The following is a 70,454-nucleotide window of genomic DNA, read 5'->3' as shown; positions in this document are numbered from 1 at the left end:
CTATTCTAGGGTGACCAGACGTCCCGATTTTGAGGCGTTTGTCCCGCATCCCGACCAGAGTACGGTTGGGACACCATTTGTCCTGAAATTTTGTTTCCTGGTCTTCGGCGGCAGTTCGGCGGAGAGTCCTCCAGTCGCGGACGGTCTTCGGCGGTATTTCGGTGGCGGGTGCTTCTGTCTTTGGCAGCAAGGTTTATTACCCCCCACTGAAATACCGCCGAAGACCATCCGCGACTGAAGAGCTCTCTGCTGAATTGCCACCGAACTCTCAGACTGGTGAGTATTAAATAAATAAAAACGCCCCGACATTTTCCCCTTAACATCTGGTCACCCTAGACCTATTCTATTCTGTTCAGGTTCTTAGAATGCCCTCATCAGCATAGTAGCCAAGCACTTTACCTGATCATCATGTTATTGCAGCATTAATGGGACCTTATTCCCGCTTCGATTGCTCACTTCTATCTCTCCTTTACTCCATGCTTCCCCCAGGACTTGACCTACCACTCACCCTGTGGTTGTTACATTTCTGTAACAGTGTCACGTGAGGGATCTTGCTAAAAACTCTCTGGCATCCTGAGTAATTTACATTCGCCCATTCCCCCGCCTTCTCTTTATTTGTTTACTTTATTTGTTTGAGAATTCCAGCAGGGTTAAAAGGCAGGATTCACCCGGCAGAACCATTGCTGGCTCATCCCCATCAGTTTATTTTTATCCAATTTATCTTCATTAAACTGATCTTTATGAAGCTCTCAACCAATTTCCCAGAGCTGAAAAGTAGTTTATTGGCCTATCGTTGCCTAGGTGCCCGCCCCCGCCACTCCCTGCCATTGCTGTTATCTTTCATTGGTACATAAATCCCAAACTAAATACAAAGCTAATAGGGAATTACTGTAAAACTCCCAAGTTTACACGATACACTTATGGAAAGTTTATTAAAGAGATCTTGCAACTTCATATGGCGATGGGGTGGGGGAAGGATTCTCAACTGCAGAGGTGGATCAGAAGCCAAACCCCATATCTGGCCACCGGGGTGGATTGTTAGGGTTAAACAGAAGTGCATTGGCAGACATGGAAGGGAAGTCTGCAGCCCATCTTGAACCTTATGGTCCCAAGAAAACCGGATATTTCAACCCTGGGGAACGGATGGCTTCTGTATCAGATACTAGTGGACAGGTTCTGCACCCACCATCACCCGCCACTGCTGCTAGCTGGTCCCCTTGATGGCAGAGGAGCCACTAAGCGAATAGGCCTCAGAGACACATCTCTACTCTCGTGCCAGTTCAGGGTTGAGGTACAGCGGAGGGGCAGCGTGGAGTAAAGAAAGACATCCTGCCGCTGCCTATCCCATACTTGTCCTGTGGGAACACAGAGGATTCAGTCTTCAGTCACCTTTTCCCAGCACTAAATGCACTTTAAACAATGAAAGGGGGAATAAGATCTATTGCGATTCACAGCTTCCCATGGGCATCGCTCACTTTCCAGACCACCTTCTGGCCTGTCTTTAGTTGCCTAATAGCAAGACAGCAGGATGCAGGGAATAGAACCCAGGAGTGGGGCATCAGCAGACCTTGGTTCTATTCCTGACTCTGACACTGACGAGTCATTGCCTGGATCTGTGCCTCAGTTTCCTCATTTGTAAAATGGGGGGTAATGATCGCTACCTTCCTTTGTTATTACTTATACTGTGGTAGTACCCAGGAGCTCCAGGCATGGACCGGGCCCTGACTGTGCCAGGCACTGCACTATCACACAACAAAAAGCTGGCCCCTGCTCCAAAGAGCTTGCACTCTAACTAAGGGTTTCAGAGTAGCAGCCGTGTTAGTCTGTATCCGCAAAAAGAACAGGAGGACTTGTGGCACCTTAGAGACTAACAGATTTATTTGACCATAAGCTTTCATGGGCTACAGCCCACTTCACCAGATGCATAGAATGGAACATATAGTAAGGAGATATATATACATACAGAGAACACGAAAAGCTGGGAGTTGCCCTCCCAACTCTAAGAGGCCAATTAATTAAGATGAGCTATTATTAGCAGGAGAAAAAAACCTTTTGTAGTGATAATGACAAGAAGCTGTGAGGATACTTAACATGGGGAAATAGATTCAATGTGTTTAATGGCTCAGCCATTCCCAGTCTCTGTTCAAGCCAAAGTTGATGGTATCTAGTTTGTATATTCATTCAAGTTCAGCGGTTTCTCGTTGGAGTCTGTTTCTGAAGCTTTTCTGTTGCAAGATTGCCACCTTTAAGTCCGTTACTGAGTGACCAGAGAGGTTGAAGTGTTCTACTCGTTTTTGAATGTTATGATTCCTGATGTCAGATTTGTGTCCATTTATTCTTTTGCATAGAGACTGTCCGGTTTGGCCAATGTACATGGCAGAGGGGCATTGCTGGCACATGATGGCATATATCACATTGGTAGATGTGCAGGTGAACGAGCCCCTTCTGGTGTGGCTGATGTGATTAGATCCTATGATGGTGTCACTTGAATAGATATGTGGACAGAGTTGGCATCAGGCTTTGTTGCAAGGACAGGTTCCTGGGTTAGTGTTTTTGTGGTGTGGTGTGTGGTTGCTCGTGAGTGTTTGCTTCAGGTTGGGGGGCTGTTTGTAAGCGAGGACAGGTCTGTCTCCCAAGCTACAGAGAGTGGGACTTATAAGGTAGCTAAGAATTATTATCGGCCAGCAGCAAGCCCAGCATGTTTCACTTTAAATTGGACGGTGGCACGTGTTTATCCACTCCACTGCTGGTGCTCAGATGTGCTTGCCACGCTCTGCCATTAGCTTGTTCCATAAAGGTGCTTTTCCCTTTGTTCTGGGGGCCAGCGTATGCCTGATTTGCATGAGGAATGAAGGCAGCTATTAGTGTACATTGTCTCAGCAGACTGGGAAATTAGCCCCATTAGGAGTTAGTCACAATTGCTGGGAAAATGCTCAGGAGGTGCCAGAAGCCGGCTAGTAGGAGGCATCAGCAGCTCATCGGCTAAGCAGGGCAGCAGCTTGCAAAGCAAGGCTGGGAGTTGTCTCAGGGATCCATGTCCTTCTCCAAGTGCCATCACGCTGAGGCTCATTCACTTTCAGACTCTGGGGATTGACTAGTGTCCAAAGGTCAAAGCTTGGAAGGGGGTTCTTAGAGAGTCGGGAGAGTGAAGGAGGTTGTGTATAATTAACAGGCCTGATTTTCCTTTCATACCTACTAGGGTGACCAGGTGTCCGGTTTTTGACCAGAAAGCCCAATTGAAAAGCCCACTGCTGACTGGGCCGTTAAAAGTCCGGTTGGTGGTGCAGGCAGGCTCCCTACCCGGCTCCGCACGACTGCCGGGAAGCTGCCAGCATCTCCCTCTGGCTCCTAGGTGGAGGGATGACCACAGGGGCTCTGCAAACTGCCCCTGCCCCAGCGACAGCTCAGCTGCTCCCATTGGCCAGGAGCCGCGGCCAATGGGAGCTGAGGGGAGTGCGCAGAGCCACGTGGTCGCGCCTCTGCTTAGGAGCCAGAGGGAGATGCCAGCAGCTTCCTGGGAGCCACCTGAGGTAATCGCTGCCTGGAGCCCACACCCCGTATCCCCTCCTGCACCCTATCCCCCTGTCCCAGCCTGGATTCCTCTTCTGCACCCCAAACCCCAGTCCCACCACAGAGCCTGTACCCCCAGCCAGAGCCTTCATCCCCCCCGTATGCCAAGCCCCTGCCCCAGCCCAAAGCCCTCTCCTGCACCCCAAACCCCTCATCCCCAGACACACCCCAGAGCCCGCACCCCCAGCCAGAGCCCTCACCCCTCCCACACCCCAACCCCCTTCCCCAGCCCGATCCCCCTCCCACACCCTGAACCCCTCATTTCTGGCCCCTCCCCAGAGCCCGCACTTCCCACCCCAAAGCCCGTACCCCAGCCAGAGCCCTCACCCCACCCCCCAACCCCCTGCCCCAGCCCAGAGCCCTCTCCTGCACCCCAAACCCCTCATCCCCAGATCCACCCTCAGCTGGAGCCCTCACCCCCTCCCACACCCCACACTCCTGCCCCAGCCCAGAGCCCTCTCCTGCACCCCAAACCCCTCCTCTGCGGCCCTACCCAAGAGCCCGTACCCCCAGGAGGAGCCCTCACCACCACCCCCCACCCTGCACCCCAACCCCCTGCCCCAGCCCAGTGAAAATGAGCAAGTGAGTGAGGGTGGGGGAGAGCCAGTGACGGAGGGAGGGGGATGGAGTGAGCGGGGGGGTGGCCTCAGAAAAGGAGCAGGGCAAGAGTGTTCGGTTTTCTGCAAATAGAAAGTTGGCAACCCTACCTACATCACAATACATTTCAATACTGTTACTCCTGATTTTACACAGCTGGTACTTCATAGACCTCACGTGCTTAAAATTAAGAACATGCTCCAGTACCTTCCTGAATCAAGCGGCCTGTGCAAGGACTCACAGCCAAGTCCGCTTTCAATCTTGCAAGGCATCATGACACAGGCATGCTGCATTCACATACATGGGTTCTCTGTCATGCCTGGGAAGAGAAATGAGCACTGGAGAACAGATGCTTTTGTTTGTAAGTGCTTAACCTCCCCATGCAACCAGCTGCAGTTTCTTTGCCTTCTCTACAGGAACCGCTAATTCTTCCTGAAAATTTATTTCCCTGCACGGGAATATTAATGAATCTAAAAGGAACCCAGGAGCCCCCTTCCCCATTAGAGCTCTTGTTCTCTTGACCTTGATAAACACTTCATTCCTGAGTGTTAATCAGAGTGTCTTCTCCACTTCAGGGAGATGGATGGAAATGCATTTACCAGAACCACATGGCTGCGAGATAATGCATCTAACCAGGCTCTGAGAAGGACCTGCCACATCTCTGAGGCTCCAACCTCCAGCTCTTTTACTGGGTGGAATGAGGATCTTGTGGGTTTTCTGGAAATCTAAAGCAGGAATAGTATCCTGATAATGCTGAGAAAGCTCTGGTGGGATCAGGAGAGAGTTTTAGGCTGCCAGTGCTCTGAATTAATCCACAGGGATTTCTCATCATGAATGTAACACAAGCAAAGAAATGTAGTTTTTACCAGCATCCAGGCATCTTCTTTATGTGTTTGTACCATTCACATGAAGACTAGTCTGAAGCTACCCTTCTCAAAATTGCTCTGTTTATATCTCAGGCAAATCAGTTCCCAGTGCAAAGAGAAAATGACAATAGAATTGTCACACCATGGCCAATACGCTAGGAATTGTCTTGAGCAGTGGTTCTCCAGCTACAATTCACGGCCCACCAGTAGAGCCCATCAGGGTAGACTACAGAATAAGAACCCAGCTTTGGAGGATTTTGGGGGGGTTGGAAAAATGAGGTGGGTCCACTGAAGCATTTTGTCCCTACAAAGTGGTCCAGAGAATGAAGATGCTGTAGAAACAAAGTTGTAAAAGCGTCTAGTGTTTGTGGAATAACATCACACAAAGGAGGGAAAAGCCAAACACGCCAGCGTGTGAACTTCATTAAAAATCACCCCACTGTGCTGGATCTTCACATGATATAAACTGGCATAATGCCATTGCAATCCATGGAACTTCACTGATTTATCCCAGTGATGGTCTGATCCTATAGGGTGGGTAGCATCCTAGTGGAATTGCCAAGGTCTGGGTCTTTCAGACCCAGGAGAATCCAGGCTCTGATGCCTCTGAATGGTGAGTAGAGCTGGTCAGAAAATTATTTTTTTCCACCCAGCAAAAAATGTCCATATATTGGATTTTTTTCTTTTGTCCTGACTTGGGATGAAAAACCAAAATTTTGATTTTTATTTCTATGCTACAACATTTTTTTTAAAGTTTTTTTTTTCATTTATGGTCAATCAAAACATTTTACCCTTTTCAATTTTAAAAAATTTAAAACTATAAAATAAAGTAAATTTTGAAATGAAAAGTCGCTTTGGAATGAAAAATTGAAACTTTTCATTCTGAAAATGTTGAAACTTTCTCCCCCGCCAAGTTTTTTTAAACAAAATGTTGTCCAAATTGATACAATTTGACCCCCCAAATTTTTTTTTTTGTCCAAACAGCACCTTCCGACAGAAACTGTTTCGGCAAAAGTTTTCCTACCAGCTCTTTGGTAGACTCAAGGAATTCAGTCTATTTAGTTTAACAAAGAGAAGGTTAAGGGGCAATTTGATTACAGTCTGTAAGAACCCACCTGAGGACCAAATATTTAATAATGGGCTCTTCAATCTATCAGAGAAAGGTATTACATGATCTAACATCTGGAAGATGAAGATAAGATATAGATTTTTAATTGTGTGGGTAATTAATCACCAGAACAATTTACTGAGGGTGGTGGTAGATTCTCCATCGCTGACAATTTTTAAATCAAGCTCGGGTGCTTTTCTAACAGGAAAGTTCTATGGCTTGAGTTATTCAGGAGGGCAGAGTAGATGATCACATTGGGCCTTTCTGGTCTTGGAATCTATGACTCTGTGTTCCCCAAAGGCAGGACAAGTCAGGGCCGGAGAAGACCATGCTTGGATGGCTCAGGAAGTGAGGGTCAGCTTTGCCCTTTTTTTCAGGTAGAACAAGGAGAATCCCAGTGCCTGGTGGTCCCTGCTACACACTCGCTAGTTGCAGTGACTTTTCGTTACATCTCCCACTAAAAGGAGGGCTTAGCACGCCTGAAATGCTGTTGCCACAAAAAGAGAATGTGGAGAACAAAGGAACAAATTGCCCTCCCAGTCACGCCAGGGTAAATCCAGAGTACTCCACTGAAATCAATAGTTACACCAGACTTAAACCATCGTACGTGAAAGCCAAACCCTGAAGTCTTTGTTAACACAAAACTCAGTGGGAAGAACACTGGGTCCAAAACCTCCCTCAGAAGTTCATTGGATCTTTAGACGAAAATGCTACTGAGTTCTGGGTGGAGAAATAACCCTTCAGGGTACTTCCCTCCCCAATGCCCCATCTCCGACCCAGGCCAGCATAACTTCTGTAAGGTTCTCTAGAGATAAAGAGATCGTGGGCTCTTCTCTTAGTCCCAGCGATTGCTGGTGTGAAATGGCATCTCCCCCACCCACCCTCCCAGGCTTCTCTCTTTACCCTCATGAGGCCTCCTCTTTGGCCTGAACCTGTTGGGTGGAAGACCCAGCCTTCTGCGCCACTGATGCATGGAAAAGGAGACAAAGGGAAGAGGATGCTGCAGAAAGCAATCGCCATGGAGACGGTACCTCTGAGTGGCAAGTAGGCCTTGTTTGCGATCTTGCTTTGCTTGCCTTCCTATGTATCCCTCTTCATATCTTTTTGGGAGCTGAATTCATTGGTGCTGCCAGATCTCCCGGGGCTCCGGTAACCAAATCTTCCCGGTCTGGCATCGCGGGGCTCTGCTGGCTGGTGTTCAATAGCTGTAGCAGGGCAAGGGCAGAGGGTCTCCATGTCTTGATAGGAAACCCGTTGCCTTGATTAAACTTAGAGCCAGCCACAGCGAGCCCGTCAGAGGGGAGTGGATTTGACAAATGGGGCGAGTGGGAAGGAGAGAACGGAGTGGGAGGAGGCAAGGAAGGGAAATGCAGGCAGACAGCTCTGCAAAGAACGGTACCCTCTGATGAAAGGAAGGGAAGGGGGCTGGAGCACCAGAGCAGGGAAAAGGAAATAAAGGCAGACAGCCTGCGAATGGGCTGATTAAAGGGGAGAGTTTGGAGCTGACCCTAGTGCCCCCGCAAGGATAGATACCTGGGGCAAGATAACCATCAGTGGGTTTGAGGGTTGGAAGACCCAATGTGAACACACTCGCTGTGTCCCGTACACAGAGGGGCTCCCGTGCCCAGCTGCACAATCACACACAATGCATGTTTGCACTAGCACTCACATGGCCCCATATACAGCCATAAGCAGTTGCAAGAAGGTGGATGAGCACACGCACACGCAAACACCCAGCCACATACACAGGCATCCTCAGGCCTACGAGGACAGTCACACACGGTGGCTGGGATTTTCAAAGAAACCTAAAAGAATTCAGGGGAAGTTGGGTGCCTAATTCCCTTGGGCTCGTTTGAAAATTCCAGCTAGAGCTGGTCGGAAAATTTTCGTTTAACCAGTTTTTCAATGAAAAAGGCTGTTCGGAAAAAAATGTGTTGCTTGAGAGTGGAATTTTGTTTTGGAAACACCTCCCTCTCCCCGCGCACAGGGGGTTTCAATAATGTTGGCATGGCCCATTTTCGGAATGGCATGTTTCGATTTTTCATGATGAAATGACGGTGTGACAGGAATGTCGTTGTTTATAGGTCTAGCGTGTGCATACATACAACCAGAGGCGGATTATGGATTTCTGGGCAAAGCAAGTGGGGGGCCCCTCCCCACCCCTTCCACCTGCACTCCTCCCATTCCCCCACGCTCCTGTTGAGGAAATGGGGTCAGGGTGCAGGGGCTTGCTCCGCCCAGCACTCTTGGCGGAGTCGGGGTGTGGGCGCTTCCCCCACTCCCTGGCAGGAGCGCCAGACAAGTGGAGTGGAGCAAGCCCCCACCACAGTCCCTGGCAGGAATGCCAGGCGGAGCAGGGAAAGGGGACAGTCCCCGCACCCCGACTGGAGCACTGGGTGGGTGGAGTGGGGTGGATGTCCCTGTGCCTAGGAGCCAGACATGTTGGCCGCTTTAAGGAGCTGCAGAGAGCCAGGGCAGGCAGGGAGCCTGCCTTAGCCCCACGATGCTGCTGACCAGACTTTTAGTCAGCGGTGCTCACCGGTGTCAAGTATCAGAGGGGTAGCCGTGTTAGTCTGGCTGCCAGGGTCCCTTTTTGACCGGGTTGTTCTGGTCGAAAACCCGAGGCACATAACAGTCTCGCCTCCTGTGAGCTGTCACACTTTGGTCTCATTTCGGTGGTTGGAGCTGGGTGGGGTTGATGGAGCAGAGGGTGGCGCAGGGCAGCCTGGAGAAGAGGAATGGCTGGGACGTGCAGGGAAATTGGGGAACACCAGGGAACATAGGGGAGCGTGGGGGATTGGTGGGGAGCACAAGGGAACAGGAGTGGCGGAAGCACCCTAAAAGTGGGGGTACCACAGGCACCCAAACTGTGGCCTCGCCCCCCCCACTGCCCCTTCCCCCCGAGATCCCGCCCCCTGAGTCCCTGCGCCCATATAGCCTCTTCCCCAAGACCCCGCTCTCTCTTGCTTCTCTCTGTCCCCTCCCGCATCACTCGCCCTTGTGGCCAATAAAAAGGGGGGGCTGTGGCCCCCTGGCCCCCCCCGTTCTGGTGCCCCTGCAAGGGAACACAGAAGCGTGCTGGAAGCTGGGTGTCACAGGGCGCCTGGTCCCTTAAAGAGGGAGCGGGGTCCAGTGCTCCCGTGACTCGTCAGCTACCTCCCAGTTGGACTTCAGAGATGGCACCTGGGCCCTATAAACGAGAACAACTGGGATAGTGGCAAGTCAGTTAGGACAGGGGTGGGTGAGAGGTGCCCGAGGAGCAAAAGGAGAGACCCCGGGAGAAACAGGAGCTGCGGGAGGGAGCTGGTACAGAGAGCGCCGGGGAAGGAGAATAGGTGACGACCATTGTTGGGGAGGACTGGCCCAACCTCCCGCCAAGTTACAGAAGCGCTTGTGCAGAGGCCCTTGGGGACAAGGGGAAGAACCAGCCTGGTTAAGGGAAACTGAGCCAGTGTTGGAGGGCGGCTCCCGGGAGCAGGGGTAGGACCCCCAGGCAGGGACACCTGGGTTGGTTGGACCCTGCAGGGAGTTCTCTCATGGGAGATTTAACTTAGGGCTGCTGGCGACTTGTCAGGGGAAAGAAATGAATCTGGGAGCTCCCAGGCAGGAGTTCTGGGACATGGGCAGAAAGCCTGCGAAGAGACTGGCTCTCAGGACGGGCAGCTGGCCAGGAAGTCGCAGGCCGGGGGTGCAGAGCATGGGGAAGGCAGGGTCGCACAGGCAGTGCCGGGGAGCCTGGGGAAAGCAGGGAGATAAGTAAGCAAAGGCTGGGAGGGAGAGGAGCCTGGGGGGATCACAGACAGGGCACAGGGAGATAGGGAAGCCATGTCATTTATTGAGCTGTTGTCTCGTCTCTCCAGGAGAATAAAGGAAGATCCCTTTTCCAACCCACACCTCTGTTCTCCGCGGGCTGGTAGTAGCTGAATGGGCTTTGCAAGGGGGAGACCTACAGAGGAACCACCCCCGTTAAAGTGGCCTTTTCACCCAGAAGCAGAGAGCAGGCCATGAGCACTGCTCCTGGGGACCCCTTTACCTGAGCTGGGTTGGCCACTGGATGCCCATAATCCAAGGGTTGTTAACCTGCCAGGGCGGAAGAGGTGCAACCATCTTCTCTCTCTTTGTAACAGGAAATGGTTGAGAACCGTCTGCGTCCCAATGTGGCCATATCCTGCCTCCATAGGAAGCTGCCAGATACATGCTGACGAGCTAGCCACGGAGCAGGGGCCTTTCTAAGCAGCTCCCCCATTGTCAAGGGAACCTCTCTCCGTGTTAGTCTCATTCCACGGTCGCCTGGGGCCGGGTAGCAATAAGCCGAGTCCAATGATACAGCAAGAGGAAGACAGAGAGCGCGTCTCCAAACGGCCGTCTCCTCTCTGATTGTTGTCTCCCAGGGCTGGAAATGATGGCTTTAAACTCCAAGGCACCATCTTTTTTTGGTTCAAACCTAGTGAGATAATTAAATATTTAGAGGATGAGCTAATTTGAAAATGGTTGCCTTCTGCTGAAAAGCACTCAGCCATCAGATGGGATATTAAATCCCTCGGCTCTGGCTCTGTTCTGTCATCAGAAATGTTTTAAGCTTCTAATAAGGCAGTAATATGATCAACTTTATTACAAAACTTAATTGCGAGGAGAAAATTGCAACGTCACATGTGCTCCGGTGCAGGACACTTTTCAAACTTCCTGACACAAGACATTAACAAGGCAGCAGCGGGGAGGGAGGGGAACAGACATACATAGAGGAAAGTGGGGAGGGAGCCAGCCAATGATTTCTCTAACGGCCAGGACATTGCTTTCCCATCTCATCGGAAAAATCTTTCTTGATTTTTTGAGTTGGGCCCAAATGAAAATCCTGGATCCAGACACCTCTGTTCTTCAAGGGGGGGTTGAAATCCAAAGCTGCATCCAAATTGGCCTCCCAGTTCCGCCGACACTAGTGGCAAAAGCCATGTGGATCTCAGTGGGACTGGAATTCAGATCTGAAGACCCCAAATTTAGATTCCTATGAAATCTGCATCTAAACGGCTTGATTCTTTGCTGCCTTGTTACTATTGTGAATTAGTTTTTTATAGTAGGACCTAGAAATGCTGGCTGAGATCAGGGCCTCGTTGTGGTAGGTGCGGTATGTACCCATAATGAGAGACAGTCCTTTCCCCAAAGAAAAACAGCCACGCTCACAGAGCAGAGCTGGGACCAGAACTCTGGTCTTCTGGAGCCCAGTGCACTCACCTTATAGGCCCCATGGCCTCCTCTAGTGCTACCTTGCCCATTGCATTGTCACTTACACCAGTGCAAAGGCTGAGTGGTAGCTATTTGCAAAGGCATGAGCACGGCCACAGGGTCTGAGGCGAGGGAGGATCAGACCCGAAGCACCTGTGCTGACTCCATCTCAACGTAATCTGTAAAGCAACTTTCCCACATGTTGTATGAAGGGACTGAGTGATACATAGACCAAACCGGGGGTGGAAAACCTACAGCAATAACATTGGTGATGTGTATATAGGTGGGGGTGCTGGGGCATGCAGGCCCCACCCTGGCCAGGAGGGGGTTAATGAAGGCCTGTGGCCCCACCTGGCCCAGCTCTGCTACACCTGCATCAGGTGTGGAGAGGGGAGGCAAAAGGAGAAGGCCCAGCTCAGTTTGGGATTGACCAAGCAGACCTCTGCTTCGCCTTTGGCGAGGGAAGCCAGGGTTCAGCTAAGAGTCAGAGACCACGTACTGCCTGGATGAGCCTCCAGGGCATGGGATGACCAGTCCCGGGGAAACTACCCACAGGATTGGCTGCTTGAAGACCAGCCCTGAGTAGGAAGGCAGGGTCTTGCCAAAGACTCCTCAGCTAACCCTGCTTTTGAGTTCAGAGCCTTCCTTTCCTTTTGAACCGTAATAGCCTGGCTAATTCAAGCCTTCCATAGCCAGGAGGCTAAAGCACCACTGCACTGGACCCTGGGAGAAGCAGCATCTGCCCATCGAAGACCCTGTGACAGGGTGAGTAAGCGTTAGGCGCTGTACATTTGTATTGCTTTTAGGTGTATTATGGTCGCTCCTCCACCCCACTCACGGACCAAGGCCCAATTGTGCCAGGTGCTGTGCAAACACAGAGCGCAACGACGCTTCCTGCCGTGAAGCGTTTATAATCTAAGCCCCACCTTAGCTCTGCTTGGGCCAAATTCTGTCAATCAAAAGCATGCAGCACTGGCCTAAGTTCTGCGCCGATCAATGTCAGCGGTACAACTCCCATTGACTCGGGGGGGCGGGAGGGCAGACGTCAGCTGGGGCTGAGCACTTGTGAGAATCCCCTCCCCCAAACCCAGAAAGTAGGTCTCTCTTGCAAGGGCGTTTTGCTAGCTGAGGGCCGTTGAAGTCAGTGGAGGTTTAGTCACTGGCTTCGGTTGGAGCCGAACCGGGGAGGGCATAAGAGTGAATGAAAGCAGCTCAGGATTGAGCCGGGGGGCTGAGCCACACAACGATGGCAGGTTAAAAACATGAGTCTGCAGCCCCCTTTTTTCCGTGCACTAGAGGAAGCCGCTGCTCTCTGAGATGGGCCTGAAAGAGCAATACCCCCCATGGGCGGTGGGTATCATAGGGCAGGGCAGGCTATGCCTCCCCTAATCCAGGCCGTGGCCCCGCCTATGCTCTGTGCCGAGGCCCCACCCTTGCTGCCCCTCTCCCCTGAAGCTGATGGGGGTTGTGCTCTAGCTGGGGGGCAGACGTGGCCAGTAGCAGCTCGGGCTGGCTAGCGATCCAGGGGTCAGGCTGGTGCTCGGGCCGGCTGGGGTTCCTCTGGCCGTGGGGGGGCTCAGGGCTCTGGCTGCCAGGGGAGGGCCTTGGGTGGAAAGGGCAGGGCTGGGGGCTAGCCTCCGCAAAGGGAAGGTTCACCTGCCACCCTTGACACCCCCCTCCCCACACACACAAGTTGGGATGCGGATCAGAACTCGGTGTCACTCAAATGCCTCTTTTCTCCCTCTCGCACATATGGTGCCCTGACCCGGCTGCTTCTCTGAAACGGACAATCCCGCTTTGCTTGCCCCGGATGTCCCGGTGCCCACGTCAGAAATGCTTTGAGGAGGCAATGAAAGGGGGAGCGGAGAGGGGAAATAAACCTGATTTAAAGAGCGGGAACCGTGAGGCCAGTGACCCAGCAGAGAGAATGAGTAATGGACGCGGAGTCAGTCATATTAATGAATCTTGCTGTCTGGAGGCTGCTGGGTTGCAGCATTTCTGGCTATGTCCAAGCAGCAGGAGGCAAGCGCTCTGCAATATACAGCTGTCCATGGGAAGACGGTGGCCTGTGATTTAATGAATCTTGTAGGAAACGATTTCAGAGCGGGAGGATGGGAATCTCATTCCAAACTGGAATCTAAGCCATTTCCTGACCGCCGCTGAAGAGAATGCAGGAGAGGGTCCGCCCGCTACTCGCGACTCCTACTCCCCCCCCATCCTCTTGGTAGCAGATGGAGAATCAGTCCTGACAGAGTGAAATGTCTGTCTAGAGAGCGGTAAGGATGTGGGATGGTGCAAGGAGGAACAGTTTTCAGAGCAGATGGAGGGAAATACCAGTCAAGTGAAACCAGCTGCCGGGGAAAGTCCAAGGAGGACCAAGCTGGACCCCCTGCTCCCTGCCAAAGGGCTGTTAAGATGTAACAAAGCTCAAGGATCGTTTGTAAGGTTATTTCCCCAGGTGTCAGTTGAGATCTGGTCTTTAACGAGGAAAAGACTCAGTGCAGGGAGTCTGCCGGGGCTGATTGGGGTCGTTAAAGCAAAACACGCCACCTGATAAAAGGGTGCAAAGCCCAGAAAAGGGATTAGAAGGTGAAGCCCAGGGCTTTAAAGGCAGCTTGTTTGCAGAGGGCTGCTGGCCGGAATGAGAGCTGCTGGATGGTACTTGGCAGGGTTTGGCCCAAGCAGAGCTAAGGTTGGGGTCGGGAGCGCGTGAGTTGGGAAGGGAAAGGTGTCGCCTGCCTGCTGAGAAACGCTAGGGTCAACAGATCCATGGGGGCTGGACACCGCCCAGCAGATGGAGTCAGAATCCAGCTTCCTGCTTCGTAGAGCCACCACTGGGCCTTTGGCTTAGCACAGAGGACCAGAGAGAGAGAGAATGCACAGAGCAGACCCAAGGCCAAGCCATGCGGGGGCAGCCCAGCGGGGAGGGGAAGAAGAGATGGCCAGGAAGCGTCTGTCTTCGGTGAAGCGTTCACCGGAGTTATCAGCACTTGGGTTGCTCCCCCTCGAGTTAGCCTAGCTCGAGCCAGAGCGGCCCCACCGCGAGAGAACGCTTGAGCTGCTGCGTCCACACTGCTGCTGCGCTCACTCGTGTGCGGTGCTGAGACTTCCGGGAGCGCATCCCATGGTCCCTTGTGCTGCAGCAAGCTGACCCGCTCTAGGACTTCTTTCCCAGTGAATTGTGGGAGAACGTGTCTGTCCTTTCTGGGTGCACAGGGGGGAATTGTGGGAAGGGATTGGAGGACTAGAAGCGCTCGAGTAAAGCTAACCAGCATCCATGCTGTCAGATGATCATGTTCACAGCTGACGGGTTGTGCTCATTTGAGTTTTAGCCTATGGAGTTAAAAGCACCCTCACTCTCAGGTGAAAAGTTTCTGTTTGTGGACAGGACTCCGGTTAGGAGAGGCAACACTCGACTCACCTTGGCAGTGAAAACAAGCCTGGTAAAGGGTACAGTCTGGAAATGGGAGGCTGAAAGCACGAGTGTGCACACTTCTTTCCACTTGGAGCAAAATCCCAGAGAGCTGGTGAGGAGGCTGTATTGTCTAGTGGTTAGAGCAAAGGACTGGGAAGCAGGAGGACTCTGAGTCATTCTTGGGTGCTTTGCTACCAAGGCGATCGGTGCCTTAGAAATATTACAGATGACCTGGAGGAAGCCTCTGTGGTTCTGGCCACTAGACAGAGTAAAAGACAATTTGAAGCTGAGGTCGTTTGAAACCGGTTAGGTCACAATGGTGCACACCCCTTTTGACACATGAGGAGGGTTACATTGATGTAGCTTTACTGGTGCACCTATCCCCTGTGAAGACAGGCCTTTCCCTTTCCCATTAAATGTAACCCAAGAACTAGGGGTCTCCAATGACATTAAGAGGCAGCAGGCTTAAAACAAACAAAAGGAAGTACTTCTCCACATAAGGCACAGTCAACCTGTGGAACTCCTTGCCAGGGGATGTTGTGAAGGCCAAAACTATAATGGGCTTTGAATAAAAATTAGATAAGTTCATGGAGGATAGGTCCATCAATGGCTGTTAGCCTAGATGGCCAGAGATGCAATCCATGCTCTGGGTGTCCCTAGTCTCTGATTGCCAGAAGATGGATGACAGGGGATGGATCACTTGATGATTGCCTCTGTTCACTGCCTCTGGGGCACCTGGCATTGCCCATTGTTGGAAGACAGGATACTGGGTTAGATGGACCATTGGTCTGACCCAGTATGGCCACTCTTGTGCTCTTATGTGCTTATTAGATGGTAGAGACCCGCACTGGTCCCTGTGCTGGGTGGAAACCCCCTCTCCATCCTACCCGAAGATACTTCAGAGACAAAAGAGAACAGCATAGTAGAGAACAGAGCAAGCCGCACCTTGATCCCCAAACTGAAGGGACAATCATGATTTCGAGCAAGTAACTCCAGAATAATGAATTCTACCCTGCCTTTCATCACAGACTCTCTAAGTGCTTTGCAAACCTGCATTCAGACTCCCAAGAGACCTGCAAGCAAGGCTAATATTATCCCCACTTTACAGACGGGGAAACCGTGACATGGAGAAGTTAGTAGGCAAAATGTCAAAAGTGGCCACTGATTTGTGGTCACAGCTTGAAACCCTTTCGGTCTGGCTTGCAGAGGCGCTGCCTCCCTCGACCTCCAGTTTGAGATGCGCTTGGCACACCTGAAAATCAGACCTCAAGGCACCTCCCATCAGGCGGGAAACTGAGGCCACCAAACTCAGAGGCCGCTATTGAAAAACATAGCTGTGACTTGCCCAAAGTCACGAGCAGAACCCAGGAGTCCTGACTCCATGTCCAGCACCTGCCTTTTTTTCCCTTCGTGTCTAGGCAACAAAGGACCTGAAGTTCATTTCCTTCCACCAGCAGGATTCCTGGTCTATCAACAACATAACTGAATCAATCAGTTCCCAAAAGCGGGGCCGGCGAGAAGACAGCCTGCCATGCCCTTGGCATGTGGAATCAATCAATACCTTAAATAGAAAAATATTGATAATGCAGTCTCCAAGCTGCTGCAGCAGACATATTTATGCCCCTAATTATACACACCATGAGGAACATCCCCTGAATTTAGTATGTTTTTGATTTTTTTTTTAAACTCTTGTTGCTCGGGGCGGGGGGAGGGAGGGACTCATGTTCTCTTTTTATGTCTCTCTATTTTACCATTGTTCTATCCCGTCCGTGGATCATCTTTCTTGGACACTGTGGTCCTAGCAGACCCCATCCTTGCTCCTTATAAGGAACTGAAGATTCATTTCATGCACTAAATGACTGCCCCCCCCCCCCGCCCCGGCTGTGCTTTAGCGATGGATCTTCGTGAAAGAATGATTTACATGAAACAAAGGGAAAGACAGGAAGCCCTGAACTGAAGAGATTAACAAGTGAAAAGGGGGAAACATTAGGAGAAATGATAAGGCTGTCTAATGAGAACCTAAACTGGACACTCTCACATTGATGAAAGTCAGAGTTAAGGGAATGTTAGACCTGTTTACCTCCCCAAAGTCATGGCCATGGGGTACAAATTGATCTCGCTCTTGTTTTTCATCGCATGATAGGTACCAGTGTGATATTTATCCCCAGAGAAGCAGCGAGACATCCCAAGATCCAGCACGTGGTCCCACCTCTGCATCTCAGTCTTGATCTGCAGAGACCACCTCTAGAGGTGGGAGAGGATTCGGGTCTGCCTCTGCCTTATTCGTGCAAATCCAGCAGTGTATAGGTGCTGGAATCCGGGCTGCTCCCTGATGCAGGGTGAGGTTTCCCCAGGCAGCGTAACCTCTCCACACAACCCTCCCCTTTGCACATGCAGCTGGAACCAGGGGCAGGAAAAGGCATGTCAGAGGTGGGAAGGGGTGTGTCTGGAGTGCTCTAAACTCTGGCTTTTCTGTGTTGCTGGACAGCTCCATTGGGAACCATTGGAGGCAGCGTAAATTAGACCAGCTCTTTATAACAGACAGACAGTCCCCAGCCAAGCCCAGAATCTGCTTAACTTTAAGCAATGCTTAAGTCCCACTGATTTCAACATGTGTAACTTATCAGGGCCTATATGTCATTATAAATTCCTTGAGCAATTCAGACTGTTCTGTACCTACAGTATGCAGTGTAGTTGTAGCTATGTCAGTCATATAAGTCAGTAAGATATTAGAGACAGTGCAGGTGAGGTAATATCTTTTATTGGACCGACTTCTGTCGGCGAGCGAGACAAGAACAAAATAGATTCATCTAAAACATCAGGCAAAAAACCCTCGCAGGTTGTGACTTCAGAATGCAAATACTTGTGCTGCATAAATTGGAACACTGCAGATTTTAGGATTTGTTTTATAAAAAGAGAAAACAAATAGGAGTTTTATTTTATTTTTATTTATTTTTTGCAAATTGTCACATCATAAAACACATTTCCTTGAATAGTTTTTGTTGGTAGTTTATAGAAAACCAATATTTCTAAAACCTGCAATTTTTTGGACATCTGCGTGGTCTTTATTAGAGCTAGATGAAACACTTCATGTGGAATGTTTTCCTTCTGGAAAATACGGATTTGTTAAAACCAAAGTTTTTGTGGGGGGAAAATGATTCTCCACCTCCCTCCCCCGACCCGCCAATATTGTATCCATGTTCCCAGGATAGGAGAGACATGGTGGGTGAGGTAATATCTTTGTATTGGACCAGCTTCTGTTGGTGAAAAAGACAAGTTTAAACTGGTCCAATAAAGGATATTACCTCACCCCCTTGTCTCTCTATATTTCCAACATGAAAATCAAAACTGAAAGTTTTCACTTGTAATTTACTTCACGTGTTGTTTCTTTTTGGTTTAAACAGACCAAAGCAAACCAACGGTTTTAAACTAAGTCAATTTGGATCAAAATTGTTTCTTGAGTCAGGTTGAAACTTCCTCTGGGAAACCAAATTTTGAACAACAACTTTTCATGGGGATAAAAACTGGATTTCCCAACTAGCTGTTGTCTCCATTACTGATACATTTAAAGAAATGACTGGCTGTAGACAGATACCAAAACAAAGTAGCAGGCCATCGTCATTGAGTATGCGTTTCTGAAAATGCATCCAAAAGCATCAAAAATTAAATTTATTTCAACTCCTGTACATCGCAATAAAACTGGGTTTCTGCCTTTTTTGTTCTTTTTTTAAAATTGGAACAGTTTAAAATTTGTTTTTTTCAAATATATATTGTTTAAATAAACAAATCAGAAATCCTGGTTTTTACAAAATAATTTGAAAATCAAGCATTTTAATGGAGTCAAGTATCCAAGGGGTAGCCGTGTTAGTCTGGATCTGTAAAAGCAGCAGAGTCCTGTGGCACCTTATAGACTAACAGACGTATTGGAGCATGAGCTTTTGTGGGTGAATAAACACTTCGTCGGATGGATGACGTGCATCCGACGAAGTGGGTATTCACCCATGAAAGCTGATGCTCCAATACGTCTGTTAGTCTATAAGGTGCCACAGGACATTTTAATGGAGTTATCTGATTCCCTTGTACTGTCTCTGGGAGCAGAATTTCATAGATTTGTACGTATTCTTTGCATTTAGTCAGTACCAGGGGACACCAGTCTTGCACCAGAACCTCAGTGTGCCAGACACTGTACAAATTCACACTCCCTCCTTGACAGGTTCATAATTTCAAAGTCAGAAAGAACTAGTGCCTAATTCAGGCCAGAGGCAAATGCTTTAATTTCTTTTCTCTCGTTAGCCCAACAAGGCAGAGGCTTGACCCCAGGACCTTTAACACCAAAGATCAGCTTGCTACCACATGGGCTAAACCAACGAGTCTAAAGATGATGACTAATTTGGGATACCTTAATGACTGGGGGCCCATTTGAGACACCTTGGGCCTGATTTCCCCCTGCCCCCCCAAAGTTTTCCATGACTTAGAAGCACAAATCCCATTGACCTGTCTTCTGAAGTTATATAGGCCCAGATCCTCAAAGGCTTTTAGGTACCTAACTCCCATTGGTTTCAACAGGGGAGGAGAGCTAGACACCTGTCTCTTTATAGGATCTGGGCCCTAGGTGCTTTTGGAGATCCAGAGCTGAATTCTTCTGTCCATAAAGGGTCTCACTCTCCATTTTACATGTACAATCTCAATGAAGATGGACGTGAACCTGATGCCAAGCAACCTGATTTCATTTCATTCCCAGCTGTGCATACTAGCGTTATCTTTTTCCATGTGTGTATGTATTATTTATTCATCATTATTTATAACTTACTGTAATGTGTTACCGTCTTTGTCGGGCCTGTAATTACCTATTGCTTTTGAGTAAAATCAATAAAAAGTTTGAAGGCAGGATTTCGCGCAGTGTTTAACGCTAGCTATTTCGGGGGTGGGGGGAGGGCTCTGCGTTCACGTGGCACTCGTGCATGGCGGGAGGAAAGCAGGCCAGTGTTTTACCCCTTGTTGGTGTCTGGAGATGGTTTGAATAAAAACTAAATTCAGAGAGAGAGAGACCGCTCTGATGAAAACTTGCTGCAAGCAGGCCGTGCACTTCGGCTCCATCCTTGAGAAATGCTGAATAGAGCACATCGTACATACAAAGCCCTGCCTAGGCACTGACTAATTCACCCTTAGAAAACTCCTCTGAGGTAGGTGTCTGTGGGCTTTTCTACACAGGGAGTATTCCTGAATAGCTATTCCAGAATAAGGGGCTGTCCATAAATGATGTAACGCTTTAGCGGGGTGGATGGGTCCTTAATTCTGGGTGTCTGTTTCAGTGTTGCGAGGGGGTGGATCGGTCTTGAAAATCACCAAAAAAAAGGTAATGTAATTTATGGACAGACCCTAACTCCCTATGAGGCTGCTTTTTTCCAGAAGAAGAGACCCTTATTCCAAGTTAGTTTACCCTAATATTCTATACAACGCCATCAAAGAGTTGTTGTTGGGGGTCCAAATTTTGCTCTGAATTACACTGAAAGCAATGGGATCACCCCAGATTTGAGCGGAACTGTCAGCAGGATAAAACCCAGCATCTGGCTGTCTTGCGTGCACACAAATGTAGCCACGATCTCCTGATGTGCATCTCTCTAACCATCCATTCTTCTGCCGTCTTTCTCCTCCCCTTTCTCACTGCTGTTTCATTCTCTCTCTGAACCCTGCCCTCTTATCCCCTCCCTGATGGATAAGTGCTGACTCAGTAGCTGATGAATTCAAAATGTGATGAGCCCCATACACACATCTTCCTGCTGCAGCACAGGGGGGCCTTGCAGCTGGATTGCCACCGCATGGCTGAGCTCAGCCCCTGACGCTCCTTCCTTGAAGCAGGCAGAATCTCTTTCTCTCTGCTGGCTTCTCCCCCAGGAAAGCTGGCTAGAAGTGACACATGGCTCATGTAAGATGAAGGAAGGGCTTCCCCTCCTGTTAGATCAACACATGCAGAGACACAGACAGCCTAGCTGGCTCGCTAGCCGCACAGCTGAGCTGCTCAGATTAGCGGAGTCGGTCACTAGCAAGCGTTTTATTCTTGCCTGGTAAAGGAATGTCCCAGCCCTGCTGTGAATTAGCCCAACTCAGCTCCCCTGAGCCAAACTCCCTCCTAAGGTTCAGGGTGTTACAAATCTGGGCCTGAATTTTGCCACTTGAACCCCTGTCTAATTTATATGGGACCAGCAACTTCCACCTCCCATAAAACTGTGGATCGGCGTTCAGCCCCTCCTGCCTGGGTTTTAGTTCTAGAGCTAATTATTTAGATGTAAATGCCCATATATAAAGTTCTGGTGGGTTAACAATCACTTAGACCTGCAGTCCCATAAGGATGACTACCCAGTAGTATGAGAAAATCACAGGCAGGGACTAATGAGCTCAGCCAATCAATAAATCGAAGCAACAGCAAAGCCCCTTTTGCCCTCAACTCCTTAGCAATGTCCTGCTAAAACCCTAGCAGATGGCTTTTTGCAGGATGCCCGGAAGGCCATCAGCTTGGCAGCTATTTCAGACCAAGGGCATGGAGCATGTTCGAGTCCCTCCCTCTCCAGCCCCCCTCTCTCCAGTGCTTCTGATGAGCTATCATGGGGCTGGAGGGATCCGGAACGAGGGGCCACCTCTGAACCCCTGAGAGATGGGGCTTGAGCAGATGGGGCTGGAGCATTTTAGCTGTGGCCTTTGAAGATGCACCACAGACCTGGGGAGAGCTGCATCTCTCTTGTCTATCAGCTTCCCTGCCCCCCCGGCAGTCTCCATATGGGTTCCTTCCTGACCCATTCTTGATGGCCCCAGCCCAAGGGAGAGTCAGGAGCAGGCAGTGAAGCTGGGGGTTCCGGGCACAGGAGGAGGGTAGTTGTGGGGGCAGGGAGGTGGGGGCAGGGCAGGGCTCACGCCAATGACTAGAAACTCTCCCTCTTTTTTAGAGGCCTCATCTCCTTGGAGACCAGATATGCTGGATCCTAAACTTTCCCCCTTGGACAGAGTCCCCTGGGCTCCTGCAGGACCCCAGGAAGTCAGCCAGGACCTGGGTGTTAACCCTTGGATGTCAGTCTCTTAAAGATCAAAGCCCTGAGGTTCCTTGGGGTCCAGACCCTCATCTCCCCCCTACCCCAGCCATTAACTTCTGACCCCCTCCGGCCATTAGCTTCCATTGAGTGGTGCCCCTTGGCCTGTACGGGGAGCTTTGTCGTGACACAGAGCCAGGAAGGGCTGCCACCCCCTGTGCGACAGCAAAGCACGTTATTCAGCAGCCCTAGCTAACACAGTCATCAAAGGCGCCGAAGAAGGTTACCGTGGGAGCAGAAGTTTTGACTTACTTTAGCTGTCTCCCAACCCAACTGCAGCTACAACTCATCTGACCGGGTGTCTCTGTCTGCCTGACTCTGCTTTATACCACTATTATATATTCTTCCCCGCCCCCACCAGGCCAATTGCTCCATCCGTGTCAGGCTGGTCGCCGAGGGCTGAGCTGTACATGGGCCTAGGAAGAGGCATCGGGCTTTCGAGTATTGATTACCCCTGGAGGGCAGAGCCTATGGGGGTTGGCGGGAGGGGAGATCACAAATCTAACGGAAACGGGCTCCTGCTTTCTGTCGAGTTCTGAGGCTCAAGCCCACAGCCTATGAGCCGGGGCAGCCAGTGCCTGAGCGGGTGGGTTATTCGAGCTCAGAAGCCCGGAGAGAAAGGTGTTAGCCCAAGGTTAATGGAGACAAGAGGCCCGGTCCTCCACGCGCTCACCCCAATGTAAGTCCCTTGACTCCTGATTTGCATGGGCGTGAGGTCCGAATCAGGCCCATGGGGTTTAGTTCCAGAACCCCTGACGTCGAGGGGTGATTTCCATTGTAATGCGGTCCGGATCCAGAGCTCCTTGCAGTGGCTTCTACGGCTGGGTCCCTCAGATTTGAAGGTCAGATTCAGAGGGGATGCGTCGATTACAGCTGGGGAAGTGGAAGTTCCATGTAACTTACACACTGTGGGGCTGGGAGGAGGTGGGAGTTAAGGGGAGGAAAGATAATTTAACTTACACCTTCCTGTCAGCTTCTTTCCCTAATGTGCTGCTCATCTCCAGCCCTGGAGCGTGGAAGTTACACCAGCTTAGGTGCCTCCAGCCCCACCTTGCACATCACCTCTGCATGGGGGCCTCTGAGGATGCGGGGTTGTTTCAGGATTCATGACACCTGGAGTCGATTTGTAAACTCCCAGGAGTTTGGAATGCATTCCCAGGGAGCGGCAAGGGCCTTATGTATTACTGGAGGCATGTGGATTTGCTTGGAGTGGGAAGCACAAGATTAGTCGTCTCCTTGTTCTGGATCTCCTGCATTGAATCCACACCCCTCTGCCCTACAACCAGACACACCTCCCCATTGCAATCTTCTCTGCATTAGCAAAAGAAAAATTTGGTTTACCACCCACTGCTTCCAGCTCCGATGGTTTGATCCTTGAGTGGGCACTGGGCTCATGTCTCAAAGACCAGCTCTGCCAAGCGGATACTCAACTGAGGACCCTGCTCCCAACCTTCACCCCGGGTAGATAATTGAGCCGAGCCGGCAAACCAAACTGCAGACCCTGCCCTGTGGTGGGATGCACTTGTGATGCTACGTCTGGCTGATGAAGAACAAACCGTATCCTTTGTTTAATTGTATTTGACTTGAGCGAAAGGCTGCGAAAGAGGGACTTTCCTGAAGATCCTTTGTAGCTGCTCATCAGAGCAGACTGAGCTGCCCAGAAGAATACAGCTGCCCCAGTCATGCTGTTTGACCCCATCTGCTTCGGCGGGTCGATAGCTCGCGTTTTGTGAGAGGAAACGCAGCCTGAGCCAATCAATATGACAAAGTCCTTACTCCAGCAGCAGCATGAAGGCTGGCAATGGCAGGGAGGCAGCCCAGAGCCGTCTGCAGGGACGGACCACCTCTTCATTACAGTTAAGGAGAGGTATTTAATGTCTGGGCGAATGCCCAGTCGCTCTTAGCAAGGTGAAGCCAGTCACGCTGCATATTGCAGCCAGTTATAAACCAGTGCTACGGTCATCATCTGAAAAACACACCCGCAGTCGTGCTACTGCCTTCAGTGGTGGGCCAGGAAGATAGATTCAACTGGAGGCAGTTCAAAGGAGAGCGTCAAAAAACAATCGGGGAGCTGCAGGGCTTGATTTGCGAGGAAAGATCAAAAGAATTTAAATATCTTGGTTCAGCAACTGCTCTGCAGGAACCTGGTATCCGCCTGCAAATATCGGAAGGGGGCGGAATGCATTAGGGGTGGGTTTAACAAGGAGCGATGGGATGTGCAATTGGTAGGAAACCAGCGAAGGACGATAACTCGCACGTGATGGGATGCCTTTTAGGAATGGGATATCTGCATGCTGATGCCATGGGGCAGTGAAACAGCCTCCTGGAGAGATTGAAAACTAAACCGGGCAATGGACTGGAGACTAGATGGAGGATGGGGAAACTTGTGCACCAGCTGGGGGTGGACCTGGGATGCCCAGCAGGTCTTTGCCGTCTTTAATTTCTATGGGCCGCCTCCTCTGGGTCTCACTCAGGCAAAAATCCCACAGAACTCACCTACGTGTGGGAGGATTTGGCCTTCTTGGATGCCGCCAGGCTGTGCGTCGTGGCTGGAGAGCAGGACGGTATCTTAATTAAGGTCATTCTCCTCCTTTGGCTTGGCTTTTCATTCAGCCATTTACAGCGAACTCCAGAGCGGGGCCAGATCCTTAACTCTGCTTTCCTAGGCCAAAATCCTATTGCCTCCCAGTAAGGACTGGCGAGGATCGGGCACATAGGTTGGGGGTGCAGAAAGGAAGTCACAACGTTCCCCTCCCCCCCTTCCCCGCAACACCCCCCCTTGAGTTTCATCCTGATTCTCCACTTTACATTAGGGATCAGTCTCACATTCTCCCTTGCCTTGCCCTGCCAGCTGGAGCCAGCTGAACTTAGAGAGCTCCTAGTCCCCGGGGGTGAGAGGACATTTCGGGAGGGGACAGGAACACCCAGTGTGTGCTGGCTAATTCTCAAACTGACATCCGTTACCAAAGCCACAGTGAAGGCCGGTAATGGTGTGATGAGCACCACAGAGAGCATCGGCCCAAGTCATGCTCCGCTGAGTTGTGCTAGATGTCAGCTCCCCGCTCTGAGGCGTAAGATTGCTGCTGAGATGGAGGAGAAGCAGCAATTTCAACTGCCTCCTCTCACAAGTGCACAATTCGCTAGTCAGCGGCCACAGGGTCAAGGCAGGGGAGGAAGCAAGACAGGGTTTTCTTTTGATAAACCCAAACTCTGAGGCAGAAGAGAAGAGCGCCCGGCCAGCAGGAGGCTGCAGAAACCAGGTCTGTGCAAAGATGGGGGAACTTGCCGCGAATCAAGGAATCCACTCACCTTTTTCTTTCTTATTATGTGTATTATAATAGCACCTCCTGACCCCAACTGAATTCAAGACACCTGTGTGCTAGGGGCTGTACAGACCCATAGGAGCAGACTGCCTCTGCTCCAAAGAGCTGGCAATCCAAATAGACAAAGGGAGTGTTATATTGCTCCTGCTTTACGAATGGGGAAACTGAGGCAGCAGACCCTTGGAAATGAGCCCAGATCTCCTGCGCCCCACAGCAGTGTGGTAGCCCCAAGACCATCCTTCCTCGCTTGCAGTGAGGGACAAGGGGGATTTTACCCTAATAATAATGGTACTGCAGTGTTCTCCAGTGTAGTTACAATGTTTAATTAATACAGTACACTACCATCATCTCTCCAGACACTATGGTAGCGCTCTGGCAAGACAGGATTCTTCGGATTCTCCCCTGCAGCATGGGCACTCTGACAAAGACTTTGGGCCCAGCGACCCTAATGCCAGCATCCCTAGCCAGTATAGGGGAATTGCTTGCCCCAGTAGAGGGCAATTCTCTGGAAGTTAGGAGCTGGGTAGTTCCTCCTCCGCTGCCGATGTATGGCCAGGGACTGGAGGGAAAAGGAATGTGACTGACTGGCAGTCCCTGGTTGATGTATCAGCCCCTGGGGCTGCTGCCAGCTGCAATCGTTTAGAGCAGCCTTCAAGCTGCTCTGAATTATGCCGCACACCCCAGCTGCACACAGCTGGCCTAGATTCAGGAGGGGGGAAAAGACACTTCCTTGCTCCCCTCCCCCCCCCACAAACTGTACTGGACCCGTCTCAGCTGTAACGGAGGGTCTGGGCCAAACATTTTGGACCATTCTTGTAGAATAGCTTTTAAAGGAGGGACCCTGACGCCTTTGGCAGCCTCCAGCATTCATTCCCGTCTGGGCAGCCCTCTCCCTACCAGCAATCTCTGACTTAAAAGAGGACCAGTGGGATGGGCAGGTGAAAGGGGGAATTTAGTCTGCGTGTCATCTTCCTCTTCGGGCTTTCTCAGGCTGCCTCATCCAGGGGCATCACCCCGATGGAGGCTTCTCGGTGCTACTGCACTACAAATAAAGAATAAAATAGACAGGAGCAGAGATGGACAGATAGATGGGCGGAGGGGATGGATGTTGGATTGTGGATGAGATGGATGGGTAGATAGATTTGGGGGGTGGGGGTATATACCGTAGGTGGATAATACAGAAGGACCCCAGTGAAACCAGTCCAGCCAGTTTATGGGCGCTGTGTGTACCACTTCTCCCAGAAACCCAGTCCAGTAAAGTGTGTCTCATTCAGCTTTTCCAGGGCGATGAATGGCAGCTGGCGAAAGGGAAGGGAGCTGGAAGTTGCATTCTGGTTCTATTGCAGTTTTGTGTAATTCCAGGCTAAGTGTCTCCCAGGCTCCTTTCCAAAGGAGCCTCTGGCTGAGCCGGCAGATGCCAGCTGTGTGTGTGTGTGTGTGTGTGTGTGTGTGTGTGTGTGTGTGTGTGTGTGTGTGTGTGTGTGTGTGTGTGTGATATACTATTCCTGGGGGTGGAGGGAAAGGGGGGGGGCACAGAGAGGAGGGGCAGCTGCAGTGACTTGGGTTTTTGAAAAGCCACTGGGAGGGCAGCATCGATCGTTTTAATAAAACAGGGCTGAGCTTCGGGCGCAGAGGCAGGTGCTGTCCCGCAGCCAGCCGGGCTGCGTCCTTCTTCCAACCTGAGCCCGCCGGGGAGCTGAGAGGCTGAGGGGCTGCGAGAAGCGCCTTCCCCCACCCCCGGCCGCTCGCTCTTGCCTTGTCGCACACACGGGAAAGACCATGGAGAAGAAGCCACCGATGCTGCTGCTGCTGCTGCTGCTGGTCCCGGGGGTGAGTGAACCTGCGGGCTCTGCCTGCGCCCCGATCCCGGGGAAGGGGGGACCGTGCGCGCGGAGAGCCCCAGAGCAGGAGGCACCCCGGGGTGGAGGACGGGGAGGCAGAGGGGGGAGGGCTGGGCAGGGGTGGTGGGGAAGCGGGGGCAGCCGGGCGCAGGGAGAGAGGCGGCCAGTGTAGCGGGACAGGGGACGGGTGTCCGGGCACAGGCGGGACGGCGGGAGGAGGCAGCCGGATCTAGGGATGGAGACAAGGGGTGTAGCGGGTCAGAGGGGGCGGCTGGGCAGGAGGGGTGCGGGGGTGCCCGGGCACAGGGGGGGCAGAGGAGCGGTTAGCGCGGGAGGGGTGCAGAGGTATCCGGGGGCAGGGCGGTTAGCCGAGAGGGGGGTGCAGGTACCCGGGTACAAGGGACGGGGAGTGGTTAGCCAGGGGAGGGTGCGGAGGTATCCGGGTACAGGGGGCAGGAGCCGTTAGCGGGGAGGGTGCCGGGGTGCCCGGGCACAGGGGGCAGAGGAGCGGTTAGCGCGGGAGGGGTACAGGGTGTACCCGGGAACAGTGCGGAAGGGGAGTGGTTAGCGGGGGAGGGGTGCCGGGGGTACCCAGGTATGGGGGGAAGGGGAGTGGTTAGCGGGGAGGGTGCAGAGGTATCCGGGGGCAGGGGAGTGGTTAGCCGAGAGGGGGCAGGTACCCGGGTACAAGGGACGGGGAGAGTGCTTAGCCGGGAAGGGGTTTGGGGAGGTACCGGGCCCGGGGGCGGTTAGCGGAGGGGAGGGGTGCAGGGATGGAGGATGGCCAGGCGGGAGGGGTGCAAAGCAGTGGGCAGCTGGGCAAAGGGGCGGGGAGGTGTCACCCATCCCCCACCCCTTCCCTTCTCTTCCCTCCAGCCTATCCACCCACCCACACACCCACCCACCTCCTGACCCTCCCCCCCACGTCCCTTTCCAGACACTCCCCTTCCTCCCCCCCCACCCCATTCCCAGGGATAGGGGTGGGGGCAAAATCTCTCCCCCACCCCAGGAGTCTGCCTGAGCGTCATGGCAGGATCCAGTGTCCCTGCTCGGGGTGCTCTGGAGGCCCCCCCCCACGCCGGAGAGAGGGGAAGCCGCAGCCCAGGGAAGGTCTCAGCCTGCAGGCACCTTCCCACCGCTGGCTCAGCTCAGCTAACCTCACCCTTAGCCTGGGTGGCAGCCCAAGCGCCCCGACCCCTGTGACCTTCACACATAGCGGAAGGGCCTAGCAGAGGGCCAGGGGTTTCTCCTCTAGTCTGGGGCCCCCTGGGGGCAGAAGGGGGCATCTACCCCCCTGAGATCAGGGCTCCCACCTGAGCAGGAGCTACAGGATCAGAGAGAAATTGTGCTTTTTTTTTGCTAAAGCACCCCCTCCTCCACCCTCCCTGGGTTCTTGGGGGACACCAGCCATTACAATACGATAGGGGGCAACCGTTAAAAGCGTTGCACAGGGGAGAGTGCGAAAGGCCAATGAAATATTCACAAGCCAAAGGCAGTGACCGAGCAGAAGAAAAGGCTCCTAGACAGAGGTAAATGATAGATCCCAGGGACAGAGGAATTGCTAGCCCTACTCAGATCCACAGCCTGGGCAGGAGGGGATGTTTGTGAGGATAGCAGGAATATCCAGAGTTATGAGAGTTACTGCTGGGCACATTTTGGAGGGGATTTTAACCCTCATGCTTCAGGGCTTGAGCCAACCTCATTTATTTAAAGCCATTTTGCGCCAGTGAGAAGTGCCTTCTCAGCTCACAACTTGATCTACAGAGCAGATACAGGCCAGGCACCCCCCAACACTCTCCCTGCTCAGCCGTGATCCGGAGGGATCGCCTCTAGGGCTCAGAGAGGAGTTCATTTGCACCCTTGATTCTCTGCTGAGACAGCCAGCCAAGCGGGGTGAGGGGCAGGCAGTAGTGGACTGCAATGAGAACATCAGCCCCTAGAAGTTAGAGAGACACCCATCAGCTCACTTCACACAGGCCACCGAACAGAGGGCAATAACTTCCAGTCATCCCCGAGCTGCGCTGGATCAGAACCTCTTACTTAGTGCCAAAAATCTCAGTGTCCCATTACCAACCCCAAGCAGCAGATCAACTCCTTGGGAGGACTAGGAAGGGCAGGGCAGCTCATCTGCTCTTTGGTTTGGTTCTCAAGTGGTGCTGTGACTTGCGAATGACCCAGGCTGTAGAATTTAGATGCAGATTTCAGATGTCCCCAAAATGGGGTGGGGGGTGGGGGTTGTTCTGAGCTGGCATTTTGGTTCTGCTGGTTGTGGACAGTGAGGCGAGTAGCCATGGAATGTGCCAAGGCTGCGGGGCAGTACGGCTCCAGGATTTGGGGCCCATCTCCAGATCAAAGTCTACTCCAGGTCTGTTCAGGATGAAATCTTTTTCATGCCAGAGATTTACTGGTAATGTGCCCTGCTACCATGTTCTATGTATATTCGGGAGTTAATGATCAATCATCCTCTTCCTTAAAAAAACAAAACACACACACACCCCACCCATACACCAGCACAACTTAAAAAGCAATTAAAAGCTCACGGAGGTGTCACTCTCCCCTTCTTGTTCCAGCTGTCAAAATGCTTTATGGGGTTAATACCTGTGGCTTTGTCAACAGGAGTTGTGTTAATAACATGCACATTTTGCTGGACTAATGTAGACCATGTGCCCTCCCATAAATGTGTTAATCTTTATGGGAGTTTTCAGGGCTCAGGACCCGGAGCGGAAAGGGAAACGCAGGCTGGCGGGGAGGGTGGATTCTGGAACCTGGGAATGGAAGTTATATTTTCCACACCATTTAGTAGCACTGAGGGGAGGGATTGCCAAGGAGCAGGGGGCATTGCTCATTTCTTCTTACCTTCCCTGGCAAGAATTACAACAGAGGATGCGGAGTGCGGGCTGCCAGTCAGTGGCCCTCCCCGGCAATCAGATTGCGAGGGCCTGGCCATATCTCACAGCTGCTCCTCTCCAAGCAGGGGGCACTGCAGGGAGTACTGGTGGCAGGAAAGCCTGTATGTATATTTCCCTTCCAGCTTCTAGGAAACCCTGGCAGAGGCTGGGGTGAGAGCCTGGCTCTTGGTAACCCACTTCCTCCAGTCCCAGCCGGCCTGAGCAGACTGGGGCCGAGAGCACAGCTGCTGTGGTCCCATTCGTTCCCGGAGCTATTCATAGTAAGAAATGCGAGCAGCTGGTTTGTCACCCCAGCTCCAGCCTCTGGCAAGAGGCGTCACTGCCGGAAAGGATGCAGGACAAGTAACTGAATGGTGACCCAAGTGCTGCAGTTCTTGCTCCTCTCAGCAGGGGTCACTGTGGGGTGATGCAGGAGGTGAATGGGGTGAGCAGATGTCTCCATTTTATAGGGACAGTCCCAATATTTGGGGCCTTTTCTTATATAAGGACCGATTACCCCTCCCCCATCCCAATTTTTCACACTTTCTATCTGGTCACCCTAGAGGTGAGCTGGGTATAATGGCACTTAAAGCAATTTTGTTTGGAGTCATTTGGGAATTTTTTGATGACACTCCCCCCACCCCTCACCCCCAACCCCTGTTGTAGGCCAAAAGCCTAATGGGGAGAAATGGGAAAATTGGTTAAAACTCTTTGGCGGAAATTTACCAGCTTTAATGAAACGTTCACCAGGCAGATTCCTTGGGTCAGGATGGAATTTCTGAGCAAAACAAAAGCAAGCCCCTTGCCATGTGATAGTTCAGTGGTTAGGCCACCCAGCTGGGCTGCAGGGGGTGACCCAGGTTCAAATCAGGTCAAGGGAGACTGCCTCTGAAGCTGGTGGAACCAGGCAGAAGAAAACCTTGAGTCAGGGTGTCTCACCTCCCTAGTCACAGGGCCCTGGGCTTTTCTCTCTCTCATGTTTTGTGGACAGTTTCGAAAGGTTTCGGTTTCATTCCGAGGCGGAATGTAAACACGTTTTGAAACCTCAACATTTTTCGCCAAATGGAGTTATTGTCTCCCGGCCCGCCCTCATTGAACTCTTATCTTCTTCCAGCAGGGGGCGCTGTCGGACGATGTGAGGGTGCTGGCAGTGGAGGGGGACCCCACCGCTTTTCCACTCCCAACCTCACCCAGCAGAGATGCCCTAGAGCAGGGTTTCTCAGCCCGTGGGGCGGCACCCGACACTGGGTCGCCAGACCGTTTCAAAGGGCAGCTCCTGTGCCTCCCCGCAGCCTCCGGAGTCCCAGTGTCGCTCAGGTTTGGCCGAGCTGTCATGCTGGCGGGAGTCTGGGCAGGCCCCCATGAGCCAGGGCACAACTCCACTCACACCAATTTGGTCCAGTTGGGGGTGGGGGGGGGGCAAACCTGAGCAGCGCTGCAGCCCTGCAGGTTGCAATGCCCGGAGCGGAGAGCTAAGCCCAGCCAGCCCCACAGCACAGGAGCCACTCGGGGGGGGGGGGGACAAGTGGGGCAATTTGCCCCAGGCCCCGCAGGGGGCCCGCGAGCCCTGGCCCAGTGGTGGTCCGGGTCTTCAGTGGCATTTTGGCGGTGGGGGGGGGCCTTCAGTTGCTCCGGGCCTTCGGCGGCATTGCGGCGGCGGAGGGCCCTTCAGTCGCTCCGGGCCTTCGGCGTCATTGCGGCGGCGGGGGGCCCTTCAGTCGCTCCGGGCCTTCGGCGGCATTTCGGCGGCAGGGGCCCTTCAGTGCTGCCGAAGACGCGGAGCGACTGAAGGGCCCCCCGCCACCAAAATGCCTCCAAAGACCCGGACGGCCGCCGGGTGAGTACAAGGGCCACAGATTCCTGGCTTTGCCTCAGGGCCTCCGAATCCTCTGGGCGGCCCTGCCTGAGCCCAAAACCATTGAGACCCACGGCCCTAAAATAATGATACAGGAGCCTGTGAGGAGCTTGCAGTTACTACTTTGCTTGCCAGGGACCCTTCTTAGCCTGGAGGTGCCGGCTGGAGCATGAAGCCCCATCTCTTGGGGTCACTGGTGCGATGCAACGTTTACAATGTGTGCCCTGCAAAGAAAAACCTGCCGCACCGAGCATCAGAGTCTGGCTCAACTGACTCGAGTTCGTGGGGCTTGGGCTGCGGGACTAGAAATAGCCGTGTGGGCGTTCAGGATCGGGCTGGTGAGCAGACTCTGAGCCGCCCCCTTCGCCGAGTTTCAAAGCCCAGGGTCCAGCCCACGCTGCTGCTGTGAGCCCCATGAGCCGGAGTCACTTGATCCAGCCTCCGAGGCTTGGTGCCGTCGGTCTTTTAGTGCAGTCGTGCCCAGAGAGAGTCACCCCAGGGCCCTCGCTAGTTAACTGTGCTGCCAGACGCAGCGCCAGTGCCCACATGCGCTCAAGCGCTGGGTAATTGGAGCCCTTTGTCATTCAGACGCCTGTCACTGGCGCTCCCTTGTCTAACGCCAGCATCTGTAATAGACAGAGCACAGAGTTTATCAAGTGGACGCTGAGGGAAGTGCCTACTGTGCAGGGAGCTGAGCTGGCTTGCCAAGGCACTGGGCTCCTTAGCCCCCCAGCTTGTGTGGCAAGGGGCGTGCGGGCAAGAGAAATTGTCTGGAAAGCGTCTTCCCTGCCTCGGTTTTTCTTTTCCTGGCAGGGTTTGTTTTGAGGGATGTTTTTTTCAATGCTGTATTTTCATTTCTGGTATGAATTGTATTGCTCATGAAAGGCGCAGTAGAGAGATGCTGCTTTACAGTCCTGATGGGCTCGATAACTGTCCCAGACACTTCCCCGGCACAAGAGTAAACCTACGTGTTAGAGGCTGATACTATGGAAGTCAAGAGGGAGTGTGATGGTGAAAATCCAGGAGCTCCTCTCCCGGTTGCTGGGAACGTGGGTGGGACTGGGATTCCTTCCGGTGATGCTCTCCCTAGACTCTGCTCCTCTTGTGTAGCTGCTTCTGGCTATTGGTGGCAGATAAATGTGAATTTCCTAGGTTTGCTGGCAGGAAGGAAGAACTTTTTCTCTCTTCCAACTCCACTTAGCTATTCCTCCCACACTCTACCTGCTGCTGCTGGAGAGGTCAGATTTTTGCTGCTCTCCCCCTCTCCAAGTGCCATACTTTGACTCTTGCTTCATGAATAACTACAGTGCTTTCTTGTGCTGCTGCCCAGAGCAGCAGACTAAAACTGACATGATTCTTGCTCCCAGAGGCCGTGAAACTGACCAGCTTGTAGGTTTCATTCTGCTGCTGTTTGAAGAAGTGGTGAGCAGCAGGCGAGCTATCTGTCTGCAGACTCAGGAAGAGTGCTGCATCCATTCCCATTTGGGAGGTTTTCTTCAGAAACCTAAAAGCTAGAAACAGAATTATTTTTTTTTAAAAAGAGAATCTTAAATTGCGTAGAGATTGATGATTTATTCCTCTCGTCATCATCACTCCCATAACCGCATTGGTTGTTGGGGCACCATCATTGATAAGCAATCAACCAATTGTCTTCTCCCCTGATGATTGTGTGTCAGTGCTTGAGTCTCCGCAAAGTCCATTCCTGTCCACTCTTTTATCTTGTCAATCCATCTCTTCTTCTGTCTACTTCTTCTCTTCCTCTGTACTGTCCCTTGGAGGATGATCTTGGATAGGCCAGATGATCTTGTTATATGGCCATACCACTTCAGCTTGTGCTTCTTCACGGTCGCCAGGAGGTCTTCATATGACCCAGCGTATTGGGTAATAATGTTACGGACCTCTTCATTAGTGACGTGGTGGAAGTAGGAGATGGTTATCAAGGGATTAATTCAGAGTATTATGAGTTGGAGCCATGCTCCACCTCGCCCTTACTTCCTATTTTAGTCAATGGAAGCTTCCCTGCTCCACTCTGTTGTGATGCAGTTGAATAATGTAGCAAGTTCCCAGCCTGCAGTGCTGTGAGCAGATGTATTTTTGTTGCACTGAGTGGCCGCTTTTTGAAAATACCCCACCCCCAGGAAATGTTTCCCATTCAGCACTAGCCAAGAGGATTGTTCAAGTATAGCTGTGTTTATGGACGGCCCTGCGGGACCACTGCTCAGGACAAGGTATTTCAGTCTCTCTCTCCCATGTATTCCTGGGCCTTTCTGTTGAGACCATAGACAAGGTCGGCAGTTAGCGCCAGTGGTGTTTGGTTTGTGACATGCAGAATGGAAAGTGGCGTGATGCTGCCAAGCTCATTTCATACAGAATGCCAAACAACCGCCAGATAGTAGCACCTTTTGGTCCCTGCCTGGGTTAGATTTGCACTGGGGCCCAGAGCCTCAAAAGTATTTAGGCGCCCAACTCCCATTGGTGGATGGTTCTGAATCTCGTTACCATGCCCTGAGCCATCCAATCCTCCTCCTCTTCTTTTTGTTACCACAGCTCATGCAAACCTGCGGGATCCTTCTACCAACGAGCATTGCAGCGGGGAAAAAACAATAGCCTCTGCACAACGTAACCTTTGCCGACACTCAGCCGCTAGCTGTCTCTTCTAGGGAAGCAGATGCCGCGTTGCTAGGGAAGGTGCTTTGCAGCAAGAAGCACTTTGTGAAGTTGAAGCACCCAGCCCTCCCACTTCTCAGGAAGATTGGCCTCGCTCATCTGCCATTTACCAAACCCCCATGATGCATGTGCAGCTCTGTCCTAACCGCACAACTTGTGGCGTGTTATTGCTTCCATACGCCGGGGCAGGGTTTATTTAGAAAGCAAATACAGTATTGTTGCATCCATTAGACGGTGATGCAGCTGAATCCCTCGGCACCATAATTACCAAGCACTTCAAAGCGTGCGCTTCCATTATCAGTCCTCGCAATTCAAGTCCTGGAGCTCAAGTAAACCACGGTGCACTAGGCGTAGGGTGACCAGATGTTCCGATTTTATAGGGCCAGTCCCGATAGTTGGGTTTTTGTCTTATACAGGTGCCTATTACCCCCCATCCCCTGTGTCAATTTTTCACACAGTTTGGTCACCCTAACTAGGGTTTGGGATAGTAGTGCTTTGAGATCCTTTGGTGAAAGGCTCTAGATGAGTGCGACTAAGGAGTGCAATAGGCACCCAGAAGAACCCAGCCCACCCCTCCTCGTCCCCTCCGATGTGCTGTGCTGGTGGAAGCCTGAATCCAGGCATTTGGTTGCTCTCCTAGCTGATGTCACTCTAATGCTTTTGGGGAATGGGAATCTGGGGGAGGTGGAGGGGAGGAACGACACTGTTTAATCCCTTTCTTCTCCCAAGTCTTTGATGTTAAATAATAGTTGGTAGGTGAGCTCATCTTAAGCCCAGATGTTTCCAATCACGTGCATTTTAGGCTGGGGCGTTTGATCACGCTGGACACCCCTCCTGCTGGTGGGACTGAATGTAGTTAGTTTCTTAGTTTCTCACCCACCCCACCGGCCCAGCAAAGAGACCAACCCGCTCACTCTGTTTCCCTCCCGTGGCAGGGGCCGGCATGGGCCGCGAAGGAGAAGTGTCTCACCAAGAAGTACACCATCAGCGGGGAGTGCTGCAAAGCCTGCAACCTGGGAGAAGGGGTAGCGCAGCCCTGTGGGGTGAATCAGACAGTCTGTGAGCCATGCCTGGACAGTAAGTAGCTTGTCCTCGATGTCACCCCCGCAGCGAGCTTTGGGGGTGGGTGGAAACCGCCTGCTGCCTACTGCACTGGGGATAAAGCTGGGGGGGAGGGAGATTCCAGTAGAGCGGTGAGATGGCTGGGTTGAAAAGCCCTTTGGATCACTGGGTGTGTATTGTCTTCTCATGACTACAATACAGGGTGCACCTACAAAAAAATGGGTCTCCCCTTTGCTCTGTCCTCCCTTTTAGTACAGTCCTCACTCGGGTATCGGCTTGCGCCCGATCTAGCCAATTGCTCTCACCTGCAATTTCTAATGAGCCCGTTACTACGGTATCTGGTCTCCCTTTATATCAATTAAACCCATTAGATCCCGCAGCAGGTGGGATATAACAAACAGAACACACACTCCACAAACACGCCAGCTACTGTCACTGAAGCCTGTCAACTGAAGTTGGCCAGTGTGGCCTCGGCGTCTGATCAGCCAGCTCCCAGTCTGCATGTACCAACTAACTTGCACATCCAAACGCAGTGGGGTTGATGGGATTTCTCCCCCCAAGCCCTCCTCTGAGATCCTGGCCCTGTGCGTTTCCTTCTACTGTCATTCCCTGCTTCCTTGGGGTCTCTATTCCTCTCCACACCCACTCGGCCCCGACCCCTGGGCTTGCACCGGCTGATGGCAGTTCCTTGGTCCTCTCAGACGTTTGGGAAATTCTCTCTCTCTTGCTTAGCTGTACGGGCTGCCCAGTGGGATGTTTTCCAATGAGCCCCCCTGTGTCTTTTACAGTATAATAAAAAAGTGGTATTAGACTGACCGTTTAGCAGGGGATGAGCACAAGGTAGCCCCAGTAGGACAAGGAAACTGGCTGTTATATCACGGATGGATGAAGGCATTTTGTCACCGTCGGATGCTTCGTAGGCCCCCGGTAGAGAACATGTGCTAGTGATCTGGGTGCACACAAAATGATTGAGCGATTAGTTCTGTAGTGCCATGGCTGTGCTGTGCATGGTGAAAATAAAAGCACCATCCCCCTCCCCAATCCTCCACCACCAGGGCAGCTTGCCTTCCAAATATTTACCATGGCAGGAAAGTGACGAAATGCTGCTGGTTCCAACTGTTTGCAGTGAAATCCGCCCAAGCCAAAACACGGTGGTGAAGGGCTGCGTGATGCTTTGTTTCACAATTATTATTATTTTGACCCAGAGCAAACCTGAAAATGCTGTGGTGGGGGAGAAGACATCTCTGAGGGCAAGGCTGGGGCGGGATAGCTCAGTGGTTTGAGTATTGGCCTGCTAAATGCAGGGTTGTGAGCTCAATCTTTGAGGGGGCCATCTGGGGCAAAAACCAGTACTTGGTCCTGCTAGTGAAGGCAGGGGGCTGGACTCAATGACCTTTCAAGGTCCCTTCCAGTTCTAGGAGCTAGGTATATCTCCAATTATTATAAGGCTTCTCCTGTGGAGGCGAGATCCTTGGGGAGTGTGTCTCCTGAAACCAGTTTTTGGAAGAGAGAGGACTGGTGGAGGAAAGGGTGCTGACCGGGAGGGGGCTCTGGGCAGGTGATCTGGCTCCATGGCCAGTCACAGCTCTGCAGCACACCAGCTAAAAATATCAACCTTCCTTCAAAATCAATGAATGCCACTTAACCTCGGAGTGAACGGCAGTAAGGACTCTGGATATTGAATACCAGCCCCGCTGTCTGACCTTGGAGGAGACGCGTGTTAACGCTGTGCAAAGCAGCTTCTACCAGGGCGCAAACCCTGCCCTGAGAATAGGCTGGTAACTCTCTGCAGCATTCTCTTTAGGTCTCTCACCGGGTAACTCCCTGAGCAGGGATTCCATACTGATGCGCCTTTACAATCACACAGAGCACATGCTGGGTGAATCAGGTCCCAGGGAGACATGCCAGCTCTTCATTCCAGAAGGAAATGTGGCTTGGGAAGAAGATAAAATAATTCCCACCCGGGTAATGGAGGGAGTGCGTATGCTGTAAATGTTGAGTGGACGTGAATGGGCGTGCATGTGTCCTTGGATCACACTTGTTTGTGCAGGCAGATGGATGTATCATGACTGTGGCTCTGTGCTTGCACAAGAGTGTGTTGTGCCCCCACCTTTTGTGGCTGGTTCCCTGAGGATAACAGCCTACTACTGCTTCTGGTTAGTGATGTTGCTCCGTTAGCTCAAGTCTGTGCTATGGAGCTACAGGTTAACCACTCCTCGGGGTGGCTCCGTGTGCAAGTGTTGGTATGCTGTCTCTGTGGACCGTAGCTGTGTTTGTGGCGTGCATGCTGTTAGCTTTTCCATGCAGCGGCAGCTTTGTGCGTGCGGCGTGCTGAATGCCAGGCTCCCAGACTCTTTCACAGATGTCGGTATTAATCCTCATGGACACATGTTCGCTCTCCACTCTCGGCTTTCGAGTCGTTTCCAGCCTCACAATCCCAGAGTGGAGGCATGACATTTTTCTGCAACCGCCCCATCCTTCCGGCTGGGACGCATTCTCCCTGTGGGATGGAGCCATTCCAGTTCCAGGGAATGTGTGCGGCGGGGGGTGGAGGGGTGGGGGAATTAAGAGAGCAGGATCAGAACTCGGATGCAGCACTAGAGCGACTGGGAGGTGGCTGCATCTGTCCATTAATCTGCACGTGGGTGGCTGTGTTTATAAATACATGTGTTTCTGTTTTATGTGCCCAGCTGACCTTGACGTGTCTTTGTATTGCATTAGTCCCAGGCTGGAGTGTGTATTTCCATCCGGCTGCTAGGACTCAGGATTAAAGGTTGGGTTTGGTCTCTGCTTTGTCGCCCTGGGGAGCTGAGCTACGCAACCAATCATGCATCAACAGGGTCTTGAGATGTCTCCTTCCCCCTATCCCTGTGCCACAAAGTAATCCAGAGGCAGGAGTGGCTCAGGGTAGAGGGACTGTATGGTCTAGATCAGAGGGTCTCAACCTTTTTCTTTCTGAAGCTCCCCCAATATGCTATAAAAATTCCATGGCCCACCAGTGCTGCCACAACTGGTTTTCTGCACATAAAAGTCAGGGCCGGCGTTAGGGGGTAGCAAGCAGGGCAATTGCCTGGGGCCGCGTGCCACAGGGGCCACCATGAAGTTAAGTTGCTCAGGCTTCAGCTTCAGACCCAGGTGGTGGGGCTCGGGGCAGCGGGGCTTCGGCTTTCTGCCCTGGGCTCCAGTGAGTCTAACACTGGCCCTGCGTGGCGGACCCCCTGAAACCTGCTCGCAGCCCCCAGGCGGCCCCGGACCTCTGGTTGAGAACAGCTGATCTAAATAGGGCAGCAGGCTGGAAAATAGGAGCTCTGGGTTCTCGTCTGACTCTGCCACTGACCTGCTGGGTGCCCTTAGGCAAGTCATGTCGCCTCTCCGTGCCTCAGTTTCCCCACCCTTTGTTTGACTTGTCTGTTTAGACTGTAAAATCTTCAGGGCACGGATTGTCTCTTACTATGTGTTTGTCCAGCCCCTAACACAATGGGGCTACTTCAATGGAAATAATATGGAAAAAACTAAGATGAGAAAAGCTGTATAGAATAATCGTGCTGTTGCTGGTCATTACATGATGGAGCCCTCTGATAATCCAGCCCCGCCATTTGGCCCGGGTGACCGCCCACGCTCGCGGATTCCTCCTGTGCCGCCTGAAAAGCCTTTCCTTTGATTTGCTCTTGACTCGCCGGCCTCGTTTAATTGCACCCGATTCGACACCAGCAAGGCGCAAAAGCCCATCCGTGCAAAACTCAGTCTGTGCAGGAGGAGAAGAAAGCATCCCTGGCTGCTGGGGGGGAAAACCAGGTCTCCTTTCATGTTGAAGTTCAACCTGAGTCCTGCATTAGCCCAACCGGCTTCATTCCCCCTCCCACCGACAGCTTCTCCCAACCGCTGTCTCATGATTTATTTATTCATCTCCTCAACATCCATCGTTACATGGGGGCCTGTTGGATTCTCAGCTGTAATTGTTCAGCTCGCATACCCTGCTGCCACTGAAAATGTGCCCACTCAGCCGATATGCTTTTCCGGTCCAGCTCCCCGTTCTAATGGCAGCCATCAATAATTCAGAATAATGTAAGGAATTAACCCAGGTTAATGGGAGCTGTGCACTTCAGCGTCTGACTGGGAACTGCTCAGAAAGGCACAGGAGGTGGGCGGGGGGCGGGGGGGAGGAGCAGGATGGGTGAGAGGGAGAGAGAGAGCACAGATCTTTGTGCCCAGCTGGTGATGGGGTGGGGGTGGGGGGTCATGGGGGTCAAGGCCTGAATAAAATAGATTGGGGAGGTCTGATCTCCGTTCTGTGTTCAGTTACGACCGTGAAATTGGCGGCCGCGGGAGGAGCCAAGAAAGCAGAGGTGGGCAGAGAAGAGAGAGCTGCTGCTGGGATGGAAAGCTGAAATCAACAGATTTAGGAGGAGGAGAAGAATGCTCCCCCTATCCCCCGCCCCAGCACACCCACATCCACTCCTTGAGGGGCTAAAGGGTCGGAGGAGCGCCTCCTGGGCAGGCTGGGACTGAACTGAGTCAGAGAGGATGGGAGTGTGGCGAATGGGAACCCCATGGGGTGCCAGGGTGTGTGTTTGGGGGGTGCTCTCGGCCACAAAGCAGAGGATGGAAGCATCTTTCAAGGGCCAGCAGGGGGCGGTAGTCGTCCCCCCCCCCCAGGCAGCACACGGTACAGCAGGAGAGGACGGTGCGGAGAATGGCAATACTTGGCCGCTGCCAGCAGGGTGGTGCATGGACAGCCTGGCAGACGAGGCTGTGCCAAGGAGGTGGAAAGATTGGCAACATCCCCCTGGCGCGCTCACCTTTCTGGATGCTCTTACCGCCGCCAGAAGCACCCTCGTCACCGGCACCAATGTTTCCCCTTAATAGCGATCCACTGCTTTGGGCCACATGGGGACCCCTCTGCCTTTCATCACTAGCAGCCGCATCCTCCCGGTGATCCTTCAACCCCGAGAACTGATGCTGCTGAATTATTGCGGACGCTGCCTAAAATAGCGAACCACGGCTGCTTTCCGCCCCTCTGAACCGGCGCACTGTCCTGCCGAAAGAAAAGCCCTCCGGCTGCACGGAGATGGAGCCGCGGGGCTTGACCGGCTGCCATCCATTCCCAGACCTCTTGGTGGATGGCCGGGACAGCGCCAAGCTAGTCACTATGGCCGAGGACCCTCAAAGGTGCCTAACGCCCATTGGACCTGGGCCCAAACACCAAAGCCTGGTAGACACCACGGAAGGTCACCGTGTTCTGTTTATTGACATGATGCAGACCCTGGGGAAGAGGAGGGGGCTACACGGCCTGTTAAATTCAGTCCAGTGGCACGTCTGTGCAAGGAAAGATCAGCTTGTGATAAAGTCACCTGTCTGGGACTCATGTCACCTACGAATCACAAACCTACACGGGTCAACGTGGAGTCTGTGGCTACCATTGTCTTCTCCTGCAAGGCAATACACAGCCTACCACGGAAGACATGTCTACCACTCCCTGCCAATACAGCATCATGCCACAAGCCCGTGATCTAGCCACCTCTCCTTCAGGGCCGCACAGTCCTGCCAGGCAGCCTCGGCTAGCCAGAACTCATTGCTTGGCACTGACTATCTTGCCAGCTCTTGCCCTGTATCGAGTCTTCCACATTTGGTTGAGCTTATGGGACAAGGTTGGGGTGAGCCCACGCTCCGATCTCCTGGCCAGTCTGGTTACTGAGTGAGACAACTCTGGTGGATGATCTCCTAGCGATGGATGAACAGGCAGGACTGAGGCCATTAGATTTGTCAGCCGCCTTTAACCCCATTGACCATGAGGTGTCACTAAGCGAGGTTGGTTCACAAGATGCTCTCTATGAAGGCTCCGGACCTTTGGAGTTCACTTCCCGCCAGCCTTCAGGGGCCTGCCTTTTCTCCTGGCTGGTGAGGAGATGTAGGGATGGTAGCCATGGGTAGGACGCTGGGGAACATGTGTGATATGGTGCTTATGTTGTTGTGGAGTGGTTTGATTTGCTCGGTGGGAACTGACGGGTCTGTTTCTTTATTTTTTTAAAAGATTGTCAAGGGCACTGGATGGGCAGCTGCCTTCTCGAGAGGAAGGGTGGCCGAGTGGTTAGGACACAGGACTAGGGAGACTGGGATTCAAGTCCAGAACTTTGGGCCTGTCACTTGGCCTCAGTTCTCCTCTGTACCATGCACAGCCTCACCAGTGGCGTGAGGCTCGGTACATTAGAGATGGTGAGGTTATAAGGTAACACGGCAATGGGGCCACCTTAGCTAGATGATAGTGCGTACAAATCCCAACAGATGCAGCCCCACTCCTGGGCCTTTATTCATAGAGGTTCGGCCAGAAAAGGCCAGTCTGGCCTCCTGCCCAACACAAGCCAGCGAACCTCATGCAGGAATTCCTGCATCCAGCGAATAATTTCTGTTCTAGTTTCATAGGGGAGAGGGCAGGATGTGTCATCCCACAGCGATCTGGCTTGTTCCTCTTCTCCCTTAGTTCTCAGCCCATGATCTAGCCGCCTCCTGTCTCCTCTTGTGACCCCACCATGAACCCCAAGTCTCCTTACTTCAATGCCCCATGCTCTGCACTGGTAAGAAAGGCTCAAAGACCACAGCCCTCCTCAACTGCTCATTTCGAATGAAGCTGGAGTCAGATCCTGGCTCTGCCACAGACTCCCTGTCTGGCCTTGGGCAAGTCACTTAGGCTCAGATCCTCAAAGGTATTTAGATGCCCAACTCCCATGGCACTGGGTGTTAGGTGCCTTAGTCTCTCTGTGCCTCAGTTCCCCATCTGTACAGTGGAGATAACGCCACTGCCCTGCCTCCCAGTTCGTAGGAGCTCAGGCTACAGCGCCGGGGACCCTAAGTACCAGCGCTAGACAGGCAGCTAGCAAAGGGCAGGTTTAACCAAGACTCCGGGAGCAGGGCGGCCGTGATGGCAGCGCTCAATCTGAGCGGAGCACTTTGCGCCCTGTCATTCAGCAGGATAATTGCCATCTCCCGCGAACGTCCTCGGGAGATCGCCCAGGTAATTAAAGATTCATACAGGGATGGATCGCTTTCAAAATGCGGGGGAGGCTGAGCCGAGGATTAGGGTTAATTTCTCTGACACCTTTCTCCCCCGATGAGGGGGGAGATTCCAAGGCCCAGAGGGAGGAAGGAGGTCGGAGGCCCTGGCAGGTCAGAGCAGAGGAAATGAATTCAAAGGACGTAGATGAAGAGACAGTGATGGCAGCCCTACAGGAACTCCTCTTCCCCGGGTTAAAAATAACTTCAGACGCTGGGGTTCCTCCCAGTAGCCGGGGGGGCCCTCAAAGGCTCTTCTCCCCCCAACCCACAGGGCCCCCCTCTGTCTCCTGTGAGGCCAGGTTAGGCAGGGCCAGCGCTTCCATTAGGTGACCCTAGGTGGTTGCCTAGGGTGGCAGGATTTGCCGGGCATTTTGCCGCCCTCGGTGGAAATTCAGCGGCGGGGGGTCCTTCCACTCCGGGTCTTCAGCAGGGGGGAGATTGATTTACACGGAGGAATCAGTTCTGCAGGGTGCTGCTGAAACCGGAGACCGAGGAACCAAGGCTGGGGCGAGAGTCAGCAATTAGCATCGTATGCTCGTGTTTATATTGAACTCTTGCATCTTGATTCTGTCCTGGTCTCCATCAGTCATGGATGGGAAACAGATGCAGCTAAACGAAATGGGGCGTGTGGCCTCTGTTTGGGGAAAATGGCTGTTTGGTGGGAGAATGGAGGGGAGGCAGCACCCCTCAGGAACAGCCCTGCCAGGGCAAGGAGGAGAAAGCTTCCAGGGTGTTAGGAGAGGAAGGTTGGCTTTGTTGATGAGGCGCTGGACTCGGATTCAGGAGATCTTACTTGGATTAGAGATTTAAATTGTAAACGCTTTGGTGCAGGGACTGTCTTTCTGTCCCACGTTTGCACAGCACCAACCGCAGTGGGCTCTGGCACTACAATAATACAACTATAGAAAATAATAATAATTCCGGGTTCAATTCCCATCACTGCTAGATGTAGACGCCTCGTATAACCTTGGCCAAATCACTCAGGCTGAGATCCTCATAGTTATTGAGGGGCCTAACTCCAATTGATTGATAATGGGAGTTTGGCACCTAAATAGCTTTGAGGGGCTGGGCCTGTTTTTCTCACTCAGTGTCAGTTTGGGGCCTAGCGCAACGGAGCCCCAATCTCAGTTTGGGCCCTCAGGCACCTACAGTAATATAAATAATGAGGAGAATGCCTATAGCAGGGGTCCCCAACACGGTGCCCGCGGGCGCCATGGCGCCTGCGGGGGCATCTAAATGCGCCCGTGTCCTGGCCGGCGGTGGAGCATCTGCCGAAATGCCGCCGAATTTCTGCGTCATTTCAGCGGCGCCGCCTCTCGATGATGCCGCTTGCTGCTGATAAGCAGCGTCATCAAGAGGCGTCACCCCCGAATTTCTGTGGCATTTTGGCGGCGACGCGTCTCGATGACGCTGCTTGCTGCCGACAAGTGATGTCATCGAGAGGCGTTGCCGCCGAAATGCCGCTGAAATTCGGTGGCATTTCGGCGGCTGCTCCACTGCCGCCACAGTCCTTCGTCTGTAATTTAGGTCTGTAATTGAGTGTCCAGGGAGGTTGAAGTGCTCTCCGATAGGTTTTTGAATGTTATAATTCTTGACGTCTGATTTGTGTCCATTTATGCTTTTGCGTAGAGACTGTCCAGTTTGGCCAATGTACATGGCAGAGAGGCACTGCTGGCACATGATGGCATATATCACATTGGTAGATGTGCAGGTGAATGAGCCCCTGATGGCATGGCTGATGTGATTAGGTCCTATGATGGTGTCCCCTGAATAGATATGTGGACAGAGCTGGCCTCGGGCTTTGTTGCAGTGATAGGTTCCTGGGTTAGTGTTTTTGTTGTGTGGTTTCTGGTGAGTATTTGCTTCCGGTTGGGGGGGCTGTCTGTAAGCGAGGACAGGTCTGTCTCCCAAGGTCTGTGAGAGTGAGGGATTGTCCTTTAGGATAAGTTGTAGATCCTTGATGATGCGCTGGAGAGGTTTTAGTTGGGGGCTGAAGGTGACAGTGAGTGGCCTTCTGTTACTTTCTTTGTTGGGCCTGTCCTGGAGTAGGTGACTTCTGGGTACTCTTCTGGCTCTGTCAATCTGTTTCTTCACTTCAGCAGGAGGGGATTGCTGTTTTAAGAACACTTGATAGAGATCTTGTAGGTGTTTGCCTCTGTCTGAGGGATTGGAGCAAATGCGGCTGTATCTTAGAGCTTGGCTGTAGACAATGGATCATGTGATGTGGGCTGGATGAAAGCTGGAGGCATATAGGGAAGTATAGTGGTCAGCAGGTTTCCGGTATAGGGTGGTGTTTATGTGACCATCGCTTATTAGCACTGTAGTGTCGAGGAAGTGGATCTCTTGTGTGGACTGGTCCAGGCTGAGTTGATGGTGGGATGGAAATTGTTGAAATCATGGTGGAATTCCTCAAGGGCTTCTTTTCCATGAGTCCAGATGATGAAGACGTTATCAATGTAGCACAAGTAGAGGAGGGGCGTTAGGGGAGGAAAGCTGAGGAAGCGTTGTTCTAAGTCAGCCATAAAAATGTTGGCGTACTGGGGCCATGCGGGTTAGGGTTTCTTTAGTCTGGAGAAGAGAAGACTGAGAGGGGACATGATAACAGTTTTCAGATACGCAAAAGGTTGTTATAAGGAGGAGGGAGAAAAATTGTTCTTAACCCCTGAGGATAGGACAAGAAGCAATGGCCTTAAATTGCAGCAAGGGAGGTTTAGGTTGGACATTAGGAAAAACTTCCTGTCAGGGTGGTTTAGCACTGGAATAAATTGCCTGGGGAGGTTGTGGAATCTCCATCATTGGCGGTTTTTAAGAGCAGGTTGGACAAACCCCTGTCAGAGATGGTCTAGATAATACTTAGTCCTGCCATGGAGTGCAGGGGATGGGACTAGCTGACCTCTCGAGGTCCCTGCCAGTCCTATGACTGTATGAGTCTATGTCGTGGGGCAGTAGCAGGAGTGAGTGGGCAGCTGGGGGGTGCTGGCAGCGGGGTCGTTGGGGAGGGCTAGGCAGCTGCGAAGGGGGTGAGTGGACCCTCTTGAGGTAGCAAGCCATGGACTGGCCGCAGGAACACAGGCAGTGCCAGACTGAATCAGAGCAGGGATCCCTCTAGCCCAGGGCCCTGTCTCTGACCGTGGCCAGAGGGAGGTGCAAGAAACCCCTGCAGCAGGGTGTTGTGAGACAACCTGCCCCTAGGAAAAATCCCACCCCCCCCCCGGCCCCCCAACAGCCTCCCCGGCTCACACCCAGGCATGACACCGCTTCCTTTCTCCGCATGACCCTCAGGAGGCAGCACTGAATGAGTGTGTGCAGAAAACACCCCCCCATTAATGACACATGCTAATTACTGGGCAGTTATGCCAGAGATGAGCTTGTGGCTAACAGTCCTGGGGGCTCCCAACAGGGCAGGAGTTCAGGGGGCCTGGAGTAGCGAAAAGCTCCCACTGCAGCTTGGGGCTGCCCCCCTGTTTGTGCGGCAAATTGTTCTGCTCTGATTACGGGGTTAACGGCAGCTCCCTCCTTCCCCCCCATTGTTAAGGTAGTTGGTGCCTTTCCCTCTCCTGAGCTTCCCCTTCCTTATGGGGCTGGGTGGGTTAGGGGTTTGCTATCGGAATCCCGAGCTTTCCCCCACTAGGCTGCTGATTCAAATCCAGCCAGAGGGACGGGCTTGTGAAACGAGCCACTGGCCTCAGTCCAGCGCCCGCTGGCCAAGGAGCTCTATCATCCCCTTAGCACCGATGAGCAGGCTGGGGAGTGGATGGGCCGTGGTGAGGTAGGAGCCTCAATACCTTTGAGGATCTGGGCCTGAGCTCTTGGGGAGAGGCAGGACAGTGTGGGGCCGTGATCTGGGGAGAGGGGAACGTGCGTCTCCGGGGTTGTCAATCTGGCACCTTTCACCAGCACTAAACATGCTTCCTAATAATAAAACCCTTAATTTCCTGGGTTTTTATAAGCTCGTGCTGCAGCTGCAGAGAGCTCTTGAATCTCCTCTTGTTCCAGTTGGGGTAACAGCCACGTACAGCTAAAGAAGTTGCCTGTGCTAGGGCATGACAGAGCCCAGAGTGTTTGTCCTGCCCCAGCTCCTGCCTTGGGCCAGTTTGCATTGCCATCAGTGGCTCCATTTAGGGGGGGACTCAATAGAGTTCTATAGGTCTGTGTAGGAGCAACGGTATTGTCTGGCTCTCCTGCAGGGCGGCACAGCTGTGGCAGCCACTCTCTTGCCCAATGCAAGAACCAGGAGCTTCCAGAGCTGCTACAGCTTGAGCTAAAAAGCCAAGGCTGCCTAATCAGGGCAGTAACAGACTCATATCTTCTGCGGATCAGCATAGGCCTGTACCACTCGCTCATCGGGGGGGTCACCCACACACTGATCTCTTGCTCGCGCTCTCTCTCTCTGCTCCATTGCAGGCGTGACCTACTCGGACACCGTCAGCGCCACGGAGGCGTGCAAGCCGTGCACAGAGTGCGTGGGCCTGCAGAGCATGTCGGCTCCCTGCGTGGAGTCGGACGACGCCGTCTGCAAATGCGTCTACGGCTACTACCAGGACGAGAGGAGCGGCCAGTGCAAGGAATGCGACATCTGCGAGGTGGGCTTTGGGCTGATGTTCCCGTGCAGGGACACTCAGAACACGGTCTGCGAGGAGTGCCCCGACGGGACCTTCTCCGACGAAGCCAACCACATGGACCCCTGCTTGCCCTGCACCATCTGCGAGGAGAACGAGGTCATGATCAAGGAGTGCACCCCGCTATCCGATGCCGAGTGCAGAGGTAATGGGCCCCTGTGTCCCTGTGCTGTGCAGCATGGATCAGGGTGGTTCAGATGAACACTTCAGGGCCAAATCCAGCCCCATTATAGGCAATGGGCTTTTGGCCCTTAGCTTCCTTGGGCTCACGATTTGTCCCGTAGTGACTTTCAGGTCAAAAGGAATAAGTCACCCAGCACGTCTTCCATTCCTGCCTCTCAAAGCCTTTGACCAAGGGTAGTTCTGGAGCATTAGCCTCACCTTACTGAAGGGGGAACTGAAGCACAAGGAGGGTGAAGAGATATGTCGATGGTCACACTATGAGCCAGTGTCAAAATTAGAAAGAGGACCCAGGAGTCCTGGTGTTCAGTCCCCTGCTTTGATTATGACACTGATCAAACAGCTTAGCAAAGAACCCAGGGGTCCTGGCGTTCAGTCCCCTGCTTTGATCCCAATACCACTCAAACTGCTTAGAAAAGAACCCAGGAGTCCTGACTCCCTGTCCCAGCCCCCTAGACAATGTGGCCTCCCAGCAAACTGGGAATTTTAGGAAAACCCTCCTCCCCCCCTCTGCTCCCCACCTTTCCGGGACGTAATGGTAAAGCAGGACGTGCAGGGTTTGATTGTTCCATATGGTTCCACCTGTCCCTTCAGACAGATCTGGCTTCCCCAGCAATGTCGCCGTGCCAATATAGAAACAGGTCCCAGATGAGCAATGGAACCAGCCACCATGTTCTCTGACTCTGCCCCCACGGCATGGCCTTGGCAGCTATCCCCCCAAGTCAGAGAGATCTCCGCCTGGCTAGCCCCCCCACCCATGCTCCCGCACCAAGCCCACCCCACCTGCTTCTGCATCAGAGACAGGGGAATGGGTGTACAGAAGTTTTTTCATATGGAAATTCTTTGACTGCCAATCTGTGTTCACCTGGGAGGCCTAGGGATTAGATCAGGGGAGTGTGAGCTTGGCCAACCCCCTTAGCGGCTTTGTGCCTCAGTTTCCCCATGTGGATAAAGGGGATAATGGTGCTGCACCCAGCGGATGACGGTGTTTTGGGATCCTCCATTGAAAGACACTATAAATGCAAAGCACTATCTGTCTCCGCTGTATCCCCAGGGCTGATACTAATCATCCATCAGCTTAATTCAGTGATGAACATTACGATTAAAACTGCTACACATAGTAGAGAAAGCAGCGTGGATCGTAAGCTGGGGCCACTGGAACGCCTAGGGTCAGAGTGCTGGTCCCGGCAGTGGCTCTGCACACCTCGGGGTAATAAAGCAGCAGCCCCAAGGCTAGCAGGGAAATCGAGGCTGAAATACTGTCTCAGATGCAGCCCTGGGGATTTCAGGGGTTTGACGCTCAGTGAGCAGATTCCAGAAAAGCCAGCACATGTTCTGACCACGTGGTTTTGTGTCTGCTGCTTCCAGCTCTTACATGGCTTGCAAACATCTGCCCTGCATTGGCGGCTGGGCTGGTGTGTTTCCAAGGGGTCTATGACTTCCCGGCAATGGCAGCATCTTGGCTCCAAGGTGAAGCCCAGCTCATGTGGGGAGGGATGTGCCCAGAGGCCTCTGCTGGCTGCATTTAAAAATAATCGGCCTGCCTGGTAGTTACAGGAACCTGGAGCAAAGAGGAGACGTTTAATAGCTTCAGACGCTTTGTTTGTGGCAGTTGGAGCCTGGCAGTCCTGGCCTTCTGCAAAATGGCATTTGGCAGCTGGCGGGCCCCTAATGGGAATTAATGGAGGCGTTTAGTCGCTGCCAGGCCTAGGGGCTGCACTGCCCCAGGAGGAGCTAGTGCGCTTCATTTGGGCGAGTGGGGATGTGGAGCGGACACAGCTTCAAGGCCCAGGGACAACATCTCCCTAAAATCCTACAGCAACCCCATGTAGTTCAGGACCTGCTGGCTCCAATGAGGCTCAGTGCCTGGCAGAACCGGGCAGGGCTGCCCAGAGGATTCAGGGGGCCGGGGCAAAGCAGGGGATCTGCGGCGCTTGTACTCACCCTGTGGCTGTCTGGGTCTCTGGCGGCATTTCGGCAGCAGGGGGTGCTTCAGTCGCTCCGTGTCTTCGGCAGCACTGAAGGGCCCCCCGCCGCCGAAATGTTGCCAAAGACCCGCACCGCCGCCGGGCCAGGGCTCGAGGGGCCCCTGCGGGGCCTGGGGCAAATTGCCCCACTTGCCCCCGCCCGGGCAGCCCTGGAACCGGGCCAGTTGGCATGTGGGATCAGTGACAGCTTTCTGAGGCTCCGCTGTGCCACCCCGCAGGAGGGATGCAGGGCCGGGCTGCATTTTGCTGGGGAATTGTGTTAAGAAGAGGGAAGTAAGGAAATCGGGAGCATGGGACAATGCTTCAATTCTCCCCTTGGATTATTGCGGAATCAAATCTCAGGTCGGGGAAACAGGCCAGGGGTTGGGGGTGGGGAGGGGTGAGACAGAGCAAATCCACACAGCCCTGCAGGGAATGGCAAGCTCTGGCCTGTTGGCTTCGGTCCCTCAGCTCCTTCACTGCTTCTTCTAATGCCCATGTTGAGTTCAGGTCCTGGCGTGTCATGTCAGTGGGATCCGGGATCGGGATAGGGCCTGAGCTCTGGGGTAAGGAATGAGCGCTCGGGGCCAGCTGGGGATTGGCTGTAATGTCAGCCTGGGACTTTGCCTCAGCCCCGCAAAGATATTTAAGCTCCTCACTTCCACCTAGGCACTCTGGGCAGAGAAGAGGTAGGCCTGGGCCTGGGAAGTTTATGTTCCAATGTAACCCACTGGTGGGTGTGAACTACCAGTCCCGGGTCCCAGAAGAGGTGAGTCTGTTACGGCCCTAGCTAAGGCGCTTGGACTTACACTATAGCAGCTTATGGGTTTTTTTTGGTTTGTTTTTTTTAGCTCTGAAGGTTCCCGGTTCAATCCCCCAGGGTGCCGGCCAACCAAAATTACATGCAGATTAGCACTGTAATGGTTTACACACAATGTCACCCGTGTAGGGAAGGGATGCCATTTATCGGAGGAGCAACAACGCACATGATCTGATTCTCTTTGTTAGAGGATCAGATTCTGTCATCTGGCAATAACCTCCTGTTCCCCCAGGCCGAGTCCTCTGCTGCCCCAGCCATGCTGATGACACTTCACGGAGAGGCCCCCGTTCCCCAGGGGATTTCCCAAAAGGGGCAGCCCTTTATTTAGAAAGCTCATTAGCAGGATGAATGGCCCAATGGGCTGGTGGCAGGGGTGGGGGAGGGCACCGGTTTCCTCCTTTGGTTGGAGACGTAATTATGCTCCCTGGCCGGAGCACAGAAGTAGAGAAGAGACCATTGTGCCATGGGCGTCTCTGATTCAAGGCAGGGGGAGTTCTGGGCAGCCCTTTCTGGCTGATCCCTTTACAGGGTTGAATAAATGGAGCCAGAAGTCAAGGCACAAAGGGCAGGCTTTGTTAGCAGGATTTTATGCTCGGGGGCACGAGGGGTGGGATCAGATCCCAGCAGGAAATAGCCAGGAAGGCCTCCCAAGGGCTTGCTCTGAAAAGGCAGCAGTGGGATGCCACAGGAGGAGTCTGTCCCAGCCCAGCCGAGGGCGGTGTGCAGAGCAGGGAGGGCTGCCAGTTGCTACAAGCACTTCTTCTGAGCCAAGAGCAATTGCCAGCCTGAGAAACTACCTCTGGAGCTGGGTTTGCTCTTTTGCCGGGCCCCGTGTGGGACTCTAGTTGGACAGTTCCTATGGCAAGGGTCGGTGCCTTGGCAGGCTCCATGGCCCTGCTTGCATCGCGGTTCACCCTTAGCTGGAGGGGATGGCAGAGGGGCCTGTGTGCGCATTCAGATGGGCAGGGGTTTTTGTAAAGGTTCTGGACAGGCATCGCTCCTGGAGCAAGGGCTCATCTGCAGTGTGTTTCTGACACGGCTCTCAGAGGGCAGTCTGGCGCGGGCGCGCTCTGAGCTGGGCATGGCAGAGCAGGAACTCGGGCAGCGACCAGAAGGGGACTGCTGAGGGCTGTCCTGATTTACAGCGCACGAGCAGCCTAGAGCAAAAGATACCAAAGGTCTAGAACCCCAGGCTGCAGAATGGACCATTCCAACTGCTGGCGCTAGAACCCCAGGCAGCAGCGTGGACCATTCCAACAGCTGGTGCTAGAACCTGAGGTTGCAGCATGGACCATTCCAACTGCTGGTGCTAGAACCCCAGGCTGCAGCATGGATCATTCCAACAGCTGGTGCTAGAACCCAAGGTTGCAGAATGGACCATTCCAACTGCTGGCGCTAGAACCCCAGGGTGCAGTGTGGACCAGTCCAATTGCTGGCACTAGAACCCAAGGCTACAGTGGAATATTCCAACTTTTGGCCCTGGAACCCATAGCCTGCAGCATGGACTATTCCAAATGTCGGCGCTAGAGCTAGAAGGTGGATCGCTCCATACTCGCGTAGCAGACAGCAAGGGCAGCGTGAAAAGCCCAGGCCATCAGGCAGTGGAGAAAGCAGCAGATTTGGGAGGATTGGTGGCACCAGGGAGAGTTAAAACAGAAGCCAAAGTGTCAGCTCAGCTGTCACGCTCCCCTGGCAGTGGGACGCTGTAAGCAGCGGCGGCTCCAGGCAGCAACGCTCCAAGCATGTGCCTGGGGTGCCAAGCCGCGGGGGGCGCCCTGCCGGTCCCTGCGAGGGCGGCAGTCAGGCAGCCTTTGGCGGCTTGCCTGCAGGAGGTCCCCGGTCCCGCGGCTTCGGCTGCAATTCGGCGGCGCGTACGCCAAAGCCGCGGGACCGGGGACCTCCCGCAGGCAAGTTGCCGAATCCGCGGGACCGGGGACCTCCCGCAGGCAAGTCGCCGAATCCGCGGGACCGGGGACCTCCCGCAGGCAAGTCGCCGAATCCGCGGGACCGGGGACCTCCCGCAGGCATGTCACCGAATCCGCGGGACCGGGGACCTCCCGCAGGCATGCTGCCGAAGGCTGCCTGACTACCGTGCTTGGGGCAGCAAAAAAGCTAGAGCCACCCCTGGCTGTAAGCCTCAGAGACTGTTTCTTGCAAGAGATTATAAAATCACAAGCCCGCAGGCCTTGCCTTTGCCCGCCCTGCTCGCCTCCCTGCCACCTTTCATAACCTCCCCAGGACTGTTTTCTGCCTTTTCCCTGGCAACAAAGGGTTAGGGCCCTCCCTGCTTCACAGGTACAAGATGAGACACATTTTCTTCACCAGGCATGCCTAGGTGCGGTTCTTGGCTGAACATGGGGAACCAGCCAATAGGAAAATGTTTTCCTCCCCTCCAGAGCCGAAAGGACAGGGTGTGCCCCAGCAGGCTGACAGAGCAACGGGGCATGCATGGAGGATAGGAGCGTCTGGGCACCGATGGGAAGAGAACAAACTGGGAACCCTGCTGCTCACTGACTCTGAGTGAGCGTGCAGGCAGGGCCGGCTCCAGGCCCCAGCACGCCAAGTGCGTGCTTGGGGCGGCATGCCACGGGGGGCGCTCCGTCGGTCTGCGGGATTGCGGCAGGCGGCTCCGGTGGACCTCCCGCAGGCGTGCCTGCAGATGCTCCACCGGAGCCGCGGAACCAGCGGACCCTCCGCAGGCACATCTGCGGGAGGTCCACCGGAGCCGCGGGACCGGCGACCGCCAGAGCGCCCCCCGTGGAGCACCACCATGCTTGGGGCGGCGAAATTGCTAGAGCCGCCCCTGCGTGCAGGCTACTCGCAGTGTGACTCATGCCAATGAGCTCGAGGGAGGGGATCCAGGTGAAACAGGAACACCTCGATGTTAGCAAGGGATGACCCTAGCTCCGTTCCTGACGCCATGCATGTTGTGGAGACAGGCGGCGTTCCTGTACACAGGTCTCACGGCAGATGTGTGTTTGCTGCGCGATAGCTGTGTCTGCAGGCTGGATAGCACAATATTTCCGTGTATTAAAATCAGTGTGATGGTGAGCCCTAATTGAGGTTGGGCCTCATTATGCTAGGCCCTGTACAGACCCAGAGGAAGAGAGTCCTTGCCCTGATGAGCTAAGGGTCTGATCCACAAAGGTATTTAGGCACCTAACTCCCATGGATTTCAGTGGGAGTTAAGCACATAACAGCTTTGGGCCTACAGCCTAAATAGCCAGGGAAGACAGTAGAAATGGTATTATCCCCATTGTACAGATGGGGAACCGAGGCACAGAGAGAGTGGCTCAAGTTCACACAGGACAGTCTGAGACGGGTAGGAGCTGAACCCCTCTCTTGAGTCTTGGACCCCTGCCCACAAGCCCATCCTTCCTGTGCAGGAGAAGATGTATATGCACAGTGCAGCACCCCAGCAACATTGCCTGGGTGGAGCTGATCCACCGAACAGCCCCTGAGGGTCGGTTACTGATGCTGCGACGCAACCGGGCTCCGGGCGGAAAGTAGGGCTGAGAAGAGGAACAGCAGAAAGAACATCTCTCACCTCAGGCTCCAATCTAGTCAGATTTCATCAGCAAAGCGGGGTTGGGCCAGGCCAGCACTATGGTGAGAGATCTTGCAGGAAAAAAACCTGGCCGTTTGTGATAATCACACGTGCTGTGGGCACATCTCCCAGGAGTAGGAGATGGGATGTCAACCGGTGTTCCGGCAAAACTCAAGCAGCGCAGCAATTTAATCTCCTGCCATGCAGAACTGATCCTGACAATGTCTTCTAGTGAGTCATCCTGCCTAGATGTCAATATCTCCAGGGGTGGAGCTTCCATTGGAAGACTATCACACAGTCACGTAGATTCCCACTGTTGAGGCTGTTTCTCTTGATATTTATCCTGCATCATATTACCTTTTTTTTAAAAACTATCCTGTTACGTCTAGTTACAACTTCTTGGACCAGTCTCTTTGATACTGAAATAATTGTGGCTTTAGGTGGCCTGTCCCACCTTGGTTATTACTGATTCAAGAGAACTGTGACACCCTAAATTCCTTCTCCGTGTTCCCCTGGCAATGGGTATTCTTGGCGCCTCTCCTCCATAAATTGTAGGCCAGTGCTGCTGTACAGAGCCAGCTCTGAGGAAGGGACTGAAGGGCGGGAACAAAATCCATTTGCGCCGTAGACGATTTGTAAAAAGAATCCATTCTGCGAGGTAATGTGAGGAAAATCAGTGGGTCTGATTTTTATTCCCCGCTCTCCCACTTACCTGCTGGGTGACTTTTGGCACATCACTTCCTCTTTGTCCTTTGGCACGTCTCTTTAGATTGTAAGCTCCTGGGGCAGGGACTGTCTCTTACTAAGTGTCTGTGCACGGCCCTGCAATGGGGGGGCTCTCACCTCAGGGTAACAAATACAAATAAGAAGAAGAACATAAGAGCATAAGAACGGCCATACTGGGTCAGACCAAAGGCCCATCTAACCCAGTATCCTGTCTTCTGACAGTGGCCAATGCCAGGTGCCCCAGAGGGAATGAACAGAACAGGGAATCATCAAGTGATCCATCCCCTGTCACCCATTCTCAGCTCCTGACAAACAGAGGCTGGGGACACCATCCTGGCCCCTCCTGGCTAATAGCCACTGATGGACCTATCCTCTATGAAATTATCTAGTTCTTTTTTGAACCCTGTTATAGTCTTGGCCTTCACAACATCCTCTGACAAGGAGTTCCACAGGTTGACGGTGCGTTGTGTGAAGAAATACTTCCTTTTGTTTGTTTTAAGCCTTCTGCCTATTCATTTCATTGGATGACCCCCCCTAGTTCTAAGCCTGAACCAAGGTTAATTTTAGGTGTGTCTGAGGTTGGAGCTGAACACTTTGCAGACCACTAAAAAGCTGCCTCATCTCCACCCCAGAGGAGGCTGCATTTCAGTGATGCGTGAACAGCTTCCTGGGTACATGCTATCCTGCAATGGCCATTGGACGAACAGTGCTACGTAGACTGTCCCACATTCTTGCTAAGCATCTGCATTGCTCTGTGTTCCGTTAGACATTCTAACGGCTTGCGTCTTCTTTGCATTCAGCCTTCCCCAGTGGTGATCCTTACGTATGAGGGAGGCCATCAGGTTACTGCAAACTGCGCTCAAATGATCATCGCAGTTGCCTGCCCTGCCTTTCATCTCTTCCCTGACCTGCTTCCCCCCTTGCATAACCTCATCTACACATCTGCAGTCCCAGAAGCTCTGCTTGGTGCTGTCTTTTCATAGTGGGATGCATTTGCTCTGGTGCTGAGTGTACCAGGCACCGGGTAACCTCATAGCCATACCTCCGATTTCCATGCGATGTTCCTAGACAACGGTGCTACAAAGGCTTGTGTGGCTTATTAATCTTCCCAGTCCAGAATCACTCCCTGCACTGCAGACTGGCCTCCCACTATCAGCCGCTCCCAGTTTCCATGCCGCCCGTGGTATTTGGCAGTAGCACTGCGTTTCTGAAGCCCTTTGCCCTTTTCGATCTGCTTGGCGCTCCAGATTTCACGCCCTTTTGAGAGCGACAGGTCAACCCCCCGCGGTCCTTGAGCGTCAGGAAAAAAGCCTCCAATAAACAAAAACTGGCAAAGGGCAAAGATGGTTCTGAGCTGGCTGGAGGCAGGATCAGCCATCCCAGGGTGGAGAAAGGGTATGGAAACGATTCGGCTCTCTCCGGCATTACATGCTTGCATACAAAGGCTGCCACCTGCAGGGATATGTGACACTGACCTGCCGGAGCTAATGAGAGGGACTAATACGAGAGAGGGATGGGAGGCTTGGTAGATTAGTTACACAATGCGCAGCACATGATAACCAAAGCACCACCAAGGGTGTGCTCTGTTTAAGGCTGGCAGACAGTGGTTAGAGATGGGTTCAGGCTGCAGAATTCAGGGGTGTTAGGCTGTGGGCTTCCCACCTCTGCCAGGAAGTCCCGACAGTCTTTGGGCAGGTTTAGTTACACCTGAGATAAAAGGCTCCTCTCACCCCGAGCCCCACCGGAGAGAGTCAATGGTGGCGACTGTGCAGTACCTGTTTTCATAGCTCGCCCATCCATGTGGCATGGTGGGGAGAGATGGCTAACACTATTAAGGGCTCCAGAGGGGGTGTGTCTGAGTGAGGAGGGGGCGGGGCCTCATCTTGGCTCCTCCCCCTGGGAGCCAGCAGAGCTTCATTGGGAGAGTGCTGGCTACCGCCTCCCAAAGGGTGGCAAGTGTCACTGCCCTGCGCCTCTGGAGGCATTACGCCTCGCCTCCCCCGTCCCTACGGTGCCATTACTGAGTGCTACAGAGGAGAAAGGGAGGTGGGGCGAATTGCTGACTCCATTTTTATTCCCCTTGGCAGATCTTCACCCGCGCTGGACGCCTCGGACCCCAACCCTGATGGGGTCTGACAGCCCCATGCCTTTCACCAAAGACCCATACGATACCGACGGCATCGCCAGCACCCTCGCAGATACAGTCACCACCGTCCTGGGTAGCTCCCAGCCAGTCGTGAGCCGCGGCACTGCGGATAACCTCATCCCTGTCTACTGCTCCATCCTGGCAGCCGTGGTGGTGGGGCTAGTGGCCTACATTGCTTTCAAAAGGTAGACAGGGGTCAATGCCCTGGGGGATTCTAGGATGGAGGGAGGGATCCAGGGATCCGGAGGCTGCCGGCCTCAGACTGAGACCCAGGGCCGTTACTGCCTCATCGGGCAGCTTTCTCTAGCAGCACCTGATCGTCTTGGGACCTGTGGTGATAATGGGTCGGATCTGGAGTTTTACACAGATTTACACTTCGCACTGGTGTAAATGACAGCACCGGAGGGGCACCTATGGGAGTTGGGCACTCGTCTCTTATGGAAGGCCGAGGGGAGTTGGGCACTCACCTGTCCTGCGGTGCAGAGCAATGGAGAATGGGGCCCTATATGGTCTCGCTCGCCTATCTTGCTCTTTCTTTAGCTTGCTCATTTCCCTTGGGGGGTGCTTGTAATTCTGAGACCTTCTGCAACGCCGTCACTTTCAGTGTCGTGCGCCCTCTCACCCCCTTTGTGCTGGGGTTTGCACCTGGTGCCTATGCAGGTCGCAGCTGGTTCAGTGTTTGCACAGAGGGCTACGGCTTCTCCACATACCCACGTGCTGGAAATAATCCCTAATCACTGTTATTCCTAGGGAGGAGGCTGAATTCTCTGCCATTGACTAATCAGTGATGCCAGCAGAGGTGCATCTATACCCCTCTCCAAAGACATTTCCGTGTGCGCACCCACAAGCATGTTCACACATGCACACCACACAGTTTACATTTGCATATTCTCACCCAACTGCCTGTGTGCACTGAGTCACTAAATTCACATTCAGTTGCATGTGCGCACACAATCCCATGTACCTTTGCATTTCGCTCGGTGCAGTGCTTCACATGCACACCCCCACATGCTGTTTCACAGGCATTTCCACGTGCACACAGCAAAGCATATCAACACATGCATTTACATGCGTGCACGCACGGTTTAACATGCATTTATATCAGCACGCACAGTCATGGCTGTATTATTTGATCAAAATGCAGCCATTTGATTAGCCCTACACTCGCTGTCCATTATTAAAAACATTCAAGAGATCAAATCATAGATGCATAGGACTGGAAGGGACCGCAAGACGTCTGCACTCAAGGCCGGACAACCTTATGACCAACCTCAGCGAAGTTTATTGTCTTAAGCCAAAATAGTACAATACAAAAAGGATGTTTATGTACCGCTCCCTATTTTTATCGTAGACCCATTTACGAGTTAAAAGCTTTCAATAGAACACCCAAGACTAACATTCACCCATCAGCTTTATTACCTTTGTTGTCCTGGTGCCAGGGTGTGCCCCTTAGCTCCTTTTGAACAACGCACGCCACGCCATGAAGACGGTCTCTGCGTTGTACCAGAGCAGGACACGCATCTCTGGACAGGATTGATATTTGCTAATGCTAAATGCCGTCTCTAGCTTTGCAAAGTATTGTGGGAGGTAGCACTCAATGTAAGTGGGCAAGCGTGACCCTAATACAACTTAGTGCTAACATTCATATATAATGTAATGTATGTAATATTAATATGGTGGGTACTACATACACCTCTACCCCGATATAACGCTAAGTGCCACCCCTGAGAGAGGTGTATTAACTGCATCGTCGGACGAACCCGCATGGGAAGTGTCTACACTATGGCGCTACAGCTGCAGCACTGTCACTGTGCCTCTGGAGGGTAGCCATCCCCTCGCTCCTCATTTATACCTAGCTGAGACTTAGACAGCCAGCCCTTTGAGGCAAGGAGATGCTCTTTGTTCTGGGATTGTACAGCACCTAGCACCCTGTGGGGGGTCTTGATCCATTACTGAGGCTCCCAGGTGTTACTGCAATACATCATAGTAATCAGTATCAGGATGCTGGAGCCTGGATCTCTAAGGCCAGCGGGTCTGGCTCTCTGCTGCTTTGCCCTCGTATCAACATTTCTACCAGCACTGCAAAGGCAGACTGGCAGGACAGGGAGAATGAGGCTCTGTGACTCTGGCTGACTTACAATAAGCTCCAGGTAAGCGGCTGGTGGGTGTGGCTGGATCGGCTGTTTCATTCCTCTTCGCTGGTCCCGTCTGCAGGTGGAACAGCTGCAAACAGAACAAACAGGGCGCCAACAACCGCCCTGTCAACCAGACCCCCTCTCCGGAAGGAGAGAAGCTTCACAGCGACAGCGGGATCTCCGTGGACAGCCAGAGCCTTCACGACCAACAGCCACCGACACAGACCGCACAGGTGCAGGGTAAGGTTCATCCACCAAGCTGTGCCAGGGTGGGCCCAGGGCTGGGAGAGCAGGGAGGAGTCTGCAGTTCATGGCTAGGGAGCCCTGGTGGAGCTGGGAGGGTCAGACATGGTAGGCAGGGACAGAGAGCTGCGGGTCAGGATCGGGGTAGGAGTGGCCGGACAAGGGTTGCAGATTGGGACGGGGGGGCAGTAGGGATCCCAGGACTGAAACCGTGGGGTGATGCTGCAAGTCCAGACTGGGGAAATGATACACAGGAGGGTACAGGTCACAGGCATCCCCCGGTTTGCCAGTGTGTACGAAGCACTAAGCTGCCCGCCCCCGATCCTGGTGCTCTCCTGGGCTTTCTGACCCCTCCTGGTTCAGTTTCACCTCCCAAAGGCCGTAGTGACCCTGCTCTGTCCTTCCTCTTCCCTGCACAGCTCTGAAAGGAGACGGGAATCTCTACACCAGCCTGCCGCCGAACAAGCAAGAGGAGGTGGAGAAGCTGCTGAACAGCTCCCCGGAGGACACCTGGCGTCACCTGGCGGGGGAGCTGGGCTACAAGGAGGATCACATAGACTCCTTCACGCAGCAGGAGTGCCCTGTCCGGGCCCTGCTCTCCGACTGGTCCAGCAAGGACAGCGCCACCATGGACGCCCTTTATTCCGCCCTGCGCCGAATCCAGCGGGGAGACATTGTGGAGAGCTTGTACAGCGAGTCGACCGCCACGTCGCCGGTGTGAAGGGAGGGGCGGGAGAGGCGCTCCCCAGCCAGCCCCTCTGCGACCCCACGGAGATACCAGCCGGCGAGAAGATGTGAAGGAAATGGGGTTCCCGCCCGGGCCCCCCGCTATTTACGAACAACCCCGTATGCACTGACCTCTTATTTTCAGTATTGTCTCCTTTTTTCCATCCCCCTTTCCCCCGGCGGACTGGCCGATGCTAAAGCAGGAGGGATAGAGCCCAGGCCACCGGGGGCTGTGGCCTCCTTCAGTCTTGCTGGGACCTAGGAGTGCTTGACGGCTTCGGAGTGTCCTGTGTGAGCAGAACAATCTCTTGTGCACCCCCATCCAACCCCAACAACACGTCTCCAGTAGCTGCAACAATGACCGCGTTTGCTCTCACTCAGGTCTCTCCTCTTTCTTTCTCTGTCTGCTTCGTTCCCCCTCTTCCACTCCCCCTCTTCGGATCTTCCTCTGCCCCCCACAATATCCACCCCCTTCTGTTTGCCCCCGGTCACCAGTTGCTCTCCCTTTGAATTGCATCTGCCAAGCCAGGAAGGACGGACCTGGCTGAATTCAGAGAGAACTGGCTGGATTTCAGGGCTAACGTTTGAGTGAGGATGTTATTAGCAGGGCATTGGGCTGGAGGGTGGGGAGCAGAGGGATGTAATTACAAAGAGCTACCCAAGGATGCAGCATGGGGGGAAAAGGGCTTCTGACACATTTGTGCCTCTGCACTGTCCTTGGGAGTGGGTGAGGGGTGAGAGGACTTTGTTTCTAGCAGGCACAATCTATACTGTGAATCATGAAACATACAGCGTGCGCGTTGGCAAGAGATCCACATGCCTCCGTGACACGCACATGCCTCAGGCTTGGAAGAGTTTGCCTTGGTCATTAGCAGCCAAGCTGCCTGACACGTTAAGAAACAATCTAGTTACCTATAGAATAATGTCATTTGCCTGCCTTGGGTGCTCAGCGGTCAATCGCCAGCACCTTCCCAGGCACTGAGCTCTCCTGGGCAGACGTCACCCTTGTTAGAGCCACCAAATTCCAGTGGAGAATAGCAAACCGCTAACGGTGCCTGGGAAAGCAGAAAACAATTGCCAGCCGCCACGCTGCAAGTCAGCCATCAATCCTGGTGCTGCCATGGAGAGCTGGAGCAGCTGCTGTCATCCCAGACCTCTCCCGTATTGCACCGGTGAGACACTAGGAGACAGGCTCTGTGCCCTTCCTCGGACCAGTGAGCCACCCACTATGGGCTACAATGTAATCACGCTGCTGCATTAGCGGCCGACGAGCAAGGGGAAAGTGAGGCTGGGCGACCTTAGTGATGGAGTCGATTCTATCCTATATGGGTTCTTAGAGCATGAACAGTACCGTAGGATCTGAGCTGGTACGGATGAGGCTTGAAAGGGTCGGAGGGTGATTTGGAAAAGTGCCCAGAAGCTCAGCTGGCTTCACTGTATTATCTGAACCTCTCGGTCTTGGCAAAGCTGGAAACATCCCAAGAACAGGCTCCTTTGGGTAGGTTGAGGCTTCCAGGGAAGACCCAGGAGGTGGAGAGGCAGCTGCAGCAACCTTTCTAAAGGAACAGGGGGGCAGGGAGGGTGTTCAATGGAGTTTTTCCCAGGCTCGGAAATGGGTTTGGGTGAACGCTGGTGTTGGGGAGTGAGGGGGGTGGATCTTGCTCCTTCCAAACCAGCTGGGCCCAGTCCTCAGTTAGAAATTCCTTCTTTGAAGAAGACACTAGAAAGCAGCAAATCATAGGACTCAGCTGTTTCCCGCCCGTGCCTGAGATGTATTCCTAGGAGAGGGGAGTTCTAATGGAGCCCAGGCAGCCAAGTGGTATGAGTGGCTTAGCCCTGTCCATAGGGTTCCCTTTCATATAACACTCCTGATGGGAAGGGTGACTTGAAAAATGCCTTTCCTTCTCCTGAAGGGCTCCCACACCTGTCGACAGCCATCAGGAAGTCAAGGGTACTATGCAAAGTGCTCTAGCCCTTAAGAGGTTTGGCAGACCTCTCCCAGAGCTGCGGCACTTCCCTGCTTTGCAAGCTTCCTCCTCCTTGCCCGAGTGGAAGGTCTACCTCCTGGACGCATCGGACTCCTAGTATGGCTGGTAGGTGACGGGAAATGACAGCACGGGAGCGATAATAATATACAGGACAGTACTGGTAATCATACCTCACTCCAGATTTGGGTGGATGACTCCTGGACTGCAGCATTCCAACATCTGCAGACCAACAGTAAAGTTTCTCGAGGGGTGTCCAGCAGCTACAAATGAGGTGTCCCTGCAAGAGGCCCTCAGGTGGAAGAACTCTTAAGTTACCAACCATCTGTGGAGCAAGGAGGCAGGAAAATACAGAATGTGAATGAGATTGTAGAACTTGCATCTGTTGTAATCAGCCCAACCAGAGAGGAACGGTTACTTACACTTCAGATCACACCTGGGAGCGTTAGAAGCTGGAGACAGGAGGTCATTCTTGGGTTGGCTCCTTTTGAGGGACCAATAACTGGTAGCAAAAGTTTTGATGACGTAGAAAATTGTTTCACAGCACTTTGATCTTCGGAGAGGGCCAGATTCTATTTGCTCCCACTGAATAGCTTCTTGCGTCCCCAGGAACTCCCCGACGATGAAGACTCATTGAATAAGGGGCTATTCAAACCCAGCTGGCCAGGGAATGATTTTTCCCATCCCATGAAAGTGTTCAAGTTATTGAAACATGTTCTCATTCCAAATTGAGAGGAAAAGTCTAAATGGCAATGTTTTTCGCACATCAAAAAATCTGGCAAAAGAAATTCAGATCAGGTCAAAATATTTTGTTTCAATAATTTTGAAGCATGTTTTAATTTTGACCATTTTAAGGGTTTTTTTGGGGGGGGAGGATACTAGAATTAGCTTAAAAATTTAAGTGAAAAGCCACTTTGAACTGGAAAACTATGATTTTTCATGTAGAAAATGTCAAAATAAAAGATTGACAATTTTGAACCACCACCACCACCCTCCCACTGCCCCAAAAAAATGGTGGGTAGAAAACTTTAGTTCCTTTTCTGCAAAAAAAAAAAGTTTCAATTTCAAAGAATCAGCATTTTCCAATGGACAAAAATGTTTCTTTGGCAAATTCCTGACCAGCTCTACTGTTCAGTGCAAGTACGATTCCGGCCTCAAATGTCTCCAGTTCTAGAATATTACCCTGCTTCTGCCCTCACAACACAGGATCAAATCTCATTTGACTGGTAGCTAGTGAAGAATTGTAGCAGAAATGGCAGGGAGTCCCTCGCCCTGCCTCTTTTTATGCCTCTGGTCTGGCATCTTCCTCCAGCCCTCAAGCCAGTAAGTCCATGTCATATATCCGACGTGAGCTGCTAATTCATTAACAGCCGGATTCTAGCCTTCTTGCGCAGACAGCTTTGCCTTGGAAAGCAATGGGCGCGCTGTCGGAGGAAGGCGTTCATGTTCAGGGCCTGCAGGAGCTGAGTGTTGGTGATGTTCATGATTTCACAGACAAAATGAAGTCTATGGGCCACGATCAGCTCTGCTCCAAAGGGGCCGAACTTGTCCCTGAAGAGGGAAATCTGAGAGACTGAGCTACATAAGTGAAGGACCTGCTCTTTGCCTCCCAGCTCCGCCAGAAATCTTGTTATTGAATGAAGAAGGGGGGGGACGGACCTAAATGAGACGACTAAGAATTGTAAATAATATTGTCTTGTTTTACTCACTGCTAAATGTTTCTCAGTGTGAAGTGGATTACAGTGCTGACGAGCAGGAGACCTTGGCTTTCTCCACAAGGCTTCTGCTCACCGCTGCCTTAGCATGGGGTCTAGCTGTTACCCGTTCTTCCACAAAGCTATAACTGACTGGCCTCTCAGCGTCTTCCTGACGGACGGCATGGTGGCAAAGATCCGTTTGCTCGCGGCTCTGCGCTGCAGGTTGAATTTTACGTTACCAGCCTTGTATTTGTTATAATAACCTTGATTCTGGCCTTAAAGAGACGACAGAGGGAAATTGACATACGCACACTTTCTTTTTTTCACCATGCTGCTGCTGATGGCAGTGTTGAAAGGCTATGCGAAACTGACGAAAGCGGAGAGATTAGATCCAGGATGGAACCTCAGGTCATTTTAAAGGGATGAAATGTTCAAATGTACCCATGGTTATTAGATGGCACCCAAATCCCATTGCAAGTCAACGGAAGTTGAGCACTTAACTTCTGTAAGTGCTTTGGAAAATTTCACCCATTGTGCTTTAAAAGATTGGGGCGGGGGTGTTGCTAAGAATTGAGCTTCTAGAATGGGATTTACAAAAATGCCCAGCTACCTTCATACCTTTGATTGATTTAGGAGTACAAGTCCTATCAGCTTTCAGTGGGGCTTGAGCTTCATGGTCACTGAAGATGCTTTGGAAAACCCCACACCCATGATGACCATATGTAGGCATGTAATTAAATGGCCTGATTTAGGGTTGAGCACTCAGCAACTGAGGTCAGTGGGGAAATGCGCACCTCTGAAAATCAGGCCACTTAACCAGGTGCCAAACTATGGACTTAGGAGCAGATCATTTAGGCCCCCGTTTCTGAAAAATGTTGCCCGTTTAGATGTACATTTTTTTAAGTTTTAGAAAACTTAATATGAGTAGAAATGTCCCAGATATTTTAAGAAAAAAAAAGACAATGGAAAAAGGAAGGTTTTGATCCAATCCCTCCTGCTTCGGGGCTGAAAATGTAAATACAATGGCCAAAGTTTTCAAAAGTGACTAGTGACTTCAGGTACCCAAGTGAGGACACCTTAAAAGGGGCTGATTTTCAGAGGGTGGGTGGGATTTCAGAGGGAAAATCAGGCCCCTTTAAGGTGTCCCCAGATAACAAGCCATTTGCAGAACTCCTGGCCAGCAGCATTAGGCTAATGCATGAGAAGCAAAAACTGAAACTTACCAGTCTAGGTCAAACTATAAACAAGTGATGAAAGACTAAAAATAGTAAAAAAGCACATTTGAATCAGACAGATTTTATCTTTAGCAATCTCTGTGGTACTATTAGTAATGCAGGCAAGGGATTTTTTTTAAAAACTGTTAATAGTGACCTTATTACTCATGTTTTTTGTATGCAGGCACTGAAGCATCATATAAGAGATCAGGTATTCTTCACAGAACCCAGTGGTGCTTAGATATTGTACATGAAGTAACAGCTTTAATTTTTGAGTTGCCTTATATATGTGGAAGGTGATCATAGTCGTAACATACCTGTGGTGTGTTTCAGACAAAAATGCCTTGCAGAGAACTCTGAAAAGCAAATGCAGACTCATGTCTACGTTGTAGAGCTGGTTTAAATTTTTCAAACTATTGGTCCCACCAGAAAATTAGGTTTTTCCTCAAAAATGAAAGTTATCACAGGATAATTTAGTTTTTCATGAAATTTTATTTTCATTTTCAAGGGAAATTTCAGAACAAAAATATTCATTTAGCTTCATTTGAGATGGCAATTTTTGTTTCGATTGTTGAAAACCGAAATGAATTGAAAATTTCTATCATCATCAAAGGGAACATTTATATTTGAATCAGAATGAAATGAAAATTCTCAGGTTTTGTTTTAAAATGTCCTGCAAAACATTGAAACAAAACTTTAGCTGAAGATTTTCAACCAGCTCCAATATTTTGGGTTATCTCAATTTTTTAATCACACGGGAAACTTGCATGAAAACAGGATTATCTTGGGGTTTTGGCTGGGATTTGCAAAGTACACACTGTAAGTCAGTGGAAGACGTCTGCAGTACTTATATGGTTCCCATTATCTGTGCAGGGATGGTGTCCCAAGCCTCTGTTTGCCAGAAGCTGGGAATGAGTGACAGGGGATGGATCACTTGATGATTACCTGTTCTGTTCATTCCCTGTGGTGCACCTGGCATTGGCCACTGTTGGAAGACAGGACACTGGGCTAGATGCACCTTTGGTCTGACCCTGTAGGGCCATTCTTATGTTCTTATTTGATCACCTCCCATTCTTTAAGGCAGGGAAGTGCTATTATTCCCACTTTACAGACGGAGAAACTGAGATCCAGGGAGACTAAATGACTTGTGTCAAATCAGAGAGGAAGTTTATGGAACAACAGGGGAAATAAACCCATCTCTCCTGTGCCGCAGGCTAGCATTTCACCATCCTGCAACCACACAGACCCTGTGCTCTCTCTCTCTGAGGAGTGATTTATATGTTCTGATGTCTAAGCAGGACTCTATGAGTTAATGTTCTTCCACCTTCTTAAAAAAGAAGTCACTCAGCACCACAAAGCAGTATTTGATTATATTATTTGCACTGTGAATCCTAAAAGCAGAGAACAGAACAAAAACATCCTCGTTAGTCACAGATCTCCAAATAATTCACCCACCCACCCCCGTAAATCCTTAGGAGTCACGTAGGAGAAACATTGTGTTCCTTCCATTCCGGGTGAAAGGGTTAATTTAAAGCAAGGCTCTCATTTACACTCCTGCCTGCAAAAGCCTGTCCCTTGCAGCAAGAGACTAAAACAAAATAAAAAAAATGGCCCAGATGTCTGCCAGAATCCAAAGCAAGTCCGCGAGGCTCATGTACAAGGATCACATGAGGTTTAAAGCACCTGCCTCCGGTGGGAACAAGGGAGGACTCAGGGGTTATTTAGGGCACGGTGTGGGAACAAGGAAAGATCGGGCTGGCTCCGCAAAGACAGCAGGAAAATATGGGCAGCTAAGGAGCCTGGCAGAAGAGGTGGGGGCGGGGAATCTCTAATGGAGGAGGGGAAGAGAGACTGTTAGGTGTAAGGGATGCCTCTGTGGGATCCAGAAAGGATCAGGGAGCACTGTGGCATCAGGAAGTGGGGGAGATGGCGTCTGTGTGAGGGGGAAAGCTCAGTGCAGCGTGATGGCTCCAATGGGCATGGAAGGACGGGCACTTTGGCAGGGAGGGGTTCAGCAGTGGTGGCCACGGCGGCTCCTGCTTGAGTAGCAGCCTCCATCTCACCCAGCATATAGTCCTCTGCTGGCCCCATCCCAGTGGGACACGGGGAAAGTGACAGAGGTCAGAAGCAGGGTGTGGAGCTGTCAGGAGGAGGAGGAGGCTCAGCAGAGGATGAATTAAGCCCTGAAGCGTCTGCGTTCATGCAAATCTCTCTGTAGACAAGGCAGAAAGACCCATTCCAAGGACCAACCATTTCCATGCCGCATCAAATGCTGCTGGCCTTAACTGTCCACTGCGCATGCAAAACTAGTTTGGAGAATTTGTCCCAGACTCTGAGCCCAGCCGCCCTGATGCAAATCCCAATGGAGTCCAACGGGGTTTGTCTGAATGTGCAAACCCACTGGCATTGGGGCGCCTCTGGATTTATGGCCTGTCCACACACAGAAGTGCCACTGGGTTAATTAAAATCCATTTCAAAGCTATGCTGTTTTCACGGCTATGGTGTAAACGTACCCTCAGCTCAGCTTAAAACTGGCTTCCAGTTTTACTTGCGTTGTTAAATTTACTGGTAAAAATTCAACCGTTAGAATTTAGATTTAAATGGCTTGACGAGCAGCCACATTTGGGTTTTGCACAACTTAAACTAAATTGGTTTAAAGTCGCACTTTCATTTAACCGGGTGCAATTCAGTGTGCAGAGCTGGCACTACTGAGCTCAGAAATCTCTTTCTTCTCGCCGGCGCAATATAGTTAAGCTCTCAGGTCCTAAGGGCCAGGTAGGAGAAGCCCCTCGGCGCATCACCAAATTCCATGCTGAAGCGTTCAGTATGCAAAGAAGGACTTTGGGACGCCTCACCTTCCTATTCTGAGACAAACGTAACGAGGAAAAAATAAGCCAAAGTTAATGATCTTGGAGATTTTTGTTGCTTTTTATAATGTTTTGTTGTACAAAGCCAGCACGTTCCTCTTGTTAATACCTGTTATTAGCCCGGCCCCTCGGGTTTCTCTGTAATAGGAGAAATGCCAATTTATTAGAAATTCTTACAGTGAATAAATAGTCCTGTAATGGAACCACACAATTAGTCCTTTTGCTGTGATTGGTGTCAGCGACTCGCCGTGGGGGTTTGGGTGGCTGGCTGACCTGGCCCAGCATCAACAGGTTGTGGCTGTGTGTCCGTGAATGAACCTGTGCTTGTGTGGGCAATTATCCGGGTGTATTCTTCAGCCGTGAACAAACAGCATACAGCGCTGGTGTGTCTTGGATGTATTTTGTGTGCGATTGCTTTTGCCTTCATTGACGTGTGAGCGTGTAGTTGTGATTGGTAGCATGCACCTGTGAGTACATTGGTGTTTCACACTCTGTGTGTGTAGGCTTGTGTCCTCACTTGTGTGTCGCACTGGCATTTGGGACTGTGGGATGTGCTTGCCCGACTTTGTGTTTTTATTGCTTGGACAGTCTCTCAAGATGAGGCTTTTGGGTCTAGCTGAATTGGGAACACCTGGATTTTAATTGTGGTTCTAGCACTGAGTTTACTCTGAGATGCCAGTCAAGCTGCCTTAGCTGTCTGTGCCTCAGTTTCCCCAGTGAGGATGATGATATTGCTGTTGGGATTAATTAGTGGAAGGTGACCTTCAAATGATTTTTAAATAGCGAGACTTGTGTTCCTTTCCCCCCATGTTTATGAAAGATAAAAACCCTCTCAAGTCCCTTTTAAGGTGCAGGTTTGTTTGTTGTAGTTTTTTTCCCACTGCTTGATTTTTAACCTTAGAAATATCAGCAGAATAAAGTCTGGTCTTCATTGAGTTGGAGAGAGGATGGCCTGGGAGTGTCAGATGTGTACTGTGGGAACTCGCACCTCAATTAAAGCAGCAGGGTTGAGGACTCTTTAACAAAGACTTCTTTTCTCCCAATGGTTCACTGGACATGAGTGCTAAAGAGATGGTGCCAGAATCAGCATCTGACCGAAGATACTGCCCCGCACGTTTCAGTCTTGTGAGTGCTCATAGTTTCACTAGTTAGCTGGTCCCCAAAGCATCTTCTAATGCAGATAAGACCTGTATTTCTAATGCTTTAAGAAAGAAAGAAAGAAAGAAAGAAAGAAAAACATGTTTCCTGCCCCCAAAACACCTTCCAGCTGGTCTTTAGCTATGAAAAAGAAGCCTACATAGACACAACCCACATTATTTTGGGGCATCTTTTAGATTTGCACGGTGCTTTGACCAGCAAGGGCCCTGCTGAGGTCAATGAGCATAGAACTAACCTGACAAAAACATAAGGGCAAAGTTTATTATTTGTTATGATCCAGTTTTCCAAAAAACTCAGGGCCAGATTTTCAAAAGGGCTCAGCACCCACCACAGAGGCCAGATTTTCAGTGGCCTTCTGCTCCCATTTAGCCACCGAAATAAGGGCCAGATTCCCAACGCTCAGCAACTACCATGCCTAAAGCGAAGCTAAGGTCTTTGGTAAAAGCCACGGGCTCCACAGCAGAAAATATGCCCTTCAAATAAAGGCAGTGCTTGGTGCAGAGTGTTTATAGCCGTGTGGTGGTAGGACTGCATGTGTGTTTGCAGGGCTCTGGTGTGGATTTGTGCACACAGGTTTTGGGGGGGTGGGGTTCCACTCACACAAGCATGTATGCAGCCCTGCTCCCAGGGATGTAAGAGGAGTCTTGAATGCAGTTGATTTTATTGTCAGCTGCCTCAGTTCCCTCTCTTTGGTGGGCGTTGCGGTGAAGCCCAGGATTATAGATCTGTCGCTCCCCTCCGCTTGCACCTTCCTCCTGACACGGCAAATAACGAAATGGTGAATAACTGTGGTCGATTCATTATTTTAACCTGCTTCCTCTTAATCCCATAGGAAGGGGGTGGGAGTCTTTGAGAGGTCCGGGTGGATGGGTTGGGTTGGGCCGTGATCTGGATTTCCTTTGTCCCAAGTTTCAGGGTGACAATGCCACCTGCAAGGCTCCAAGTGGGGGTCACGGCATCCTTTCCTCCTGCTTCTCTTCCCCGGATGCAGAGCCCTGATTGGGAGAGATGGGGGGCTAGGAGGAGACTCAGCAAGGTGGTCTTGATGCGTGGGAATGGCTGTGTAATATGCACCCCCCCAGGAAACGAAACTGATTTATGGTTATTGCAAGAGGAAAAATATTAACAATAAGGTCTGGAAAGGAGCCTGAGGTTCCCATTGCTGTGGTGAGAGGGGCTGGGGAAAGGGACTCGGACAACTTCCTTTCTGCTGTTTACTGCTCCCCGAGGAGCGAGAAATTGGCCCCTGGCTCAATCGCACATGTGCGGTAATGAGCTCCAGCGAGCCTCGTGGCAGGCGACTGATGGAATTTATTCAGGCGGGTGGGGAGGGCAAAGAGGGAGGCTGGGGGAGTGGTTTATTGACGCTCTGATATTCGCTGCATCCTGTCAGCTCCTAAACCCATCAGCCCCCCACTCTGTGCCTCAAACAAAATCCCCCCCAGCTGTGCCCTATCGTCCCTCTGCTCTCTTGAGACCACCAGGTTCCATTCCCTGGCCCAGACTTCCAGGCTACAGCTGAGATCTGATTTCTCAGATCCCCTTAATGTTGTCCCATTCCCTGCTGCCACCCTACATCAGATCATCTGCAACCGTGGCCTCTTCCCAAGCTCTGTGTCCCCAGTCTCATGCCCAATCAACAGAAGATTCCTCCTATCACCTGCCTCCTTGCGCACCTTTTCCGTCCATGCTCTCCCCTACTCACCCCTATCAGGGCATTCTCTGTTCACCCCTAGCCCCAGATCCTACTCTACCAATCTGCCTTAGCCAGTAACCCTTAGTCCATTCTTCCTACCACCAGCACAAAGGTGAAATCCCAGCCCCAGTGACATCACTGTTAGAACTCCCATTTGACTTCACGGGGCCGGGAGGTCACCTCT

General features: G+C 52.2%; 1 protein-coding gene across 1 annotated transcript; it reads left to right on the top strand.

Annotated features, from left to right (window-relative positions):
* The first annotated feature begins 26,870 nt into the window (after positions 1–26,870).
* Positions 26,871–65,413, top strand: NGFR (nerve growth factor receptor). The gene is made up of 6 exons (XM_039517027.1): positions 26,871–27,011; positions 35,368–35,509; positions 46,949–47,308; positions 56,491–56,734; positions 58,764–58,924; positions 59,347–65,413. Exons 1-6 carry the CDS (start codon positions 26,961–26,963, stop codon positions 59,646–59,648), a joined length of 1,260 nt encoding a protein of 419 aa, XP_039372961.1. The 5' UTR covers positions 26,871–26,960; the 3' UTR covers positions 59,649–65,413.
* The last annotated feature ends 5,041 nt before the right edge of the window (positions 65,414–70,454 follow it).

Source organism: Mauremys reevesii, linkage group 27 (assembly GCF_016161935.1).
Source record: "Mauremys reevesii isolate NIE-2019 linkage group 27, ASM1616193v1, whole genome shotgun sequence".
Taxonomy (NCBI): domain Eukaryota; kingdom Metazoa; phylum Chordata; order Testudines; family Geoemydidae; genus Mauremys; species Mauremys reevesii.
This window is presented reverse-complemented; position numbering and strand designations above follow the sequence as displayed.

Excerpts from the sequence above, each read along its gene's own strand:
- NGFR (XM_039517027.1), top strand. The coding sequence starts at position 26,961 with ATGGAGAAGAAGCCACCGATGCTGCTGCTGCTGCTGCTGCTGGTCCCG. Across the intron at positions 47,309-56,490 it reads ATCCGATGCCGAGTGCAGAG|ATCTTCACCCGCGCTGGACG; the intron begins GTAATGGGCCCC and ends TCCCCTTGGCAG. Across the intron at positions 56,735-58,763 it reads GCCTACATTGCTTTCAAAAG|GTGGAACAGCTGCAAACAGA; the intron begins GTAGACAGGGGT and ends TCCCGTCTGCAG.